At 44.9% G+C, this 71,856-nt stretch overlaps 4 protein-coding genes across 4 annotated transcripts in view; all 4 read right to left on the bottom strand.

Annotated features, from left to right (window-relative positions):
• Positions 1-1,531: 1,531 nt before the first annotated feature.
• smarca4b (SWI/SNF related BAF chromatin remodeling complex subunit ATPase 4b) lies at positions 1,532-21,528 on the bottom strand (the record flags this gene model as incomplete). The annotated part of the gene is made up of 33 exons (XM_083635903.1): positions 1,532-1,609; positions 2,105-2,244; positions 2,843-2,975; positions 3,590-3,691; positions 3,934-4,042; positions 5,228-5,493; positions 6,008-6,226; positions 6,440-6,517; positions 6,692-6,919; positions 7,541-7,704; positions 8,307-8,473; positions 8,665-8,711; positions 9,131-9,217; positions 9,826-9,933; positions 10,142-10,255; positions 10,833-11,075; positions 11,399-11,509; positions 12,201-12,267; positions 12,638-12,801; positions 12,943-13,090; positions 14,105-14,208; positions 14,315-14,372; positions 14,512-14,642; positions 15,096-15,143; positions 15,580-15,759; positions 16,015-16,188; positions 16,278-16,451; positions 16,982-17,108; positions 17,440-17,698; positions 18,210-18,308; positions 18,802-19,422; positions 20,082-20,214; positions 21,310-21,528. The coding sequence occupies 33 exons, from the start codon at positions 21,526-21,528 to the stop codon at positions 1,574-1,576; spliced, it is 5,058 nt and encodes a 1,685-aa protein (XP_083492029.1). The 3' UTR covers positions 1,532-1,573.
• Positions 21,529-23,108: 1,580 nt separating this feature from the next.
• On the bottom strand, positions 23,109-40,302 carry atg4da (autophagy related 4D, cysteine peptidase a). The gene is made up of 11 exons (XM_083635244.1): positions 40,015-40,302; positions 38,607-38,874; positions 38,322-38,405; positions 36,925-37,098; positions 35,303-35,654; positions 35,080-35,144; positions 34,682-34,833; positions 33,801-33,879; positions 25,930-26,006; positions 25,620-25,739; positions 23,109-24,451 (listed from the first exon to the last, which is right to left on the bottom strand). The coding sequence occupies exons 2-11, from the start codon at positions 38,821-38,823 to the stop codon at positions 24,272-24,274; spliced, it is 1,500 nt and encodes a 499-aa protein (XP_083491370.1). The 5' UTR covers positions 38,824-38,874; positions 40,015-40,302; the 3' UTR covers positions 23,109-24,271.
• A 12,137-nt stretch (positions 40,303-52,439) lies between these two features.
• LOC310775178 (microtubule-associated serine/threonine-protein kinase 1-like) overlaps positions 52,440-71,856 on the bottom strand; it is a gene marked incomplete at its 5' end in the record, with an annotated part of 118,477 nt that continues 99,060 nt past the window's right edge. Inside the window, 7 exons of the mRNA XM_083635275.1 lie at positions 52,440-54,498; positions 55,036-55,223; positions 55,364-55,500; positions 55,822-55,944; positions 57,080-57,312; positions 57,417-57,722; positions 57,840-58,084. Coding sequence (XP_083491401.1) covers positions 52,748-54,498; positions 55,036-55,223; positions 55,364-55,500; positions 55,822-55,944; positions 57,080-57,312; positions 57,417-57,722; positions 57,840-58,084 — 2,983 coding nt within the window. The 3' untranslated portion in view covers positions 52,440-52,747. The remainder of the gene's footprint in view (positions 54,499-55,035; positions 55,224-55,363; positions 55,501-55,821; positions 55,945-57,079; positions 57,313-57,416; positions 57,723-57,839; positions 58,085-71,856) is intronic.
• On the bottom strand, positions 61,738-63,355 carry LOC310775203 (CD209 antigen-like protein C). Its single transcript, XM_083635306.1, has 6 exons — positions 63,253-63,355; positions 62,987-63,091; positions 62,721-62,882; positions 62,349-62,491; positions 62,075-62,178; positions 61,738-61,961 (listed from the first exon to the last, which is right to left on the bottom strand). Exons 1-6 carry the CDS (start codon positions 63,278-63,280, stop codon positions 61,820-61,822), a joined length of 684 nt encoding a protein of 227 aa, XP_083491432.1. The 5' UTR covers positions 63,281-63,355; the 3' UTR covers positions 61,738-61,819.

Below are 71,856 nucleotides of genomic sequence, written 5' to 3' on the forward strand. Positions count from 1 at the left end.
TCACAAGCAGAGGAGAGTAACTGTCCCTCTGGTCCTTTGTCTTGAAAAAAAACAACAACAAAAAAACATAAAAAGTGCCAAACTAACATCAAACAGTCAGCTGTATCGAAAGTCTAAAATCACCACACAACACTCAAGTAGAAGCGATTAAAGTTACAGTACCGTACTCATTGATGAATTACAACCTCGGAATTGTTTTTTGTGTGTGTCTACAATCAACAATTATAAGTGCTTATATTGGAAGAGTAACAGGTAAGCAGCATTAGTGCGGAATAAGTTGTTTTGTACAGTATATATATGTGAGAGGTCAACTCCATTTAGACTCAGTCAAATCAGTGTGGCGCGTTGTTAAAGAGGTTCTGAGAAGTTTGGAAACTACTCCTCCGGCCACAGCGGGCGGCGTTTCCAACTCAAACAGTGAGCCCGGCTCCTAAATACAGTCTGTGATGTACACACACACACCCCAGTAAGCACTCTGGCTCCGTAGCGGCGGCGCGCTACAGCCTGCCGTTGCAACACATGGCCCCCGTGAAGCAGAGGTGCAACAGCAGGTTTGTTTACGTCCAGAGGTAAGGTGAGGTGAAGCCATCGCTTTACGCTGGGCAGTAAGGAAGCTTCTTCTCAAACAGACCTCACTTGTTTCCATTAGGTCTAACTTTCCAGGTCAGCACAGGTCTCGTATCAAATTCCAATGAATGTAGGGAAATGCACGTCAATCTAAATCTGGGTAAATAGGCCAAAGGTAAATGGTAAATGGACTGCATTTATATAGCGCTTTTTATCCAAAGCGCTATACAATATGCCTACATTCACCCATCCACGCACACATTCACACAGCGATAGCGGTAAGCTACCACGCAGGGTGCTGGCGCAACCATCGGGAGCAATTTGGGGTTCATCTGCCCAAGGACACTTCGACATGAGGACTGGACTTGTCAACATGTTACAACACGTTATAACATTCAATTAATATGTTTTTTTATTGTCAATTGAATTATTCTTAGTATTTTTTCCAGCAGTGAACGCATTGTTTCCAATGTGTTTGTTCTAGACACACTTATACGGAGGTGAGTAAACGATCTGAGGTGAGGAGTTTACACTCATTGATTGATACAGTTGATCTGAAAATAGCTGAGTAAACTCTGATTGCAACGCAGAATCAAGACAGCAAGATATAAAAGCTTGACTGTATTGGAATTAAGACTAGGGTTTTTTAACCTGGGCTACAACAGATGAACAGAACAGGCCAACATCGCATAATGTGCATAGAACATAATCGAATTCACCTGTGTACGTTATGATATTGTTGTCTTGTGTTATTGTATACATAGTTTGTTTTATTTTCCCTCTTTTTATTTGAATGTCCATATGACCAAAATAAATGTCCCCTCTGGGGACAATAAAGTTTGCCTGTACTTTGTACTGAGGCATGCAAATGCCCACCTGTTTGAACGCCTGTGGCATTTGACTGAGGGTGGATGGAGTTGACACAGACATGGTTTATCACCTGTAGGTTGTGACGCTTGAGTTGGTGGAATATCCCCAATAAGTCCCTTTACTCTCCTGTTACAGCTTAGGACTCCTCGTCGCTGGCACTGGGGGAGCGCTCCTGGAACAGAGAGGACAGTGGCGAAGAAAGTGGCGAAAGAGATGATTATTTGTTAATTCATTCGACATGAGGAACGTGAGACTCGTGAGCTATACAGATTCACTAACCTACACCTAATCCTAATTCTAACTCTTAGAACAATAACTAAATTCATAAAGATAACTGTAACTATTCAAAATAATTCTCTGAGATGGAACCACAAATACGGCTATAGTTATCGTTGTGGATGAAGACGGGTTTCTGGGCCATAAAGGTATAAAACTCAAACTGGTTCTCACAAGGGCCGAGGTACACACGATACAAGTACAACACAATAACACACACTCTCAACACGCACACGCACGTACGCGCACGCACGCACGCACGCACACACACACACACACACACACACACACACACACACACACACACACACACACACACACACACACACACACACACACACACACACACACACACACACACACACACACACACACACACACAGTGGCTGACCTCTTCCTGTTCCTCGTCGGAGTCGTCGTCGCTGACCACAGGCTTGGCTCGGTTGCGGCCCGTCCGTCTGCTGCGGCCCTTCCCCCGCTCCCCCCCCTTCTCCCTCCGGCCCAGACGGATCTTTACCTTCACAGAGCGGGCTGGAGAGGACACACACACACACACACACACACACACACACACACACACACACACACACACACACACACACACACACACACACACACATACACACAGACACACACAAACACAAGGTATCAATATCAGTATCAGCTATTGATACTGTATAATATGCACTATAGTTATTCAAAGAATATTTTCTGCCAGTATAGACATAAAACAGGTCTTCTCAATACATTCCAGAAAGACCCAAACATTGAAAAAGTAAAATGTGAACTAAATATAAGCTCAACTGAAAAACAGGACAATAAAACTCACAAACACCATCTGAAAACAAACTGAGACTACTGGAATGGAAATGAAAATACAAATGAAAGTAAATAAAACTATAATAGCCCTGGTGGTTGTATGATGTGTGATCACAGAGTGATCCAGGTGAACCACAAGCATCCTCATCCTATCTTTTCTTGGATTCTCAGTTGCCTCCTCTCCTGTTCTGCACACACACACACACACACACACACGCACACACACACGCGCGCGCGCACACGCACGCACGCACGCACGCACGCACGCGCACACACACACACACACACACACACACACACACACGCTTACATTCGGACTCTGAGCCTTCGTCCTGCTCCTCCTCCTCTTCCTCACTCTCCTCTCCTTCACTCTCCTCCTCCTTCTCGATCTTCTGCCTCAGACTGGTGAACACTGACTGGAGCACGATGGAGTCCTCATAGATCTGCTCGCAGAAAGACAACATGGTGGAAAAGAAGTGCTTGTATATCATGTATGTATAGGTTACATTGACAGCACGTGAACATATTCCACATCTCGACATCATGTACTATTAGCATTATGCCCTGTCAAAGGGGTATTTTTTATTTTAATCAAGTTTCCCCCCCTCCCCCTTCGGATTTCTCCCCAATTGTACTTGGCCAATTCCCTGCTGTCCCGATCGTTGCTCCACCCCCTCTGACGATCAGGGGAGAGTTCTAGACTAGCACATGCTTCCAGCGATACATGCACTCGCTAGCCGCTTCTTTTCACCTGACAGCGAGGAGTTGCACCTGCAGGACGTAGCATGTGGGAGGATCACGCTATTCCCCCCAGTTCCCCTACCCCTGCAGTGACCAGGACACATACCCTTAATCGCGCTACCCACCTGCAGACACGGGCCCGGCCAATTGTGCCTGTATAAACGCCCGACCAAGCCGGAAGGTAACATGGGGGCTCGAACCTGCGACCCTACCCAGACGCCCATGAACATTGAACAGACACTGGTGTATACACTGCTTAGCTGTGAGTGATCTAGACTGAGAGCAGCTATTGGTCTGTGTTTGAGTCTTGTCTCACCAGCGACCCCTCCAGGTTGAAGGTCTGAGCGTTCTGGAATAGCAGCATGACGTCTCTCTCCAGGTCGCCCAGGCTGCGGTACCGATGACCCCGAATCCTCTCCTACAGCACCGATAGAAAACAGTTTTGCATGTAGTTGCATATGTGATTGATAATGTGTATATGACTTTGTCTACAAGAGAGAAATGTGTGCATACAATACATGCTTTTGTGCTGGACTGTACATTTGTAGATCTATAAACATCTTTGAACCTATAAATCTCTTAAAAATAAAGATTTTAATTTTTCTGTCCTATGTTTTGCTATTGCAATGACTACATCTCCCCAGCGGGATCATCTTCTACCTTGATCTTCCTGAAGTCGACAGGCTTGCGGATCAGTTCGTAATACTCTGGCAGCTCTTTGCGAGACGGCAGCTGGATGAACACCTCGCTCAGCTGACGCCCGCTGGCGCTGCGGGTAGTGACATCATCAAGGTGAGTCAAACACACAGATTATTCTGTATTTCTTAGTATCTCTTTCTGGGAAACCCAACAAGATGTTACAGTAAACAGAAAATGTCAAGAAACTCATTTCTGCAGCTATCTTCTCAGCCATGTTAAATGTTAGGTAGGATTTTTGGAATGCATTTTTACGCAAGTAGGTATGAAAAATACAAGTGCAAACTCCTATCATACACATGTTATTGTTTCCCAAAGAATTATATCCATATGGTCACATAATGTCATATATGAGATGCACAGAGAGAGAGAGACAGAGAGAGAGAGAGAGATGGGTACCTCAATGCAAGCAACATTTTATTTTGAGCCTTAAACTGCCTCCACATGATAAGCGATGTTCTCTTCTCTCACCGCGAGGTAGAGCAGAGAAATGTCAGCGGCGGTAAATAGGTCAAAGTTTAAACTTAAACCATTTGAACTTTGAGCGCAGCGCAAAGGGGCAAATTCGAGCGGTGTGCGACGCCAAGTGTAGCGCTGTAGCGCACCACACAGTAGTAGCCTATTCGCTTTCAACAGAGTTACATTTATAGCATTTATAGATGTGTGCATTAACAAGCATGATGTTTATTCTAGTGGAGTAATTCAGTTTCCATATGGTCACCACATCATAGAGTAACGTGGGAATAAGAATGATGCACAGCCGATCATAAATTAGTCAAACCGGTGTGATAAATCAGGCCATTATGGCTCACAATATACAGCGATGCTGGTGGGTAAAGATACAGCTGCGTGTTGTACACGTCTGGCCCAGGTGATGGCGATGCTGAAGAAAGGACGAAAGGTTTCCCACATACCGTTCTTTTCCTTCTCTTTTTACACTTTTTCCTGTAGACGGATCATAGGCAGCTCTGCAGATGTATGAGCTGGAAAGAACGTAACTTCTATAATCCGTTTGCGTTTGCAGATTGGTGTGGTTTGGTGGTAAATGTGTGTATTAACTGACAGAATGAAAGTGTGGGGGAAAGTGTGTTCCCACCTGCGATTCAATTTCATGATCAGAGGGAGGGAAATCCACCCCAACCCCCACGCCAACCCCCACCCCATCCCCCCCTGCAAAACACCCCCTGGTCAGAACACATCTCACAACACCTCAGCGTGTGCCAGGTACCAGGCGTTACTGACAGCTCGCTTCCGCTACCTGTCCTTGTACTTGATGACGGCGTCCACGATCTTCTTCATCTTCTTGGTGAGGGTGGGGGGGTTGGGGGAGAGCTTCTCGGCGGGCGGCCGCCCCCGTTTCCTCTGCCTCTTCCCGTCCTCGTCTTTGTCCCCCCGGGCGCGGCCCCCCGACGACGAGGAGGAGGGACCGGGCAGGTCCGGGTCGCGGTCCCGCTTCCTCTTGCGGGGCGTCTTCTTGGTGCGCACCTCCTCCTCGATTTCCTCCAGTGTGCCCTCCTCGATCGCCTGCGCAGGGTGAAGAGACGACCAAATGAACGATACGGAACACTTCCACAAAACAAAAAGCAGGGTTCCCACACCTTCTTAAACATCTCACTCAAGGACTTTCGAGACCAAATTCCATCAAATTAAACGACCCAACACGGCATAGTTTGAGACACGGATCAAGGTTCATTACTGTTACGCACTGAGAATGTTTATAAGAACTAGCAGGCTTTACAGAAGCTCACAGACAATGATTAAAAAGAGAGAGAGGCTTGAATGTGTGAACACTTCTCAACTGTGCTGTGTTACATGGTAAGTACAAAAATAAATCAAAAGAACTTCAATTTCTATTCTTGCGCAAAATAAAGAACTTTCAATGACCCGTGTCTATTTATGTCTATTCTTTCAACTTTCAAGGACCCATGGGAACCCTGAAACCCTGTTTAGACATTTGCTACCCATCCCCCGCCGGCCGATAAACCACTATGCTGTCCTCTCACATGCTCCTCGTCCTCTGTCCCGTGCGGCCGCTCACCTTGAGCCACTGCTTCTCGGTCAGCGAGTCGCTGTAGTCCACCTCCTTGCGCTGGCGAGAGCCTCGGCCGAACATCTTCTCCTCCTCCTCCTCGCAGGTGAGCCGCTCCACCTCGGCGTCGTCCTTCATGATCCACGTGGGCAGCTCGTCTTCCTCCATCAGACGGGGCTTCCGCCGCGGGTTGCGGGCGTCCTCGCGCCGCCGGTCCAGGTCCATGCGCTGGGAGACGGAGAGGGAGACAAGGAGGTAAAGCGACAGAAGGTAAAGCGACAGAAGCTAAAGGCTACGGAAAGGAGTGCGGTCGAGCTGGAGCTCACCTGAGCGTGGACTGTGTGTACAGTATATGGGATGTACTGTAGATGTGTTTGCATGGACTATAGGTATTACTTTACCATCAGACACACACACACGCACACGCATACACACACTGACCATGAAGTGTTCGAACTCTTCCTCACTCCTGGCGATCATCTGGTTGACCGTCTCGTCATCGGGAACCTCGTCCTCCTCCTGAAGCCGGCACGCAAACATCGGCACCATCGGAAAATAAAAAAATACAGATGAAAAGTTAATTTTGCTCCCGGGCGGTTGTGGAGAAAGTGTGCTGCCGGTGTGAGGGATAGTAAGTAAGTTGTATACACACACACACACCTGAATGCGTGTACACACTCCTGGACTCCAGCCCTCTTCTTGCTCCTCGTGCTCCAGGATAGCCTGCAGGAAGGCCCTGCGCTCGTGGCTGGAGGATTTCTGGTCGAACATGCCAGCCTGGATGACCTTTTGGTCCACGTTTAGTTTGTACTTGGCTGCTGCCAGGATTTTCTCCTCTACACTGTTGACGGTGCAAAGACGCAGGACACGAACCTCGTTGGTCTGGCCGATGCGGTGAGCTCGGTCCTGGGCCTGCAGGTCCTGCAGAGCGGAGTGGGAAGTGGGAACAGAGTTGGGGTGAGAGTGACACCCGCCATGCCAAATATCATATAATAAGGTCTCAGAGGTATGAGTCTATAGTGAAGGGTCAAATGAGGAATACAAACAAGAATGGTACTTGTAAGAACTGTATTTCAATAGTTGACACAAATTCTAACATGAATTTTCTTTGAGTTTTCTTTGTTGAGCTCAAACAACGACTGGTAATTATCTTATACATTTCCCCCAAAATTCTGAAATGGGACTTTGTGAAGATCTCCCAGCCTCTGGTAATACCGTATTTCCTGTAATATTGGTCCGGTCCTTTATTTACCTCAACTGCAGAGGGTCTTTATTGGAAGCAGGCTTATATTAGAAACATGCCTTATTTCTAATTCCTTCTGTTTGATAAGTATATTTGTTCATATTTTAGTCCGAAGCCTCCGTATTTTCTGATCTGCTTCTGTTGGGGTTTGTTAGGTAGCCGTTTTTCTTGTTACTACAATCCATTACCGATAATTATGGTAATTGACAATGGCATGCTCAATTACTTTTAGAGGAAATACGGTAATTAAGGGTGTGTGTGTGTGTGTGTGTGTGTATTTGAGTAAATGTGCTTCCTACCTGGTGTGGGTTCCAGTCGGAGTCAAATATGACCACAGTGTCTGCAGACTGCAGGTTCAGGCCCAGGCCTCCAGCTCTGGTGCTCAGGAGGAAGATGAAGTACGTTGACTCTGGGTCATTGAATGTCTTCAGTAACATTCCTCTGTCCTCAGCCTTGGTCGTGCCTGAGAAGAAAGGGGAGCGGGCGGAGGGGAAACAAGGTCAGGTGGTATGAAAGTGATGGAATCGGGTTAGCAGAGAGCAGGAGAAGGGATGAGAAAAGGACAAACAACTTAACACACAGATATAGAGAGTCAAAGTCAAACGTCACTTCCTGCTTTCTCCCTGTACCAGCGCTGCGGAAAATATGAATGGCGGTGGACGGAGAATAAGGTTACTTTTTTGATCCCGTTTGAATTGTGCCACGGGGTGCCAACGCCAATTTTGTCAATTTAAAACATAACTTTGCATGTCAAGAAAGTCGCAGTTTGTCGCCAAACTGTTGCACTAGAAGTTATAAATCAGAAAGTTTTATAACTTACGCCTAAGTTTGACGACAAACTGTGACTTTCTTGACATGCAAAGTTATGTTTTAAATTGACAAAACGGGATCAAAAATGTAACCTTATTCTCCGTCCACCGCTATTCATATTTTTTCGCAGCGCTGGTACAGGGAGAAAGCAGGAGGTGACGTTTGACTTTGGCTCTCTATACCACACAGACAACGTTTACGGCAACGCAATACACACTTAGACAAATACACACACAAACAGGCCCTCGCTCTCACCATCAAGACGCAGGTACTTGAAGCTGCGGTAGGCAAAGTAATCCTCCATGATGGTCATGAGCGTAGTCATCTGACAGAAGAGCAGCACTTTGTGGTTGGTGACTCTCAGTTTGGGCAGGATACGATCCAACACCTCAAACTTCCCTGATGCCCGATACAGGTCAGCACTGACACAAGGGGAAGGGATATAGGGTTACACGGTGAGTTAGTGTGTGTGTGTATGTGTGTGTGTGTGTGTGTGTGTGTGTGTGTGTATGTGTGTGTGTATGTGTGTGTGTGTGCGTGCGTGTGTGCGCGCGTCCGCCGTGCACTGTGAGTGTGTGTCCTAATGTAGAATACAAATAAATAGAACACTTACCCTTGGACTATCCCGCCAGAATGCCCCAAATGCTCAGAAAAAGATTCCTGCAAAAATCACAAACTGAATCCATATTATAACATATACAGTACACAGTCAAACTGAATCCATATTATAACATATACAGTACACAGTCAAACTGAATCCATATGATCACATATACAGTACACACAGTCATTTCAGTGACCGTGGGTTTGATTTCACAAGTGTCCTACAGAAACCTTATATCTCCCAAAAGTCAGCATTGCGACAATGGAGAAAGAAAACTGAATGACTTTCCATTTTGATGTCTATGGTTTTGGGGGGGGGATTTTACAGAGCATTTTCATGGGTTTAGTTGGTCCCAAGATCATGACGCATCTTCTACATATGAGAGACAACCAGAGACAATACCATCCGTCAATTACAGTGAAACAAATGAATAATTTGAGACAAAAGGCCTGTCTGACATCCATAGCAGTGGTACCTCTATTTGTTGGAACATGTACGGGTGGTTACAGATCTTCCTCAGCTGCATGATGGTGTTCATCAGAGTCTTTGTGCCGCCTTTACCCTGGAGCACACAATGACACAACATTGATGGCACATCATATGATCTGGCAAGAATAGAGAGCCAAAGTGAAACGTCACTTCCTGCTTTCTCCCTGTACCAGCGCTGAAAAAAATATGAATGGCGGTGAACGGAGAATAACGTTACTTTTTTGATCCCGTTTGAATTGTGCCACGGCGTGCCAACGTTAATTGGGTCAATTTAAAACATAACTTTGCATGTAAAGAAAGTCGCAGTTTGTCGTCAAACTGAAACGTAGGCTAGGGGTTAGTTTCGTATAAAAACTACATAGCTCGTGGAAGCTCGTGGCATGTCGCCGGTCTTCAGCTTTGCCGGTAGAGAAAGTGACGTCATACTTAGTCTTTCTGATTTATAACTTATAGTGCAACAGTTTGGCGACAAACTGCGACTTTCTTGACGTGCAAAGTTACGTTTGAAAATTGACAAAATGAACGTTGACACCCCGTGGCACAATTCAAACGGGATCAAAAAAGTAGTAACGTTATTCTCCGTCCACCGCCATTTATATTTTTTTCAGCGCTGGCACAGGGAGAAAAGCAGGAAGCGATGTTCACTTTGCCTCTCTATTGAGGCATGGATGACGCCCTCACCTTCTTGTCTTTCTCTGACCCGTCCGTCAGCAGGACCCCCTTGGCCTGCATGTGTCTGTACAGCACCCTCTGAAGAGACGACATGTCACACTTGATCACATACTCCACCTGAGGGGGAGAGAGGACAGGCTGACTGACCCACAGACATGGAGAGAGCCAGAGTCAAGTCCTAGTCATGGACCAGAGACACTGAAAAGAGACACGGAACTCTCCACTCCGCTCTCAGTCATAGATACATTCACGTATTGTTTGTCTCTCATCCATTAGGAGATCATCAGGAGGACTAGTCTCTGTGTGCTGAGACAGGGAACCGTGCCTTCTCTGGAAGCTGTGCCTCCACTTCCTTCTTCAGCCTGCGCAACAGGAAGGGGCGGAGCACTTTGTGGAGGCGACGGATAATCAGGATGGTCTCCTCTTCGTTCAGGTCCACCTGGGCAGGGAGAGAGAGAGAGAGAGAGAGAGAGAGAGAGAGAGAGAGAGAGAGAGAGAGAGAGAGAGAGAGAGAGAGAGAGAGACATAAATTGGTAGTAAAACTGAGGATTTCTACCTACAGGATTTCTAGCTGCGACCAACAGCTCTTTAAGTCACTCTGTTTGTCAGTCGGTCGGTCAGTTGGTTGGTCGATTGGTTGGTCCACAAAAAGTTCACCACCAATAGCAGCCACAGTTTTCGCGCTAGGAGGCTGAAATTGCATGGCATGGTGTGTGTATAAAGGTGTGTGTTTGTGTTCATGCCTATTGGCTAAAATGGGGGCGGTGGGAAATGTAGAAATACAGGATGGCATGAGCAGAGGGCTGACATTTGGCATAGAGGTCAAGTGTGTGAAGCTGTTTGTTGTGTTCATGTCAATTGGCTAAAAGGGGGCATGTGTGGTCACTCACAGCTATAGCGGATTTGCGCTTGTTTTTAAATCAGGACCTAAATACAGTATCTTTCTAATATCAGTTCAAAACCGTTTCCAAAGCTCTTGATGTTGATCTGATTCATGTCATGCAAGAGTGACACACCTTCTCTCCGGTCATGGCGAAGGGGGCGTTGAACCACTGCTCGAAGGTGTTGCAGCTCTTGAAGATGGTGGGCAGGAGGAAGTTGAGCAGCGCCCAGAGCTCAGGTAGCTTGTTCTGCAGCGGCGTGCCCGTCAGCAGCACCCGCCGCGGGGCCAGGTAGTGCGTGTTCAGGACCTGGGTCAGCTTACAGTGGTGGTTCTTCATGCGGTGGCCCTCGTCCACGATCATGTACTTCCAACGGATCTGATGGGAGGGGAGGGGAGGAAAGAGGAGAGGAGAGGAGAGGAGAGGAGAGGAGAGGAGAGGAGAGGAGAGGAGAGGAGAGGAGAGGAGAGGAGAGGAGAGGAGAGGAGAGATCACAACTCGAAAATGAAATGATTAGCAAATTAAAAAATCTTAAGCAACAAAATCTGGATGCAGCCATGTGTTCACGTATAGAGACAGAGAAAAAAGTGTGTACAGTGTGTGTGTGTGTGTGTGTGTGTGTGTGTGTGTGTGTGTGTGTGTGTGCGCACACACGTCCGCGCGCGCGTCCGCCTGCCTGCCTGTGTTTGTGTGTCTCTCACCTTGGCCAGGACTTGTTTGTCCTTGATGATGTACTCGTAGGTGGTGAGCAGGACGTTGAACTTGCCGCTGCGCAGCTGGGGTATGAAGGCTCGCCTGGCAGCAGGAGAGCCCTGAGGACACACACCACACAGCTCTAACACCCTGAGGACACACACCACACAGCTCTAACACCCTGAGGACACACACTACACAGCTCTAACACCCTGAGGACACACACCACACAGCTCTAACACCCTGAGGACACACACTGCACAGCTCTAACACCCTGAGGACACACACCACACAGCTCTAACACCCTGAGGACACACACCACACAGCTCTAACACCCTGAGGACACACACTGCACAGCTCTAACACCCTGAGGACACACACCACACAGCTCTAACACCCTGAGGACACACACCACACAGCTCTAACACCCTGAGGACACACACCACACAGCTCTAAGACCCAAACAATAACATCAAGTTCACAATGTTGTTTGGACACCAGGAAAGGCCACAGCATTGGCCATTTGTAGAAACACGCACATTGTCACATTTTGCTTTTATACACAGGAAGGCTGCTGAGGATACATCTTTTGGCTTGTTGCAATGCAGAGAGTGGTAGGTACTAGTATATATCCCTGATGACAGCCTATGACCAATGTTGTTTTGTACATGTAACTGTCACTATATAACTACAAAAAGAAACTACAAAAACATCCATGTGTGGGATAGTTTAGTAGCCTACTACTGAATATGAATATAGAGGAAGTAAACTAAACAAAACAAAAGTCGTGTGTGGCTGCTCACAACTCACCTTGTAAGACACTTTCACAACCGTCGGTGCCCACTTGTCAAACTCATACACCCAGTTAGAAAGAGTTCTGTCGGCGAGAGAAAAACGCAAGTCACAAATTCTACTGAATTAAAAGCAATTTTGAAGAGTGGTTTTATTTGCAGTGGTTGTGGAGATAATAGGCTACATGCACAACTTTTTTACTTCCTGAAATTAGTACTGCTTCTTTATTTCCTGTCCTACACTATTGGATGAACTGATTAATCAGGTGTGCCTGATCATTGTTGTGACTACAGCACACCTGACATTAATCAGTTCATCCAATAGTGATGACAGGAAATAAAGAAGCTGTACTAATTTCAGGAAGTAGTGGAGTTGTGCATGTAGCCCATTGGCGAGGTGAAGAAAAGTGCAACATACAGAAAAAAGAATACGGCAAATAATGAGGCTCAGCTCACGAGAGAGGTACAATGATGAGGTAGGCCCCGTTGAGGCGTTTGTACTCCATGAGGTACGTGATGAGGGCGATGGTCTGGATGGTCTTCCCCAGACCCATCTCGTCGGCCAAGATGCCGTTCAGGTTGTTGTTGTAGAGCGACACCAACCACTCCAGGCCTTTAACCTGACAGACAGGGGAGGTTAGATACGAGAGTGAAGGAGGTGCCGAAACACAGGGAAGAGCCAGAGAGAGAGAGGAAAGGCGGGGAGGACGAGACAAGAGGAGGAGATCTCTTGATCACGTCTTTGCCCCTGCTGGTGGTACCTGGTACTGCTTCAGCTCTCCGTTGATCAACAGCGTGGACTGTTTGTCCACCCTCTCTGTGATGGCGTGAGCCACAGAGTAGTAAGACTGGAGTCCCCGGGCGAACGCCGCACTGCCATACTCATCATCCACGTCCTGCTTAGCGTGCCTGTGGAGGGGCAACACATGATGACTTCCTGTATCTTCACGTATTATATATCATAAACCATTTGGTGGAGACTTTTATTCAAACCACCTTTTGTTTATTGTTTATTTATTGTTTATTTAGCACATATTCAAACATACAAAAAAAAATACTGATAGTTATCAACACGACAATAAATGTGCAAAGTGGAGGCAGGAGACCCGCAAGGGCCTATACGAGGCCTCTACTTGTATAACATAAGTAGAAATAAAATCAGTAAGTATGAAATAAAATTAAAATTTAACGAACAAGAAGAAAGAAAAGAAAGTAAAGAAGAAGAGATAAAAACATGTATGCAGATAAGAGATGTTATTGATTTAACAGGGTTTTTTTCATTCTAGATTTAAGAATAGGCAATGATTGACAGGTTCTGATTGAAGGAGGGGGGTGGAATTCCATAAGGATGGACCTCTATATCTAATGTTAAATTGACCTAAATTTGTGCGGGAAAATGGAAGGTGAATGTTATGTGATTGTCTGGTTGGATATGAGTGGACATTAGAGTTCAGTACAAAGAAATTATAAAAAACAGTAGGTAAAAAGAATTCTTGGTGCATACATTTGTACATAAAAACAGTAGTCTGATATACGTTTATATCGAAGATTGATAATATGTTTAGTTGCCTGAACAGATGGCTCAAAACGATTTGATGACGTAGCCAGTCTAAGAAATTTCTTTTGAATTAACAGGATTTTCTGAAGAGAATAAGGATATGTACTGGCCCAAACAATATTACAATATGATAAATAAGGATATATCAGACTATAATATAGTGACAGAAGACAGGAGCGATTTACCAGTGATGAAATCCTTCTGATAATGCCATAAGACTTCATAATTTTGTTACACACATAATCAATATGGTTTTTCCATGATACATTTTCATCAACCTTACGCTCCCATGAGTGGATATTCTTTTTTTAAGCATGCGTGGCCCCCAGTGGGAATGACAGTAACGAAGGTACGCCATGACTCACTCGATGATGTGGCGGACATCCACCTCCGACACGTCCTCGCTGTCCGGGTCTGGAATCTTCTTCTTCTCCTCCACCACCACCACCACCGAAGTGGCCGACGGCAGCTGCGGGATCAACAGCTTTGTCAGTCAAAAAGGCACCTCTTCTCCTGTCGGAGCAGTGTGTGACTGGAGGGAAGGGGCTTCAAAGATGCTTTAGAAAACCACCCACCTCTTCCTCTTCCTCTTCCTCGCTGTCTTCGCTGTCCGAGCGGGGGGCCACCTCGTAACTGCGTGGACATACATGCAGACAGGCGTGCTCAAAAGCATTAATAACACGGGTAGAACCTTGACCCATATATATTCCAAAAGTAATAAATCATCCTCATGTGGATCAAGTCCATCCAAACCAACCCTCCTCTCCCTCACCCTGGGTTCATCTCCAGCCAGGTCTCCAGCTGTCCCGCCTTGGGTGCGTCCACCTCTTCCAGAATGTTACCACTGTCCACATGGATGAGCTTGACTGGCAGGTCACTCATCTGGCTCGTCTCATCCAGAGGCTGCAGGGGGGAGACAGCCATTCTGCCAGACTGTGACAAATATCTTTTGGGCAAATAAATATTTATGCCAAGTAAACAGATTTTTCCAGTGCCTAAGATCCTTCAGTTCCGCCCTCGGCTGTTGAGATTACGTTTTACTGGTGGTTTTAATGCTACTGTTGGTTAGCCTAGTTGGATTAACTACGCAGTGACACTTTAATATAGTGTATATTAATACAAACTTTTAGATAGATCACCCAATAATATTTTAATATGGTGTGTTAAGCTATTCGAATATAAGGCTCAGTCATAGCTTGACCATGGTGGAAAGATACAATGCAGTGACATAGTGATTTTGGACACCAACAATAAAAACGCAACTAGCCAATAAAGCTTTGTGTCAAATTTGATCCATGGTTGAAGGTTGAATTGACAAAGTTAGCAATTGTAACCGCTACCACTGCATCCGCTCACCTCTCCATCAGGCCCCAGTGCTGGAGTCTGGCCCTCTGCATTCTCCAGCTGCAACACAGGAGTCAGTCAACAACATCATGTCATTTGGTTATTTAATCAAGTAGACAATTGTTAGTTTTGAGTTGTTACAGTTAACCAGTATACCAGTAGGCTATACCATAATTTGTGAGAGTAGCAGATTATAAAGTAGTTGTAAGTATTACTGGAGTTTGGGCATGGCTATTGAATTAGCTAGTTAGTCTTATGTGTTGAGTGATAGGTTTGAATGATTATTAGGGACTCTGGGAACTCTTTTTACAACAGTGTTTGTCACACAGTTAAGAGTGATCTCACATGCAGGCCATCAACTGGCTTCGATTACTAAGACAGGTGCACAGTTCAACAAGGACCCAATAAACATCCTACAGTCAATCAGCAGCTTCAGCAGATCTAAGGATCTCAATTGAAACAAAGTATCACCTCCGCCTCTTTCTTTTCACCATACCTTCTTCTTTTTCTTCTTCTTCTTCTTCTTCTTCTTCTCCTTGAGGGCCTGCACGGCCTTGTGGGCTCTGACCAGGTCGGTGAGGTTGGCCACATATTCGTCCGTCTGCTGCAGCAGGTAGGCTAGACGCTTGTCCTTCTTCTGGTCAATCAGCTTCCGGTAGCCCTCCTCATCCTCAGCCTGGAGAGACAAGCAGATACATGGTGTGTGTTGTGTGTGTGTGTGTGTGTGTGTGTGTGTGTGTGTGTGTGTGTGTGTGTGTGTGTGTGTGTGTGTGTGTGTGTGTGTGTGTGTGTGTGTGTGTGTATGCGTATGTATGTGTGTGTATGTATGTGTGTGTGTGTGTGTGTGTGTGTGTGTGTGTGTGTGTGTGTGTATACCAAAACCTAAGCACGGTATGTGCAAGCTTGTGTGCCGCTTAGAATAAACCCTTACCATGAGCCTCCTCATCCTCTCTTTCTCAATGCGCTCATTCTCCTTCTTCTGCTCCCGTTCGGTGTTGGCGTGGTAGGTGCCCACAGCCTTGGTCAGTTTCTGAATCTTGCCCGTGATGGAGCGGTGGTACTCCTTGAAGTCTTTGGCATGCTGCAGGATGCTGTTGAGGTACTCCTACAATTAGAGTGAACACAGTCCGTGAACGGTCACGCGAAAAGTACCACTCCACACAACATCCTCCCCAGCAGTGTGTTCTCCTCTACCTGGTGTTTCTGCCTGCGTTTGCGCTCCTGCTCGATCTTCTGCTGCTTCTCCAGTTTCTCCGTGATGCGGGCCTCTCGCAGGGACTGACGCTTGCTGCGCTTGTAGGCCTTGGCGTCGAGGGCGGTCTCGAGAGCGGTGTCCCGACGCATACACACCACCACCTCTTGGCGCAGCTGTGGAGAGGCGCGCACACACACACGTACACGTACACACACACACGTACACACACACACGTACACAAACACACGTACACAAACACAAACACACGTACACAAACACACGTACACACACACACACGTACACAAACACACGTACACAAACACAAACACGCGTACACAAACACACGTACACGTACACACACACACACACACGTACACAAACACACATACACAAACACACGTACACAAACACACGTACACAAACACACGTACACAAACACACGTACACAAACACACGTACACAAACACACGTACACAAACACACGTACACAAACACACGTACACAAACACACGTACACAAACACACGTACACAAACACACGTACACAAACACACGTACACAAACACAAACACACGTACACAAACACACGTACACAAACACACGTACACAAACACACGTACACAAACACACGTAGAGACCATCAATTCCAACCACCGAGACACAGTGGTGAACCTCCTCCTTCACAGCGGTGGTGGAGCGCTCACCTGTCTCTGGAAGTTGAGCAGGCGCAGGGCTTTGAGCTCGATGGTAGCTTTGGTACGCAGATCGCCGGCCAGAGAGCCGGGCAGGTTCTCCAGCTCCGCAATACGATGGCTGATACGGGCCTGCAGCCTGAGGGAGCGAAGTTAGTTACAATTGCTGTTATTCACGTTGCATGTTTTCGCCTTTTACAGGTTTAGCTTTGAAATACATACAATAAACAGCATGCATCCACAACAGAGCTTGCTCCAAGTGTGGTAGTGTTTTTTGAAGGCGTTAATCAGAAATGAACGGAAATCAAGTGATACATTGCTTGTGATCTGTTAAAAAAGTTGATTGTAATGTACAGTATAACGTTTCAACAGATTCAATTTGTCCAAGATTTATTTAGTCGTATTATTCTCCTCAAGCAAGATAATTCAAGTGTGAAGGAGGAGGTGTTTTCCGGAAACGGTCGGCCCACCTGTACTCCCGCTCCTGCAGTATCTCCACTGGGTCCACGCCGCAGGGTTTCTGGATGGGGGTGATGCGATTCTGCTTGGCGTGGTGAGGCATCATGGGCGTGGGCTGCACCGGCTGGCCGGGCGACTGGATCTGGGGGGGCATCACCGGGGAGGCAGCAGGGGGAACCGAAGGGGGAGCAGGAGAGGGGCGTCCCGTAGGCTGTGGGGGGATCAGCTTCTGGGGTGCGTTGGAGGGCGCTGCTGCATTCACCATGGGCCCTGGAGGGAAGAAGAAAAAGTCATTACCATGCTGTGGTTAAATAATGCTCAGGTCTATGCGATGGCTTTGCATTAGAGGTCTAATATGATGGACCCAGACCCTAATGGACCGAGACCCAGCCGGGTCTGGGTCGGGTCCTTGGGTATTCAGGGGTTCAGGAATACCCAACACCCAAATTTACAAATATAGTTTGACTGATGTGGGATTTTGAAGGCCAATAACAATACAGATGTTGTTGTTCTTGTTTTTTAAAGGTATTCTGTGTTTCTCCAGAACATTATTCTTCTGAGGGTAGAAAACACCTCTAACAGCATTTAGACCGTAATGGGACACAAACTCTCCTCTATTCACAACCTGTTCTTGGGGTAATATAAGTGCAAGCACTGTATTTCAATTTGTGCTGACAAAAATAAAATGTGTACCCTTTTGATTACTCCCGTAACACTCCGACTAGTTTGATAGTGAAAGGGACAGTCAGCCTAAAACAGACCTTATAAAAGCACCACATACCTTCAGGCCAGGACTTTGGAGGTCCGTTAGGGTTTTGTCCCTGCATCCCAGTTGGGAGCCCTGACGGGCCTGGAGGAGGCATGTTGGGGCCCATCATACCTACAGAAAAGACACAAGTACAGAGTCTGTACAGTCCCACGACACATTCATGGCACACTTCTTTCTGAATATGAGAGTAGGATTGGGAAAATTGTGTGAAAATACTGTATGCAGCTACGGTGTGACGATTCATTAGTTGAAGATAAACACTTCAACTTCACTTCAGCTTTTACTTACTTTTATCATGTAGCTACTGCTCAATAAAGAACAGATGTGATTTGTGGAAAATGGTTTTCTCAAATCACCACGATGACATTTAATAACCCCTAACTGACTGACCTGATTTTGCCTTTTGATGACTACAGCACCAAGGCAACAGCATCATGATAAAAAACAGAACATGGTCAATGGAATGTGATCTCATTGAAGGACAGGCGAATACATCGTCTATCAAGAAAACAAATCCCTTTCAACAAACTAAAAAAAACTGTAGACTCTATAGATTTGTATTGAACGGTGCTGGTGCACCCAACCATCCCTGTACCGTCCTCACCGTGAGCTCTGCTGTACCCTGAGCCCATGGGTCCTGGTCCGGGGCCTGGTCCCCCTCCCGGACCACCTCCAGCTCCAGGAGCTAGGGAGGGCATGGGCTGCTGCTGCATCCCGGGCATGGGCCTCTTCCCCTGGACCGCCATCTGCAGGTGGTCCGTCTTCCCCTGGACCGCCATCTGCAGGTGATCCGTCTTCCCCTGGACGGCCATCTGCAGGTGGTCCGGCAGCGGCTGTCCCCGGGCCAGCATCTTGTAGGCCATGATCTGGGCTCGGAGCTGGTGCAGCTGGTTCTGGTTGAAGGGAGTGGGGCTGCCGGGACCCCCGGGGCCGGCAGGGCCAGCGGAGCTGAGGCCAGCTCCAAGGCTAGGAACGCTGGCTCCGAGGCTGGGGCCAGGGCTCGGGCCCGGGCCCGGGCCCGGGCCGGAACTACCTGGGGGGCCGGGCCGGGTGTTAGGTCCCAGCGTCTGCTGGTCTCCACTGGAGCCGTCTAAGGGTGCAGAGGCAGAGCCGGGCCCACCGGAGGAGGAGGAGGAAGAAGAGGATGGCATGAGGGGACCCGAGGGGGGACCGTTGGATGGGACGGGGCTAGAGTGGTCCGACCCACCTAATGGAGAGTGGTAGCCTAGAGGAGGGAGGCAGACAGAGCGACAGACAGACAGACAGACAGACAGACAGAGAGACAGACAGACAGACAGACAGAGAGACAGAGAGACAGAGAGACAGACAGACAGAGCATGTAGACACAGTGGTGAATCACTCATCTGGGGCTTTACACACAAGCCTGCAGTATAGCCCGGCATGTCTGAGCTATTCCCACACACTATTAAACTGCCTGCCAACCTGTTCTAAGTCTTTCTTAGGTTTACCAGCTCTGTTTGCCAAAGCTGTGTACTAAGCCTGTCTGACTGCTTGTCTTACAAGAGGTTGATTTATTTAATTCCCGGCATCCCTTCCTCGTAGTAGGAGGGGTGTAGGGGCCAAAGCACACATGTATGAAGAAGCTTGCCACCTGACTGTTATCTCTGCTGTGGCTTTGCCTTGCTGGAGTGAAATGTGACATAGTGGGGTTAACAATTTGTTGACATTTAAAGAGAGAATGTGAAAGATTTGAACTGTTTGTGGTTTATTTCATAGCTTGCGACAGCGGGGACACTCCCCGTGAGCCAGCCAGGCCGCATTGTGACTAAACCAGCAGACAAGACGTCAGACTTACAGTACATACACTACAAACAGCTGAGTTACACAACGCTGGGAAGCATGATGTTGCTTCACTCTGCCCACCTTGTGAGTGCTGGTCCAGAGGGCTGGGTGGAGGACCCATGCCACTGTGGCCGCCCTGCCTCATAGACAGGCCCTTCATCTGGCTGAAGCGGCCCTCCTCACTCATGCTCTTGTCATGCATGCCCTCCATAGGCTGTGGGGAAAGTTACAGTGTCAATGTAAGATAACATGAGACTTTATCAATATGTGGGGAAATGAGGTGATTGAGCATCAAAAGCAATAAGATTCATTACTAATGTGAGTCCTCGTGAGTCCCGAGTGGTAGCGAGCTGTCTTGTGGTTGCGGTTAGCGTGTGCGCTTTGTAAGCGGGAGATCGGTGAATCGAATCCCGCCTCCACCCCTGGGCAAGCCTTTAACATGGGTTGCTGCCAGGACTGTCAACACAACGCAGGCTACTGTACACTACCATGTATTAAGTTACAGTTGTTATTGCAGTTACGACTCATTTTAGTTGATTAGTTAAATTTACAAAAATGTATTCAATTAATTACTACATTAAAGCATAGAATATAAGTATGTATTTACATTACATAATAAAATAAATAAAAATATCAATATGTATAATAGTGGAACCATTATGAAAATATAATAAATAAATGTGGAATTTAAAAATAAGAGAAATGTAAGAACTGAAAAAGCAATACGAGGGATCAGTGTTGGTAAACAAAGGGCAGCGTATAATGGGACCCTATGGAGCCAGCCTTGAGTGTCGCATGCTAGCAGGCTGTGCTTTTGACAAAACTTCATTTTAAAAACTGCAACAGTTCACACAACTTAAACACAACATATTATACATCAGACCCTTGAGCTACTTCTGCTCTCACTCAGAATGTCAAAATATAAGCGATGTGATGTATAATTTTTGAGATATTAACGTTTGTTTGGCACAACTTATACTAGTTAACGGCTGCGTTTCCAGGTGGCTTATCCCGGGTGTTGTGAATGATGTCACGCTGATTTGTCATTGTATTCACTTGAACAAGTCTACAGATGGACATATATATATACATGTAGAGAAAGTGTTGAGCCGTGGTGTTACCATCCTATACAGTTGCCATGGTGAACTCTAATAATGAAGATAGTGGCTGCTGGTCTGCCTCAGTTTCCTATACTGGAGGTAGATAGAATTAGCAGCATCACAATGAGACATTAGGAATGAGGTGCCAGGTGAAGTGTGCCAGCGCTGCTAACCAAGCTTTTCAGCGGGAGAATTCAGGGTGTCCTTACTTTGTGCAGAGGGTGCATGTTGTCCTGGCTGTACCCAGAGGGCCCGGCCTGGGAGTGACCCCCGGAGGAGGGGGGGCCAGGGCTGGGGCCCATCATGCTGTGAGAGGAGCCAGGGGAGGGACCAGGGCTGGGGCCCAGCATAGCCCCAGGAGAGGGGCCCGGCCCGGGGGAGGGACCCGGGCGAGGGGTACCTCCCATGGGGGGGTCCGGAGTCGACATGACCCCCTGGATCTCCTGCTCCTGGGTGAGCAGCAGGGACCTGAGAGGGAGAGAGAGGGGTGGGGGGCAGAGAGAGAGAGAGAGAGAGAGAGAGGTGGATGAAAGGTGGGAGTGGCAGAGAAAGGGAAAGTGAGTAGAAAGATAATCTCTACAACATGCAGACGAGCCACCTGAATGAGCATTCAGTGCCTTCATAAGAGGATACTCTTCTGATCATCTTCATACTGGCAATCTATCTTCACCTATATTTTCCTGATGAATGAAGTGGGTGCACAGTATTGATATGGGTTAGTTTTTGCCCAACGCCTAATAGGCTCTTCTCTTCATTCCTCTGCTGCGCTGCACCAAAGCATCCATTGCGCGCAAAGGCAGTTCCAGATGCAACAGCAGCGCAGGCCAGGGTCCGACCACGGCTGAACTTGAACTTGAGACAGGGAAATAAATTATGTAGGTGCGCCTATGCTAGGCAGAAATCCTTCCACAGACCGTGAAAGGGTGTCTCTCGTTAAATATAAAAAAGGGGGGAATGGCGGATTGTGCTTGTGCGACTGACCTACCCGCATCAATAAAGACCAGGCAGTCCTTCGTAAATGTCTGCGCTCCTGAGCTGGCATTTAGGCTAGATGATAAAGACGCAGCGGCCGTCGCAATTAAGGATACTCACCCGCTTTGTAATCTGCCTCGAAGCGTTGATTTGTTTCACCGACGTGGTTCGAGCGCCCCCCTCCACCGCTATGACCGAATGTCTAGTCACGGCCGCTAATGCGCATGCGTGCGCATGGATAGCAAGGCTCTGTGTGTAGGGGAGGCTATTACACACCTAGACCATCCTACACTGTACGGTAGGCATACAGGCTTTTTAAATACAGATCATCATTTCCAGCTATACAGTGATACTCAAGTCGTATTTGATATTATCCACTTACAGGGTGTCTTTTAAGACATTTTGAAACTGGAATAAATGTGATAGACATGATCCTACATAAAGCAAAGAGATCCAATATGCAAAAACAGCCACAAGCTTGGAATATTCATATAGGCCAATTAGTAGATCTACTAGTTGACCTATTGTACATAATATGTTCTATTTCCTAATGATATTTCAGAGGAGAGAAAAACATGCTACATAATAGATAAGTATCCTGATGCAGGCACCTGCAAAATATGGGTCAGAAGTTTAGCAGGGCACATATCAAAGCAACATAGCCTATTACTCTGTAATCAACTGCATTACACTATGGCAGCATTGTGTATAATAGGCTCTCTCATCCTGTAACATTAGTGCATTATTTATATATCCAATACAATTAGAAACAAAGCTTCTGTTGAGAATCATTCAATTAATTTTGAGAAGGGTTTTGATGACAGCACATTGGGATTTAAGGGGACTTCCAATACCTGTGGAGAACTTGATGATCACCGACGAGTAAGTTCACAGTGAAGTGGAGAAGGAGTCCCTGAAGTATGACAGATACATAGTAGATACAAATGGGAAATGTGATTCCAGTGTTTGAAGTTTAATCAGGACAACAAACCAAGTAGCATCAACAGGAGTAGTGCAACTTCTAATGGTAGCCTTAATGTAAAAAATAAAAAATAAAAACAACTAAAAAAAAAGGGGGGGGGCAAATGAAACATGACATTACGACAGAAGCTTGAAGAGAACAAATCCTGGTCAAAAGTCCATTCAACAGGTCAGCAGGCAGAGAGATACACACACATTACCACCACGTCTTCAGCTAAAGGGGTCATGTCTCTTCAGCCCTGGCCTGTTAGCTGGTGTAACTCATTGGACGGAAAGTGGGAACATTGTAACAGCAGATTTCTGGTAGTGTTGCGACATCTTGAGGGTGAATAAGCCGTAGCAAAAGCTGGATAGTATGGCAGGCAAAACCCTAACAAATCATGATCAAGTGGGCAGAGTCAAAAGACTGTGTGCTTATGGAGCGGACTCCAACGCTACAATTGATTGACAGCCATACATTTTAAGACGCTTTTGGAAGAATTTGAAACCTCTACAGAAGGAAGCATGATCGACTCTTAAAGATTACACCACACCTATTCATGACTGAACAAATAAATCACACTCACAGACCCATAAAACTGATAAATTAATTCAGAACAGAAAAATAAAACACATGTACAGCAGATGCTATAATACAAGTCCTTCTCATCAAGAACATCTGGGACTTGAGTAGGCTTCCAAAAGGTCTCCCATTACCCCCCTAGTCATTAAATACGTCATGTGTACCACACATCAGCTTCAACGCCTCCAGTTCAGACCAGGGCAAAAACAGTAGTCGAGTATATTCAGAGAACTTGGAAAATAAGTCATTGATTTACCTAATCTCACAGGTGAAATTCCCAACTTTGAGGCTTTTAAAAGTCCCACCTGTAAATCAAGCACCTCTCTCATACTTCCAACATTTGAAACAATGATATTCCCATTTTTGGAGTTTTTGCTCAGTTGTAAGGTAATGCTCCAGCAGTACCCAGTAATGCCTGTTAGCTTATAATACCCATGTTGGTCCACACGGAGGTGATGATGCACAGTGGACGTGACAAAAGCCACACACACTTTTTATTGCCATGGACCAGTGAGGGTGATAAAGCACGAAAGCATCAGTCTGACATCTGCACCCACACGAGAATAGACTCCTTCCCTTTGAAAAGGAAGAAAGGCAGACTCTTCTGCCCCCTGTGGGTCAGAGTGTGGAGTGCGTCCTCCTCAGTGCGGAGTCTCCTACAGGAAGACAAACTCGTCAGTGCTGCCTATATTGTTACTCCGGCTCAGGTTACCCAGGGGCAGGATGTGGGGTGCAGGCCCGGTGGGGCTGCTGCTCTGGCCCTCTAGTCCATAGTCTTGACCCTGGCCCTCCACAAAGGTAAAGATGGGGTACTTCTCCTTGGATGACGACAGGGCCTGGAAGGGAAAACAAAATTGTGTCACAACACTCAGAACGCTATAGGCTAGGTCACAGACATACCACACTTTTTTTTTTACCCAGGTGGGATCTCTATTTATCAAAAATAGAGTTTAAGCCATGTCTATGAAATTGGCCATATATTTCACACACAGATGCAGGGTTAAACAGAGAAATGCGCGTGATACACATTCACCCATCAAATCCATGTATTTTTAGATTGCCGTGTGACCCAAGACTAAACATCTGTTTTATTCGCCTGTTCTAATGTACACTATGTTGCCTCTAATGTATCTGGCGATCTCTGCACACATCTTCCATTATTTTCTCTCCTTTAATGTTATCAGCTATAGAGTGAAACCTTTTTTGCAACAAGAAACAATGAAAAGATTGTTGATGACATTGAGAAAGATTAAATTTGATATGCAAATAGAACATGCATTTAAGTCTGACAAGTGAATAACAGATATATTATAGATCAGCGGTTCCCAACCTTTTCCAACTCATGGCCCACTTGAAAATCTCAAAAATGTTCACGGCCCACATCCGAACGTAAACAGTACGGAGGCCAAATAATGTGTTCTCAGAGCCCTTTTTATTTTAACGATAAAAGGAGCTGTGCATCAGCACCACACAGAAACCAGAAACTAAAAGTGAGGGGCTGTCTGCAATAGACTAATGAATAATTGATTACAAATTAAACAACTATCATTCAAGAATGGAGAAACACATTCTCATACATAATAATATATCTAGATATTTTTTTCCCACGAAGATCGTAATGTTTTGCAAATGATTTGGCAGCCTGCTTGCAATACTTTTGTGGCCCACAGGTTGGGAATGGCTGTTATAGATCTAGTAGTCTCACGTGGTCAGAACCAACGTCTTACGATGGAGCGTCTGAATCACAAGTCAAGTTTCCTGGTTTCCTGCATTTCCGTCAGGTGAAATCCCTGGCAAAATCTGATTGGCTGGGCTGTAACGGAAGTTACATCCTACAAGGTCCGTGGTTGGTCAATTCATATGTCTGTAACACCTTTTTTTTTTGGTCTTAGGGGGCGGTCCTTACCCACTTTTCAAGGGTTATGCACCAGCCGTAGATCTATCTACTGCGAGACTATAGATATGGTGTCTATCAGACAGTGGGAGGAGGGTACAGAAACTCACCACACTGACAGCAGAACACAGAGACTCAAAGTCCTTCTTGTTCTTGGCGTAAAAGCCAATAGTACAGCTGGGATCCATGCGGCTGAAGGGCATCTTTCTGGGAGAGCTACAGTGATATGACTGGACAGCAGTGGAGGGAGAGAGAGATATCATACAAGAAAAGGTCAAAAGGATCAAAGTGGACATGTTGTCTTTAATGGTCTCTACAGTCAAAACATTGTCTGAGCCTCAAAGTCATGTGTCCAAGTCCTATATGATCTGAGAGAGAGAGAGAGAGAGATACAGACAGAGAGGCAAACAGAGTACCAACCTCCAGTGAGAAGTTCACTTGTGTGGCGTCCACCACAGGTTGACAGTAGTGAGGGTCCAGATACAGCAGCTGCTCATCTGATGGACAGGAGGGGGAAGAAGTCAGGTATTATAATTAGAATCCACAACCAAAACACCTGCTAAGGCTAAGCGGCAACATTTTTCTTGGGCAGATAAATCAGTAAAGACTACAGTAAGTTATAAAACATTCTCAAACTTGAGCTCCCTGATGGCTCCCTCCTGGCTGCCCGTTACACTGCTACACATGGAGCTATAGCGAAAGTTCAGAAAGGAAGACTTATCTTATCACGCCCACTCTTTCATTCACTCCCCTCAATCATTCATTCACCCACTGTTTCCCACTTCCACCTGGTGTCAGCTGCTCAAGGGCGGTAACGTGTTTGCGTAAACCAATCAGAATAAGACACACCTTCCTATTCAGCCTATCATCACCTAGCTGTCAAAGTTAAAAGCTGCTCTCCTATCTTGTGCTGTCTGCTGCTGTCTTTCAGTGTGTTCTCTGCGACCCTCCTCCACCTCCAGTCCTCTCTGAGGTCTTCAGAAGCCTTCTCCATCAAGACCAAGACCTCACATCCACCACCACCAGGTCTAGACTCCACAGGGGGCTATTCAATCCTACTCCTGGCTGCACAATCCCTACTAATCATGACATCATTATCATGCTGATATCATGATGGAGTCTAATCGCCAAAGATATTCTTAATGTTGCCTAAAGGCTCATGTAACTAAACTTAATCATTGTTAATAAATCAATGTTAGAGAGAGAGTTTGGCTATACGCACATCGTCGACGGGTGCTGGATTAAAAGTAGAGCATTTAAAGGAAGTAGGTCCGCACACCAGAACTCCGTTCTTTTGACTTTATTTGATAAAAAGGAACAACGTTTCAATCAGCTAGTGATTTTCATCAGGTTCATACAATGTGTTCAAATGGACTCCTTTTTAAAGGAGCTGGTTCTCAGTCTCCACCAGGTGCAACCAGTTGGTTTGATTGAGTTGCCTGGATTGGATGATGAGTTAATGAGTTAGTCCAGAGGAACAATACATCATATTTACAATCAGAGCATATGAAATACCAGGATAAATCTTACACATCCTGTACACGACATACAACAGCAAATAAACAAATAAACAAGTGAAAAAATGAATAATTACACAAACAGTCGGATCTTCATATCGCTCAGTACTGGAATAATGGCAACCTGGTTTGCCTGTTCAATCTAGATCATGTAATGCATTCAGAACTGAAGTTTGTTTTTGATACCTAAGTCCACAAAACAACTAGACGCTAGATTCAGGCAAAAGGGATACCCACAAGAGTGGATTACAGCCGCCAGTGACAAGTATAGGGACCGCACACAAGATGAATGTCTCACATCCAACCAACAGAAAGCATCAATGGACACCAATACGTGTTGCTTCCTTCAGTATTCACCTCTAGGAAAGGAGTTTGAGAACATCCTAAAACAACACTGGCATGTAGTAAGCACAGATCCACACCTATCTAAGATATTTAACACTCCACCGAAAGTAGTCTACAAACGCCCCCCTAACATCAGGCAGATGTTGGTCAAATCTGACCTACCACCGATAAGAAAAGGGACGTTTCTAGACAAACTACCAGAGGGAAATTTTAAATGTGGTTCATGTATGCAGTGCAACTACACCACAAAATGTAACACATACTGTTGTAGAAAATTGAAGTTCCATTGGCATTTCCTAATCAATAAGCTATAAGCTATAATTGCATACACATAATTAATGCTATGAGTTATTAGTAATAAGACATCTCACAAATGCATATTTGCATATGCAGAGACACATAACTAGTTTATCAAGGAGGATATTTCTCCCCTTTGCTCTAGCCTTCAGAAACTCAGCATGACAATGACCATGAGACGGGGACGCTTGCTGATAACAGTCTCCCAGTTGGACTGAGCTGACGCACACTCCAAACTATTCACACATTCCTCTCCCCTCCTCTCTCTCTGTTTCTCTCTGCCTTCCTTGCGTATAAAGCGTGTGTCAAACTGTGACATCGCTACTGAATATTGAGACTCTGTACATTGATCAGATGGTACATTGAGATTCAGTCTCTCCTATAATGCAGTTTATAGGAGAATGTTATGGCTTTAAATATACTCTTATAAGACAACTTTCTGGCTCCTGGCTTCATTCATTTGGTTTATATTAAGCTGTTATATATATTATATTGCGGATGAGGAATGGTGAAATTCTATTCTCTATCAGTTGGCGTCACTTTGCAGGATATCTACGAGAGCGGGTAAGTCTGAATTAATTTCATAATTCATTACTGAGCTGTCGTCTGATATTTAAAAGAATCTGAAATATTTGCATGTTGTGGGTTTATCAAAAGGCTTTTGTGATATGGATCTATAAATACTGTAGGTCCAGCAACGGTCCAAGGAAGCACGACCAAGTTGATGCTTTTGAACAAATTGGTCTTTTCCAGCAACAGGTCCAATGAAGCAGGACTTATGCCTACCCCACACTACAGGATTTTCAAATCCTTGAAGATTATAAAAATCTTGAGAGCCCACACACTACAGGACAGAGAGAGCCGATTTTTTAACATTTCAATCTTGGGACACACACACAATCGCGTCTGTTCAAACGCAACCCCACACACTAGAAGATTATGCCGAAGATTCACCTTGGAAGCAGGGCTCGACGTTAACTTTTAAAATGAATCTTGACGAGGAAACGTGTGGAGCTTTAATACACTGTGTGGTTTTCTGCTCGCGGAAGTCTTGAAAACTCCACTTTGTCCGCCCACTTTGTCCGGCCACTGTGCACGGCCAGGCGAAAACCATCTGCACAGGTGCCTTGTGGAGGGGCGTGTCTGCTGATTTGACTCACTTTTCCGTGCAGACACTCGCCGATCTAAGCGCTTGTTGTAGGCTACATGCTTTGCAGTATAGCATTAGTTTTCCGTCCCGTTCAAAGACGCACGGGTATTTCACCTCGATGACAATTTCCTTGTTCTTTGTTTCTGTGCGGGGCTGCGGGCGGACGCGGACCAGATTATTTTGCGAAAAACTGTATGGAAACGCAGCTACTACTGGCTCTCTGCTCAAGATGCAATCGCCTGTCGGGTTGTAAATATCTAACATGTTAGATATGCCCGATTCACAATCGGGAAGAGGCAGTCTTCCCGATTGTGAATCTTTGAACCCCACACACTACAGGATAATTTGGGAAGATTATCTGCCCGACGCGCATCAAATCGGGAGCACCCCCGAGAAAATCGGGAGGGGGGAATCTTGGCCATAATCTTGCAAATTATCCTGTAGTGTGGGGTAGGCATTAGTTGAGGCTATTAAGAGGACATAACAAGTCCAGCAACAGGTCCAAACGCAGGACCAAGTTGATGCTTTTGTAAGACAAGCAATATGGTTGATATGTTTTTTGAGATTCCCACAATGTGTAACAAACAAAATGTAACAAGCAACCAAAAAGAAGCAGCTATTTCATTGTAAAACAAAACAATTTCTTAAGAAGCCTATTTTAAAGGAGCAAAATTGAATAGGAAGTTTGCAATTAGTGTATTTTAGCCGTATACCCAAAATACAGAATCAATATGTCCCTTGAACAAATTGATCTGTCACCAAGTTTGTAAATTCCAGGAATACCCCAAACACGGACGGAACTGGTCAGCAGGAGAACAACCTTCCTCTGTCACCAAGATACCCCACATCGAAAAAAAGGTAAGGTGTTGAAAATTACTTTACACACACACAGACAACGGATCAAAAAGCAAGCCGGATCACAAGTAAGATAAAGAAAACAGTAGCTCTCTCTCTCTCTTAATACAGGATTTTAACACCCTTAGTGCATAGATAATGCAAGACTGAAATATAAAGTGTTTTGAATGTGAATCAATGAGACATTAATATGAATGGGACATTCACAGTAAATAGAGGAATCAGTGCTTTGCCTTTTGCCAAAGGGAGTGATTACGAGAGAGAGAGACACGCAACAGAAGTGATCAAAACAACGGCTCTGCACCGAGTCGTGTGTAACTAAAACAAATAGATAAGACACTGTCTGCTCTCTGAGAATGGACACTGAAAAAGGGCCTTGTAGAAGGCCGGAGTGTGAAGGAGCCAGAGAGACAATTAGACAGCTTGGGATTGTTATCAAACAATATGAGAGAGCTGAGCAGATGCTTGGGCCCCCACAATTAGCCACAGCGCCAAACCCAATAAGTATTGCTGTGATTTTCCCCAATGTAAACACCGCAGAAAAAGCACCTCAAAAGCGCTCACCTAGCACAGACAAATGTCATATTTGTGGTAAGCTCGGACACTGGGCCAATAGATGTCGGAATAAGAAAAAACGGGAGCAGCCAGTGGACAAACAGCCATCTTGTTGATTCAATTGGCTCAAGTAGAAACACGATGGTCATTCTTCCCTATACTATAGCTGGCCCAATGTGTTGGAACATAGCAGGCTGAAATAATTTGTTTATGTTTCCTTGGAACAGTCAGTCTTCCAACAAGGTTAAGCATGGACAAAACATTAGCCAAAACGAAAACAATTTGGAATGCGATGCCAACCTAGTCTATGGCAACACCTACAGGCATTATTGTGTCAACACACCCTGAAAAAGATTGTGTGTGATGAAGGGTGAATATTCCTGTATGACGTGATCTGAACAGTGTTTCCCCCAAACAGAAAAATACACATATAATTGCACCATTGGGTGGAAGAAATATTATAATTACCGTAAGTGTGCATACCAACATTTTTCCTTTTTGGTATGATCTACACATAGCAAAATTTACACTTAGCTACGGTGAGATGTTTCAAAAGTTTATCTACTGTAGATAAGACAATAGCCTCTGAGGACGAGACTACACTGGAGTTTGCGTTTGGAGTATTGTTATTTTGCCTGTCTGGGGACTGACCCACCCCAAAGCTAGCTCTTAAAGCATTTTTTTGGGAACTCATCCAACCCACTCTCAAGCCAAGTCCACGAATATCTGTAAACTTGGAAGGCAGCCTCCAGGAGCCATCTTGTTTATGAGGTTATTGCAAACAATTATAAAGTAAACAATTGGCTATTTACTCACAGAGTATCCCAAACATTATCTGCCGTACTTATTGAACTAATAACTGGTAATGAAATTATTTTGTCTAAAATACAGACACACAGAGTCAAATAATATTTATAGTTACAGGTTGAATCCTTCACAGAGGAACCTTCACATGAGCACAAGTTAATGTTTATAAATTTGGATCTAAGACAGGCCAAACAGCCAGTGTGCCTTAAGTTCAAGAGAAGGTCTACTTGACCTAATTTAGTAAACTAGTAGAAATAGTAAGCTTAATCATACTTACTAGTAGTTTTATAGAGGTAAAGAAAATTCTTTCTATTTTAAATTTTAAATTAAATTAAGTGTTTTAGAGAGAAACCACTGCGATGGAGTTGGGCTGTTAAATAGTTTTAAACAACAACAATTACAACAACAACACCAGGAACAAGTAAATAAATAAGGCTATAATATTGTTCCTGTTGTGAATACTTCGAAAATATTTTACTTAAAATGAATCCTTTTACAGGAAGGGTTTGAATAAGGTGAAACTGGAAAATTATGTATACATACATAAAAAAAAAAAATTAAGTTTTTTTACAAAGGTGAAAAGATTTAAGTGTGACTTGGAAACAAGCCAAGTACAGTACAGTGTTCAATGCATCATATATATAATGACATTAATTAGACTGTTTGCATTGAACCATATAGAGTTAACATTAGCTGGCCCGCTCCTATTATAGCCGCAGTGGTGACGTAATATTTGTTATAGTATCACTAAGATTTTTTTCTCTTCCAACAGGCATGGAGATGCTGCAAAATGCTGGAAATGCTGTGATACACTACGATCGAGCTGATATTCTGCGCTGCAATGCACTGCATAATGATCAAAACATTCTGTGTTTTTTAAAATGTTTTCTATGTTTCAAACCCCCCCAGCCCCGGCCCACATTAAGTACAGATACAACTTAGCATTTGAATAGTGAACTTAAATTTTGTTATTATTTTGTTATAGTTGATAAACATAACAATTGGGTGGATTGTTGTAGAAAATTGAAGTTCCATTGGCATTTCCTAATCAATAAGCTATAAGCTATAATTGCATACACATAATTAATGCTATGAGTTATTAGTAATAAGACATCTCACAAATGCATATTTGCATATGCAGAGACACATAACTAGTTTATCAAGGAGGATATTTCTCCCCTTTGCTCTAGCCTTCAGAAACTCAGCATGACAATGACCATGAGACGGGGACGCTTGCTGATAACAGTCTCCCAGTTGGACTGAGCTGACGCACACTCCAAACTATTCACACATTCCTCTCCCCTCCTCTCTCTCTGTTTCTCTCTGCCTTCCTTGCGTATAAAGCGTGTGTCAAACTGTGACATCGCTACTGAATATTGAGACTCTGTACATTGATCAGATGGTACATTGAGATTCAGTCTCTCCTATAATGCAGTTTATAGGAGAATGTTATGGCTTTAAATATACTCTTATAAGACAACTTTCTGGCTCCTGGCTTCATTCATTTGGTTTATATTAAGCTGTTATATATATTATATTGCGGATGAGGAATGGTGAAATTCTATTCTCTATCACATACAAACACCCGCATTCAGGAAATATGTTGAAAGTTAAAGGAATGATAACATGTAACCAAACAAATGTTATCTACCTAATCACATGCCCTTGTCCCAATGTGGCCTATGTAGGTAAAACGACAAGAGCCCTGAAAACAAGGATAGCGGAACATCGGAGCAAAATCAGGACCCAAGACAAGAACAGCCCTGTAGCGGTACATTTTGCAGAAGCACAACACAGTGTTGCAGCGTTGAGGTATACAGGTATAGAACACGTAAAGTCCCCTAGGAGAGGAGGCAGCATTGATAACTTATTACTCAGAAGAGAAAGTTATTACCGTATATACACACACTCCAAACATTGTTTCCAGCAGGCCTTAATCAAGAAAATGAGATCAGACATTTTCTCTAATTAACAGATCCCATTGTTTTGTGGACTTAGGTATCAAAAACAAACTTCAGTTCTGAATGCATTACATGATCTAGATTGAACAGGCAAACCAGGTTGCCATTATTCCAGTACTGAGCGATATGAAGATCCGACTGTTTGTGTAATTATTCATTTTTTCACTTGTTTATTTGTTTATTTGCTGTTGTATGTCGTATACAGGATGTGTAAGATGTATCCTGGTATTTCATATGCTCTGATTGTAAATATGATGTATTGTTCCTCTGGACTAACTCATTAACTCATCATCCAATCCAGGCAACTCAATCAAACCAACTGGTTGCACCTGGTGGAGACTGAGAACCAGCTCCTTTAAAAAGGAGTCCATTTGAACACATTGTATGAACCTGATGAAAATCACTAGCTGATTGAAACGTTGTTCCTTTTTATCAAATAAAGTCAAAAGAACGGAGTTCTGGTGTGCGGACCTACTTCCTTTAAATAAATCAATGTTAAACAAGAAATGTGTATCTCCTGATTGAAATAGTAGTAGTGCCTAAACCTCTGCTTCTCCACTGTCTGGATGGTTAACTAGCCTAATGTTAGTTGAAACTTAACATTGTTCCCAGATGGCAACACACAGCAGTTGTGAGGCCACTCCAAAGTCAAAATGAAGAAGATGAGACAAAAAAACGACAACATCTGAGTGAGCAACACTTCTCCATAACATATTGTAAAACTTGTTCAAAACGTTGGCCTTACACAGCAGATTAGCGTGTCTGCTCTCAGGCGACACACAGCGAGTAGAGGCTGGTTCTCACCTTGGAAGCCAACAAAGTAGAGCGAATGCTTGGGTTTGCCTCCAATGATTCCAATACAACATTCCAGCTTCAATATGTTCTGGAAATGAACACACAGATTCACATTTAGAGGTGGAACTAGGGACACTAGAGAGAACTTGACATAGGCTCCCATGTCATGAAAGAACATAAATTCGCAAAAACATGTTAAAGGTACCTTTGTAAGTGTATGACAAAATGTGTTAATTTCCAACATTTTAGTTACTCATTCTGGGACTAGCTGATGAAAACACTCCTAGCCTTATTCACCTCATGTAGAAGAGACAGTCTGGCTTGAGAGACTAACACGAAGTGTAAATACAATCGGAAGTTCTGATTGTGTTTACACACACTAGTTTGACTCATATGTGAGTCAAACTAGGTTTGACCAGGTGAGTCAGACTAGTTTGAGCAGGTAAAACAGCCGGCGTTTTGAACAGGAAGTCGTGACACAATGGGTCAAGTGGGCGGGGCTACATAAGGTGAATAGTGTGGATCTGTAACAGAAAGTGCCCATTTTGGGATCAAACCTATTCTTTGGGAAACAAATGCACCAGAGACCACAGCGCATAACTAAATGGACTGCATTTATATAGCGCTTTTATCCAAAGCGCTTTACAATGTGCCTACATTCACCCATTCACACACCGAGGGCGGCCAGGTGCCACGCAGGGTGCTGGCACAGCCATCGGGAGCAATTTGGGGTTCAGTGTCTTGCCCGAGGACACTTGCCGACATGCCGGGGATCGAACCACCAACCTTCCGATTGGTGGACGACCTGCTCTACCTCCTGAGCCACAGCCGCCCATCACATACTAGGAGGCAGTGTATGAATGATGGGTGATGTGAGACAAATCACAGACCTTGACACATTCGATGTAGGAGGGGTTGAGGGCCTCCCCTCCCAGCCGGACAGGCACCAGAATGATGACCGACTTCCAGGCTTGGCTGGACGGATCAGGGGGACTCTGGCTTAGTGACAGATCACACAGATGCACCACATCCTCTTTGTACACTGGAGCACAGACAATCACACACACACACACACACACACACACACACACACACACACACACACACACACACACACACACACACACACACACACACACACACACACACACACACACACACACACACACAGAGTATATATTAACAAGACTTGCTTCAGGCGATACCGTTCAGAAAGGAAAACTCCCAGCGATACTGGTCAAACAAAAGACAATGCTACAGTAACACAAAGCTAGCCTGGTTAACTCACCGGTACAATCCTGAGCCACATACACGGCAAGATTGTGGACCTCGGAGGTTTTGGCCACTGCTTTCCTAAAAACAAAACAAAACAAAAAGTGAGTGTGGTCGGACTGCCAAAATGCTGCAACATGTTTTCATAAATCCCATCAATGCTTAACCATGTCCAACAACTACGTAAATCATTTCAAAAACCAGCAAACTGCATCACTCTTCAGACACGGAGCCCTTACCGCAGTATGTGTGCCACGACAGAGGGACCGTACCAGTCCCCAGCCTTCTTCCCTGAACTCTTGCCAAGCTCCACCAGCTGGTGAACCCCGAAAGGTGCCGGAGGCTGGTCCCCGAACCAGATGACCAGCTGGCGGTGGACGGGCTCCGCCTGCCTGTCCCTCGCAGACTCGGGTCTCTTCTTCTGGGTACATTTGGGCGCCTGTCCGCCTGTCTGGGACTTCTGAGGAGTGCTGGGTCCCCGTGGAGAGCCGAAGGACGGGATGGGGACTCCTACCGCGCGGGCTGGGGAGCGCGGTCTGAACACCTCTAAGTCCACGTCGGATAACTGCTGGGCATCTGGCCAGGCCCAGTCTGCAGAACACACACACAAAAAAAAGCTTTGCTGTCAGCCATCGAGTACAGCCAAACATAACTCCAGAAGAAATATACAAACATTTGGGACAAAAATTCTTGTAATCCATTTTGAGCTTTAACAGACAAGTTGGAAGTCTTTTGAATTCCCTACGAAACAAGAGCATCAGAACAGAAAACACGATCAACAGAAGGAGTGAGACAGATGGAGGAGAGGAGGGAAGCAACACACAACGGCTCACAAGACAGACAGAATCACACAGCAGAAAGCAAAAAGACTGCGTTTCCGATCGGCTAGTAGTTCCCTGTGAAGTGGACTGCACAGGGTATTCAGCCATATTACTTAACATGGCATGGAGTCAGATGTGGAAAACCACCAGTGAATAAGAGAACAGAAAAATAATGAAAAGAGAAGTGGCAGAATCAACTAATGACAGAAACAATGGGTTACACACACACACACACACACACACACACACACACACACACACACACACACACACACAAGGGAGAGATGGAGAGAAACATGCTACGTCGTCAGCCTTGAGAGAGGGGCCTAGAGGGGGCCGCAGGGGAGTCCCCAGCAAAACGAGTGAATTGTGTGATTTCACTAGGATTTCAATGACTAGAAGTTAGCCCAGTGAGAGAATGTAGTGTAGTGAATATACTTGGTAAGAGCTTCCACTGTCTTGTCAAATATTCACTTAAATCCTTTCAATTCAATGTGTTTTAAATAAGCGTTTGCTTTGGGTAGTTAAGAGTGCAAGATGGGTGAGGCTCACACTATTGGGGGGGGGGGGGGGGGGGGGGGGGGGTGGACAATCGTATTTGTCTCCTTGTCTGAACTCTGGACAAAGCAAGTTCAACCAGTCCTGATCAAAGTAAGTGAATGCCTTTCACACAGCAGCACTCTATCAAATGAGTGTGTTTAAATGCACACAATAAACAGAGAACAGAATAATCAGGTAACTGTCAATAATCTGATTTCCACGTTGACATGCACTTAGTAAATAGCAGGAACTCACCTCAAAGTCTGTGAGTGGACATAGACTGCAATGAATAAACGTGATGATTGAGCAGAAACCTAGGTGTGTTTATTGGTTTTCTCATAAACAACCTTTATCCGGTAAAGGATGCGGTTTACATGACCACTTGATAATCAGGTAACTCTAGAAATCTGGTAATAAACGGTTCATCAGTGTGCATCGATTGAGCCACATTGGCTGTGAGAGAGGGGGTGAGAACGTGTGTGCTTAGATAAGAGACAAACCTCGGGGCATCAAATGGACCAGGAGCCCCTGAGCCAGCAGCATCTGCCCGCTGCGCAGCATGCAGCCCCAGCCGCAGTCTGTGGTCCAGCTGGAGCCCTCCAGCTGGGGGAACTCCCTCCTGTAGGTCAGCCACAGGCGCGACACAAAGGCCAGGCGGAAACGCTCTACCTCGTCTGGGGGGGAGGGGGGGTTAGAGGAAGAGAGAGAGGAAGAGTGTGAAAGAGAGGAAGAGAGACGTATTCAGATTGTATCTGGATGAGATTTATCCACATTACATTTTTCTTCGGCACCCGGGGAGAATGATCGGCCAACCCCTATGCCAGTGATACTCAACTTGCGGCCCGGGGGCCAGATGCGGCCCGTGATAGGGTGCAGAGTGGCCCCCCGACCATTTTCTAATTCACAATGAAAACCAACGTGAAATAAAGTTTTACTGAGCTCCAGCTAAATTGTCAAATACCGCCGTCTGCTCGCCACCCAGACACTTATACTGTATGTATTTAACTAACTTAACCTAACTACAGTAACGTAACTTAACTATCCTGTTTGCACAAAATTGTCATACTAAACTCCAGCTGACACCACAAAAACCTACAATCCTGCTCTGCTACAGAAAAAAGAATATTGTTTGTTTATTAACTGGCCCCTGGCCTCCTATCATTTTACAAAAGTGGCAAAGCAAGTTGAGTATCCCTGCCCTATGCCCTTTGCCTCGCAATGTGCAAATTCCTCTTCCTGAAAGTAGACCTAGTTTTTAACCATGTAATGTTTTAGAAGTATAGAGATGATGTTTGTGGCGTGGGGAAACATTTCCATTTACTCTCTTAGCCAACTTGCAGCCAAAATGTGTCTCAAACCACCTCCGGATGACGTTTACACAATCATGGTCCCTTACGGATAGATAAATATATAGGACCAAGAGGTCTAGACGAGTTGACACATGTACATGAACCTGAGTCATAAAAAAAATGATCAGGACTTATTTTACTTTTCTTTTACCCTTCCTCAATTCACAAATGTTCAGGGATTTTCGAAGTCTGTGGGAACCCTACATTATGGAAGCTCAATCAAGCAATCAAGGATTGGATTATTCCTCTTATCTGTGGTGTGGATTTGGCATGATGAAGACCAGCTCACAGGACTATTTTGTGAGATAGAAGCGAGGGGGGAAAGCCTTCATCTGATCTTTTTGTATAGTGCTCTGTGTTTTCTTAATCCCGTTCTTAGCAATAGTGTATGTCAATAATGTTTGTATTTTTAGCTGAAAAGAGAAATGCTTGGTTGTAGGTTTACAGAGGAGTAAACCCAAGGTGGCATAAATGCTTTTCCTTTGACAGGTTTGCTGGGTTGACTTAACCTCAACATTTTTGCATGTTTGTGTGTGTTCAGTGCTTACCTTCGCTGTTGAGCAAATGAGAGTGCCCCAGGACATTGACTGGTGAGGTCTTGTTGAAGGAGGTTTTAGATTTGACAGACCAGCCTGAAGGAGAGAGAGAGGAGCAGGGAAAAGGGAAGTTGGCGAGGAAATTCCCAAAGTAGTCAAGAGGGGAACTTGACTTGGACATCAGATCCAAGAGTTGTCACGCAAAACATATACACATGTAATGTAGCCCTACACCTGCATGCCATTTATGCATGCATGATATGCACAGATAACATACTCATATTCATACATACGAACCATATTTGACATTGTTCCACGCCGACATGAGTTTGGCCTTGAGTTTGTCTACTTCGTCCGGCTCCCCAGCTGCCTCTCTGCTGGTATCGGGGCTCTGGTTCTGCCTGTGGCCAAAACTGCCCTGCCGCTCCAGAGGTTGCTGCCTCTGGGTCTCCAGCAGCTCATCCTGCATCACTCCCCCCACATACTGCACGGCGCTGGGGGAAACCGAGTTCATGGCTCAGCGCTCTTAGAGCTGGGCTCTGCTTCTCCTCATTGCAATATAGAACTGAAGAGGAGAGGAGGGAGGAGAGAGGGAGAGGAGAGTTAAGGTTAGCTACAAATGGTTGACAGGCTGGTTGAGGGCTCAGTGTTATTGGAGGATCTTTGTAAAGGACATAATATGCTTTCCAAAAGGGTTAAAGTTCAAGAAGTTTGAACGGTATGATGTAATGTTGATTCAATTACACTTAACAACTCTATTCTATTCATGTTTGCACTTTTATATTCAGTGTTTACTGAGACAGTATGCTCTTGATTGACTACAGTAAGTTAGATGCTGATGTTACAGATTAACTAGCAAAAATGCAGGTTTCTTGGCTGCCTGCAAGGGCACTTCAGAAGGGGGCGGGGATATGGAAACACTGAAGTCTTGATGTGTATGCTACACAAAATAATCACATGCTTTTCATTATATGCATGAGGGAAACAGCAAATTCAGCAATAGGGATCGTTTGTAAGCAAAAAGCAATTCCTAACTTCCTGAAAAAGTAGAAAAACATTTTCATTTTAAGGTTAAAGCGAAGTCCTCATTTTGTACTGAAGTCATCATTTTGTAAACTACAGAGGCTGAATTGCACAATGCATGAAACAAGATAACCACTAAGGCAAGTAGGGGTGACTTTTCAACCTTGCCCTGAAACTGATGAGTAGCTGTTTCAACAAGCAACAGCATTGTCTCTATTGATGGGGAAATTAATGTCATCATGTGACAACAATGTGACAACCAGACTTTTTGAGGTCACTGAAAGGAACTGATACAGGCAAATGAGTACATTTCTCATGTGGGTCACAAACCTTTGGAACTTTTGAAGACTGGCTCATGTAAAGATAAACGTGTGCTCTCAACGTCAAAACTATAATAAACAACATTGAGAGACTCCATAACGTTACCCCCTAAACGTTACACCGAGGGCCGATCGGTGCCCAGGTCCGTTTCGCCTTGAAAATGTCCAATACATGACTTAACCACCCTACTACGGTTCTGCCGTGGCTTGTCACCCTTGTCTGTCTCCTAGCTAAAAAGAAGCTACAACGCCAGCCGATCTTCACAGAGAGCACACCACTTCACAACACTCAAACCTCCATTTGCTTTAGCTACTGAATATAAAAGGTTCGCTAGCTTGTGTGGCTGCCACCGCCGTGTTACCTGGTGATGGTTTCAGTCATTTTTGCGGTTTCTTCTCTCTTCACCGACGAACACAATCTTCGCAGCCGAAAGCTAGCTTGCTACCGTTAGCATTTAAATAAGCGCTAGCGGCAGTGTACTGTAGCTAGCTAGTTCAAGCCTTAGTTACTGGCCAAATATCTTAATGCCTTTTCAAACCAAACACAGCCGATATCAATAGAATGAGCCTCTCTTCCTACAGCAGATAAGCTAACGCTAATTTGTATAAATTCACATTCCAAAGGGTCTGGAAAACCAGACTGTAGTGGAAAACCAAATACGCTTCACGATCACCATTTGACAGCAGAGGACATTTACTTCCTGTTGTCCTCCCCTGACATAATGCGATTGGATGAAGTAATGACTCCAAGCAAACTGATTGGCTAAGATTTAACCGATGGATCTTACTAGTTTGTCATTGGCTAATCATATTTACACTGACAGATACCGTTATGCAATCTCTGACGTAAACGTTATGTGGACTATATAGCGTTATATAGCGTGTGTGTGTGTGTGTGTATGTGTGTGTGTGTGTGTGTCTGTGTGTGTGTGTGTGTCTGTGTGTGTCTTCAAATCTTCTATACTGGCAGTGCTATGCTCTAGTCCAGTGATTCCCAACCTGTGGGCCGCGGCCCCCTGGTGGGCCGCGAAGGTATTGCAAGTGGGCCGCCAAATCATTTCCAAAAAAGTATGATTTTTGAAAAAAAAAAAATCAAAAACATTTTTTTTTTCAATTTTTTTTTTTAAAGATTTTGAAAAATCATACTTGAAAAAGTATGATTTTTGTTTCTTTGATGTTATTGCTTTTGCTTGAATTGAAGTTTCATCTTTACATCATCTTTATATTGGGTTTGTGTTTATTTGTAACCCTATCGATTTAATGGGCTTTCTTCTGATATTTGGATTTTGTTTGGATCTGATATTGGATGTCAAATTGTTATGAGAATGCATTTTTCCATTGTTGAAGGATACCGTTATTTATTAATCATTTGTTAATTAGCCTGTTACAGACAGCCCCTTGCTTGTCATTTCTGACATCTGTGTGGTGCTGATGGACAGCTCCTTGAATGATTGGTGTGTGTGTGTGTGTGTGTGTGTGTGTGTGTGTGTGTGTGTGTCTGTGTCTGTGTGTGTGTGTGTGTGTGTGTGTGTGTGTGTGTGTGTGCGTGTGTGTGTGTATGTGTGTGTGTGTGTGGACAGCTCCTTGAAAACTGTAATACTGAAGGTGTTGCAACATGTTACAGGTGCTGTGTTAGTGATTGTGGAGCTTCCAACATGTTTCTCCTGTATTCAGTTCAGTCCTTTATGTTCAATTTTCAATAAAAAAAGTGCTCTGAGAACGCATTATATGGCCTTTGTATTTATGGGGTCGGAGGTGGGCCGCGAACATTTTTGAGACATAAAAGTGGGCCCTGAGTTGGAAAAGGTTGGGAACCACTGCTCTAGTCAAACTGAGTGAGAACTGATAGCGCTCAAACGGTGAATTTTTTAAAGTCAAAGCTCAGTCAAGCTCATTATGCGTGTGTGTGTGTGTGTGTGTGTGGGGGGGGGGGGGGGGGGATGTGTGTGTGTGTGGGTGTGTGTGTGTGTGTGTGTGGGTATGGGTATGTGTGTGTCCCATGTTTCTGTGTGTGTGTGTGTGTGTGTGTGTGTGTGTCTTCAAAACTTCTATATATCCTCCCTTTATATATAATATATATACTATTTGTCTAATAAGGAAGATACACACAAACACATTCCATACAACACCACACCACATCCCATTTTCCCTGGGTGGGAGTTAAAGTCTTTCTGATTCTGATTCTGATTCTATGTAACACAGCACAATCAGTACATCCTGTTTTTGCTAATCAAACAATCCAGAACATTTTTGGGGGGGTCGCTGGATGTTCTCATCAGATAAACACCCCTTAATAGTCATTCCGCACGCCTTGGCACTTTCAAGTCAAACACTACTACAACAGGCTTATAAAAACATAAAAATAACGTATTAGTTTATACAAAAATACAACAAAATATAATTTTTTTCTGACGATACGCATATCTTGACATTTCGATATCGCGATATATCGTGCGACGAAATATCGTGACACCCCTACTGGATGGTGTGCGGGAATTCTTTATCTTCTACCAAGTTTTTAAATAGAATTTTGCTATTTTGTTGTGTAATCTGTCTAGGGAGTGGATTCCATTCTTGCATTCCTCTCTAAATAACAGTTCGCTTAATTGCATTTGACCTTGCTTTAGGAAATGTAAAACTTTGGTAACGCTTTAGAATACAGCCCGCAAATAAGCATGTAGTCATAGTATAACAACGGGGTTTAAGGAGTGTAGTTATAGTATAACTACGGGGTATAAGGAGTGAATTAATACTTTAACTAGAGGGTAACAAGATCTGTACTTATAGTATAACTACGGGTACCAGGAGTGTAGTTATAGTATAACTACAGGGTATAAGGAGTGAATTAATACTTTAACTAGAGGGTAACAAGATCTGTACTTATGGTATAACTACGGGGTCGCGGGCTGTATTCTGAAGCAGGGGACCAATTTTGTACTTATAGGCTAATTACGGGGTACCCCACTGTAATTACAGGGTAACTACGGGGTTTAAGGAGTGTAGTTATAGTATAACTATGGGGTTTAAGGAGTGTAGTTATAGTATAACTACGGGGATTAAGGAGTGTAGTTATAGTATAACTACGGAGTTTAAGGAGTGTAGTTATAGTATAACTACGGGGTTTAAGGAGTGTAGTTATAGTATAACTACACTCAGTGTAGTTATAGTATTTAGTATTTGGACAAAGCTTAATTGTTCCACTGTAACATAGGCTACTTGACTTTTAAATTGATAGGTTTGTTAGATTAGAATGTAATCCATGAACTATTTTAGATTTAAAGCATAAAATATTTTCATTGAACTATGAAGCTTTTGCAACAAAAAAAGTTTTTATTTTTATTTTCCTGAAAACTTTTCGCGGGCCCCCTTGTAAAGTGCCACGGACCCCTGGGGGTCCCCGGACCCCATTTGAGAACCACTGCTCTAAGGAATCTGCTGCCCTTGGTAACATGAGTGACAGCTACTTGCAACTGAGTAGTTTGTGTGCAGGAATGCAGTTGGAAATTTTACCGTTGTGTAGTGTAGTGTTGTGTACTGTACTGTTGTGTAGTGTAGTGTCGTGTAGTGCAAATTTGCCCTCATGAGACAACAATTAAGACAACAACAAAATCCTAGTCACTAATGTAAGTTCCATCACTGCTTGTGTCCTGTTTCTCTCTGTCCCGTCTCTGTTTGCCTTTCGAGGAGGGGAGCAGGCTGGCAGAGGCGCCGGAGATCTCTCCACAGCTCGCCCGCTGGATCAGGCTCAGAGCTCAGGAGGTCAAGATCCCGCAGAAAGACCGGCAGGGGACCGCAGAGCAGGTCAACCATTTCCACGACAGCCTGCTGAAATTCCTGAAGAAGAACGATGACGACCAGCCATACTTCCAGACGGTTGAGGAACTCAACTCTGGCAGCTACTTTGAGATGCTTACGGTCAAGGTTGTGTGACCCCTAAAGGCAAAGTGACCCCTACCTGGGACACAGACTCAGGCTTATCCTCCATTTCAGAGGAGGCAGTACATGTCACCAGGTTTGAAAAGGGTGACATCACAGGGAAAAGAGACCAGCCAATAAGAGAAGGCCTGTTCAGTAATCAGTACCCTATAGGTGTCAGGCTTCACCAAACATTTGGGTTTAGGTGTAGTTACACACAGTGGTTTTCTTTTGGTGTTGTTCTGTTCTGCTATTTTACATTCAAATCTATGATGAGTGTCTTTTGCATTTCCCCAGAATGGACCACAGGGCCATTGTTTCCATTTTGACTAAAACATTTACCACAGAGAGCAATTTTTGTGATCAATTCTTATTGTGTTTTGTGTGATACATATAGCACAAAGCTCAAAGACAACCATTCCACATACACACATGACATAAACACTCAAATCCCCCCTCCACCACAGACAGCAATTAACAGAGCTCCCACACATTTTCATGGATACAATTTCAAAACATTTCAATGTTTTCAATGATCGATAATAGAATTTCCATGTAATGTGACTGAATCAAGACCAGAAATTATTACTATGGACAAAGAGGACACAGCTGCTCTTTATATCAGTTTTAGTGCTTTAGTCTCACTGCATCATGGAAGCTATTGAACTAAAATTGGGTTTTTACTTAATAAAATATTAATATAAAATACAAGAAGCACTAAAGTCGACACATATTAGACTAGAGCTACGTTACATCAACAGCTACAGAGAATACGTCTGCCGTTATGTTACATTAAATGGAAGGTGAACCACAGGAAGATTACTGTAACAACTTCATTACAGACAACATTTCATTACTTTTCCTAAACTTTCAAGGATTTTACTAATTCCATGACTTGACCAGGCCTGGAAAACAAGATATTGAAATCCCATGAATATTTCAGGTTTTCCATGGAACCCTGAATGAAATATTTACTCTCTTGTGTGGATTTTCATGTCTCTTCAAGTTTACTTTAAGACCAAAACCTTTACCACAGCCTGAGCAAATAAATTGTTTATCTCCTGTGTGGACTATCATGTGTCTTTTTAAGTGTCCTTTCTGACCAAAACCTTTACCACAGACTGATCAATTAAATTGTTTAACTTCTGTGTGGACTATCATGTGTGACTTCAAGCTGTCTTTATGAGCATAACCTTTACCACAGACTGAACAATTAAATTGTTTAACTTCTGTGTGGACTATCATGTGTCTGTCCAAGGATCCTTTATAACCAAAACCTTTTCCACAGACTGAGCAATTAAATTGTTTATCTCCTGTGTGGACTGTCATGTGTGTCTTCAAGGATCCTTTACGACCAAAACCTTTGCCACAGACTGAGCAAATAAATTGTGTATCTCCTGTGTGGATTACCATGTGTGTCTTCAAGCAGTCTTTACGAGTAAAACCTTTACCACAGAATGAGCAATTAAATTGTTTCTCACCTGTGTGGATCAACATGTGTGTCTTCAAGCTTGCTTTTTGACCAAAAGCTTTACCACAGACTGAGCAATTAAATTGTTTATCTCCTGTGTGGACTATCATGTGTGCCTTCAAGTTTCCTTTTTGATCAAAACCTTTACCACAGACTGAGCAATTAAATTGTTTATCTCCTGGGTGGATTATCATGTGTATCTTCAAGTGTGTTTCATAATCAAATCTTTTACCACAAACTGAGCAGCTGAAGTGTTTCTTCCCAAGAACTTCACTGTTTTTCTGTGAAAAATCTGACTGAGGTTCAGTAGTTTCCATCCATTTGTCATCATTGTCTTCAGTCTCAGAAGAGTCTGAAGTCTTGTCATCACTAGTTGGTTGAGAATTACTACCTGGATTTAAGTATATAAGATCTAAGTTCCTGGCTGCTTCTGATCCTCCACAGTCCTCTTCATCAGCTTCTGTTTTCATCTGTTCAGTTGAGCAGCTGGCTAGAGGCTCTGCCTCTCTGTTCTCCTCAGTTTGGCTTTGATGAAGTTGTGAGGGCTGAGGTTTCTCTTCCTCATACTCACTCTTCACAGGGACAGCAGTGAATGGGAAATTGGTGATATTGGCCTCCTCCAGCCCTTGAAGCTGCTCTGCCTCCTGACTGGTCCAGAGTTCCTCCTGTTCCCCTTTAATGTGTGGGAGCTCTGGGTCCTCCTGTTCCTCTTTAATGTGTGGGAGCTCTGGGTCCTCCTGTTCCTCTTTAATGTGAGGGAGCTCTGGGTCCTCCTGTTCCTCTTTAATGTATTCGGGCTCTGGGTCCTCTTGGTGCAGACTGGGGCTCGACTCATGCAGCTCAGCGGGAACATCTTCTTTAATGACCAACAGCTGCTGGAGGTCTGGAGGCAAGGCTTCTCTGTGTAACCGCACAGCGTCCAATTTATCTTCAACAGCAGCAGTTAGGCGCTGCTTCACCACAGCTCTCAGCTTCTGGACTTCAGACATTTTAATTTTCACACAGTGATAGGAACTTTTCCCTTCCGAACTACCGACAAACCAAAGCTCCAATAATTAGCTTCACAGCTAACGTTAGCTTCACAGCTAAACCGAATCATCTGAGTCCATTGAGTCTTCTTCCTCTAAGTTAACGGAGCTCCGGTTCCACTTTATCTAACGCTATTCGTGATAATACCATCCGCACATACGAGTCTTCCGTTTGTAAATTAAACTATTGAAAGTATAACCTGGAAATAATACGCTAGGGCCAGGCTACTGCTAACGTTAATCTCGTGAATGGTAGTCTGGGCACCTTCCACCCCGCTTTTTGTCATGGGGGCGTAAACCCCGGACCCAGAATTAACACCGGATGGCAATGCGCCTAACAACGTCTTTGTTGCCGTTAGCTTGACGCGGTGATGTTACCTAAACTAGAGTCTGATCCAGGGGCGGCTCCAGGATTTCAGTTTTGGGTGGGCTCAACAAATGTAGGCTGCCGCCAAGATGGGCGGCACCCGATTTGAGGTCTTTTTTTTTAACATTTTTAGCGATATTTAGAGGAATATCTCATTTAAATTAATGATTTGAGGGCTTTTTTTGACCTTTTTTAGCTACACTGTACATTACAACAACAACTGAAGCGCCAAATTTAACTCCCGTCAGTACTTGAAGTCTAATATAACAGTTTTATTTTTCTTTTATTGTTAGAAAGAGTCAGGAAACGTTTTTGTGTGTTTATTTTGTATTCAAATGTTCGTTTTAAAAATTAATTAATTAAAAAAACATATATATATATTAACACATTCACTGCCAACAACGTGTAAACACGTTTTCAGAATCCAGCTGTTGACTGCCAACAACGTGTAAACACGTTCTTGGCATCGATTTTTTTTTTTTGACGGTGGGTTGTGCATCTAACCCTTTTACATATCTTATATAAGTATTGGACGTGTACAACGTGTACAACCCATTCCACCGACCCACTAAGTGGCAACAGTGCTCTCCTGACTAGAGGAACGGTGCGAGGAAGGCAAGCATTTTTTTAACTTGTCACGCCATTCTCACCCCAGCCATTCTCATGAAAATGGATGGGGGAAAACGCTTTCATTTTCGCGCTGATTGCTGGCGATGCGGGATTGCAAATTTACATAATAGATTACAGATGTAACACACTTTGAAACACGCAGCATAAATATGACCAGAATCGCAAAAGCTTCTCTCAACCAAAACTCCAAGAAGCGAGCGAGTCCATGCCGACTTCCTCAAACAGCGGCCGTGCAGACAGGCACAGGACAGCAGCAAAGCACTGACTGGTGACAAGCTTGTCCGCCCACGGAGGGAGGAGTTGAAGCAACTCTCGCTCTCTCCCTCTCTCTCTCTCTCTCTCTCGCTCTCTCTCTCTCCCTCCCTCCCTCTCTCTCTCTCTCTCTCTCTCTCTCCCTCTCCCCCTCTCACTAGGATTAAACCTAGTGCGTCTCCCTCCCGAGAGGGAGGGAGAGAGAGAGAGAGGGAGGGAGAGCGAGAGGGAGGGAGAGAGAGAGAGAGAGAGAGAGAGAGAGAGGGAGGGAGAGCGAGAGGGAGGGAGAGAGAGAGCGAGAGGGGGAGGGAGAGAGAGAGAGAGAGAGCCAAAAATGAATGGTTAAAGTGACTGTTCTATCCAATTTCACAAAAAGCCGTTTATCTCTGAATATTTTTTCTGACGCTAAAACCATGCTGTATTCAACTGCTAATGCTTACATAACTACTAACTCTACAAACTAACTCTTTTAGACAGAGAAAGTACACATTCTATTAGTACTTTTGAGATATTGTATGTTCACAAAGTCCAAGCTGAAACGAATCCTCGGCTCTTGTAAAATGAGCCAGAATCCTCAAAAAACGGCTTGGCAGAAGCTACCTACAGCAAAAAAAAACGGCTGGCAGTCAATGTGTTAAAAAAAAAAAAAAAAAAAAAAATCTGATTGGGCCTGGGGAAAAAGTGGGTGGGCCTAGGCCCGCCAGGCCCAATACTGGAGCCGCGCCTGGTCTGATCAAAACAAAGCTAGCGTTACATAAAACAAAGCGTTTATGCAATATGGCATCTCCGCCACCACCGCCTGACACACCGGTCAAAACGGTAAAAGAGGATTCTGATACTTGGGTCAAATTGTCAAGTTAACGTGAAAGTTGACGAGCTAGAAACGCTGCCATCCGGTCTAGGGCGGGCTCTAGGCGGGAACCAGTAGGGTGACAAAATCAATTGTGGGCGGGAGCCAGGCTCTTTCTCGCCGAGAAGAGCCTGGTGACGCGAGGTTACGTGAATGGTGAGTTCATCCCATGCTCAACAATGGCCGCTTCAACACACGTGACCACCACAATAGACCAAATCACCGTGACGTCACCATGTAAACAAATTTACTTCCGGGTACCACTTGGGGAAGGCGGCAGGTTTAAATGTGCGTGTTGTCAAATAAATGCTGTCAAACCCTCTCGTTGTTTTCGGCCGACTACTTTCAATTTAAATGGTTAAACGGTTGGTAAACATGCTTGTCCGACGTATCTAGCCTTTCTTCTGTGTTTGTTTTATGTAGTGTTAGCTAGCTAATAACGTTTGTTTGACTGTCAAACTCGCTGTTTTTTTGCAGACTTGTTAACGTTACAGACAGAGCTACTAACCTCGCGTCACCAGGCTCTTCTCGGCGAGAAAGAGCTACTGACGCCACGTTAATTTAATTTAGCTTCAAGTCTACTCTGGTCTGGTCCAACAGGTAAATTAGCTAGTCTGGTCTCCACTAACGTTAGTGAAAGTGTTGTTATGAATGATATTAAACAACAACACAACACGGACAAACCATTTTTGTCTTCTTTGTCTGTTTTTGTCTTCAACACGTCAGTTTGTGCCGTCCACCGCCATTATAATGTGTGGACCTCAGGGGTACCCGGAAGTAAATGTAAACATCCCGCTGATTTGGTCTATAGGGTTTAGGGTTAGGGTTAGTAGAATGATACCAGCCAAGCAAGAATATTTCAAGTGTTTCAAGTGCTTTACTGAAATATTTGGACCATATAATGATAATACAATTATCTCAACCTTAAAAGGTTACATATAGGTGCCAAAAAGCCATAAATTCACATCAAAGAACAAAGAAAAATAACAATTATAATTCAAGTTTAAACAGTACCTAAGTGTGCAGCTGCAGCATTTATAAAAAATAAAAAAAATCCCGAACTGAGCATGCAGACAATTAAAATAAGGGTGCAATGCGTGCTTTTGCACCCCTGTAAAACCGGGCCTGCCCGGGGTGTCAGTGTATTTGCTCTTGGGAATGGATGTTGAGTACGGTAATCCTTGGCACAGACTACAATTATACCCATCTGTCTGTGTGTGAACTACAATACCCATCTGTCTGTATGTGAACTACAATACCCATTTGTCTGTGTGAAACCGGAGCAACGTTAATAACCGGCTGCATGCAGGCCGGGGGAAAACATGACTCATGATTAATACTGCTCTCTGGCAGAGGGAGAAACAAACGGGCGTTTCTACAGCTTCGCTTTCCATCTCACCAACATGACTTCCTGGATGTATAGGCCCGTGCTGTCAACTCTCTCCTGTGATTGGTGGACTGACAGGCAGCAGGATTAGTGAGCAGGATGGAACTTTGTTTAGCCAATGGGATGGAGGAGCGGGGCAGTGAAAGGAAGAGTGTTTCCCTAGTCTGGGCACCTTTCTGATTCTGAGGGCCTCAGCATTTAGCCTGGCAAACGAACGATCGTGATGTCCGTTTGCAAGATGTGCGTCTATATTTCTCATTCTCTCCCCACCTCCTCCCTCCCCCTGCTCCCCTCTCCCCCACACCCCTCCCCCTTCCCCTCTCCTGCTCTCTCCTCTTGCTCCTTCCCCACCCCCTATACCCTCCAACATCTCCCATTCCCTCCCCACTCTATCACTCTCTCACATTCCCCCTGCTCTTCCCCCATCCCCTGCTCTCTCCTCTGCTCTCTCTTCATTTCTATATTTTCTATATTATCAATTGTTCAAATGTTATCTTTATTCTGTATATTCTTGTTACTGTTGTGATAGCTAGAATCAGCTAGACATACTTTCTGTGAAGCCCTCTGAGACATGCTTGTGAATTAGGGCTATATAAATAAACTTGACTTGACTTGACTTGACGTGAGCTCCCATTGTCTTTCAACAAAACAAAATGTGATGGTTTTAACCAGGCTACTCAGCATTCTGCAGGTCACAACAGCCACAAGAAAAGGAGAGATGCAAAGTTGGGAACAAATCTCTGAATTTTATTACACTTACTGCACTTCAGGTGTCTGCATTTGAGTTACATCTATCACAAACAAAAATGCCCCATGATACAAATAAATACATTTTCAGTGACCAGAGAAATGTGGAATGTTATTATACTTGGACTTTTGTGTTAATTTGTAGAATCCACGTATTTATATTTGTATACAGTATATTTTCCTTTCCCAAAGTAACATCAGACAAAACAAATACCAGCAAATTAACTTTTTTTTTAATAAAGTGCATTTCATACTACTGTCAGAATTGACAAAAACTATCCTCAAACATATAACACTAGTATAGACACCATTGATTGGGAAAAGGCCTGAAAATGGGCACAATAGCATTATAAGATTACATGTATATGCATTACATGTTATTTTTCTCAACGGATCTGAGCCGACCTAACGATTCATTTTATTACACAAATATATAAAATAACTCATGACAAGGTGTTCTTATCACGTATCAATCTATTTTAAAGTGTTAATTCCTATTCCAGGACATTGAATTAACAGTCATGTGAAGAAGACAACAGAAAAGGAATGATTCATGTTTCAAGTGTTCATTTGATTAATCACTGCAAATATCTGGCCATAAAAACACAAATGCATAATAGTAACCCTATCACTAATAACTTCTGTTCTGCAATATATCAGTGATCTTAGCCTCCTATTAACTGTCTCTCTGACAGAGAGCATTACATGGAATCATGTTCAACAGTGGCCGTTTTAAACCACATGGGGGCAGTATAGTACCATACCGAATATAAAATCCCCCACTGGATGCTAAATGTTAATGTACCAGAGTTCATGAATGGACTAGTTCCAATATAGTGACAGCAGTCCTCACACACAGCTGTAAATGTTTTGCATAAGATTATGTATATAGGATAGTCACTGAGAATGAACTGAGAGGGGACGAATGAGAACGACCAGCGGCGGAGAGAAACTTCTTGTCCTGTAAGCGGTTCCCCCTTCTTCTCCTCAGCACTCTTAAGTATATTTCAATGCAGTCTTGAATCAATACCTTCATCTCACATAGTGTTCTATTGACCAATATCCACTACCTAACTTGACAAACAAAAGTTATTTTGATTACAGATAACATTGTCATCATGATAGGCTTATTGTGATATACCAGAATGCCCACATCCGAAAACCCAATATCTTATCTATTCAGCCCTTTTACAAACAAATGATGCTACATCCACGACTGCCTGCATTTCATTTTTTTGGGCTGATGAGTACATGAGTGTACTGTATATGTGCTTATAACATATTTTTCCCCCCGTCTTTACAGATATCTACAGTAGGAACCTTTACTGGGCCAGAGCGGCGTGACAGTCAAGCTGCAGCAGAGGATTTGTTAGTGAATGTTGTCCATTTCATTTCCAGTCTAGTTACTACCTTTGCTGCGTCAACTGAGTGCAAGTCCCTTGAAAACACACTACGCAGGCTCACATGCTCACCCACGTGGTCACTCGCCCATGTCCCAATTCACCAGACCACAGGGCAATGGATTTAAATGCATGGAAATCAGCTGCTGACGGTGCTCCCTCCTGTGGCAGTGTGTGTGGAGGCTACAGTCGGAGGCAGAGCAGGGGCTGTGGTGGCCCTCCTGTGAAGCAGAGATAAGGGCTGAGTCTGAGCTCTGTCAACCCCGCGTTCCCCTGCAGCGGGACACAGCCTTCAAGAAGCACCAGAAATAGACCCAAGGTGCCCCCGGCCCCCGCCCCCTGCCCCGGCCCCCTGCCCCCACAACTCACACACTCCCTCACGTCCCCCCCGTGACTGACAGAGTGAGCCAGGCAGTGCTTGACAGAATGCCAGGTCTGGCTTTGTCTGACTATGCAAATCATCTTGTGGAAAATAAACTGCTGGATGGAGAATAAATTAGCGTAATCATCTCGTTGTTTGCTTACCCGCTGTAGCCAAACGGCTGCTGCGCGCGTGTCATTGGTGTCGTTTTATGTGAATGTTGTGATTTGATTGTGCCTCAGTTTATCCTCCGTTTCATTGGCTTGTGTTTGACAAACAGGAAAATAAGAAAGGGCTGGTTGAGATACAAAATAGAGTGACTGGATTTGGTATTCACAGTATTCAGCATGTTTTGATCGGTAAAGCACTTTTTGACCATTTTGTACCTATTATACATGTACAGTACATACCATATGACATGCATTCACACAGATCCACACACATATACATCTGATTTAGAGTTCTACATTACATGAAGAGTCTTCTTATTAAATAGATACTTTATAATAGAAAATCAACAATAAATGCACCTTTTCAGTAGATCTTTTCCCACCCCTGAATTTAAATTACTCAGTCAGTCAATAATTGGAATCAATAAATACCATATTTGATATACTCTGAAATTGGAATGTACATTGTTTTTAAGTGCTTGACTTTTGTCGCATTGTTCTTTCCAAAAAAGGCATCTCATTTCCTAAAGTCCCCCTTTGCGGGGCCGCTACCTGTTGCAGCCTTCTCTAGCTGTGAGCTGGCAGGACTTTGGGTCACCACCACCGCCCCCGCAGCCGCTCGGCCCCCAGCGGAAGTCTCAAACCTTCCTCCCTGCTTGTCCTCTGCTGCCTTGGGCTGCTCTTTGTTCCTGGCCCCCTCCTGGGAGCCCAGCTTCATTGGCCCCAGGACATTTTTGGCCACGTTGGTCAGCTGGCTGACGAAGCTCGTTTTGTCGCCGGGGGAGACGGGGCGGGACTTACAGAGGGAGGGTCCGCAAAGGGAGGGGGCGACAGCGGTAGGGGAGGGAGAGGGGGAGGGCGAGTGCTCCTCCACCACCTCCAGCCGACACTTGTCCTCCCAGTCCAGGGTGCCTCGGTAGCAGTTGACAGGCCCGAGTCCCTGCCTCACCTTGCCCAGAGAGAGGGGCTGGCCGTGGGGGGGGACGATGGGTGGCAGAACCCTGGCTGGAAGTTTGGGGCTTTTGGAGCCCAGGTCTGAAGTCCTAAAGTCGCTGCTCTCGGCCCCGCTCTTTCTCAGGCTGTCCCCCATACCCGATGCTTTAAAGGGTTTGCACATGCTCAGAAGCCCTCCTGCTCCTGTCACTGTGCCCACGCCAACACATTTATCTGGAGCCGGAGCAGCGCCCTTGCCTAAGGTGGGTAAGCTAGGCCTACCGGGACTCCTGCTGTCTCCTTCCTGCTTTGGTTCACTTCTGCCCCCTAGCTGCTCCTGGAGATCTTTCATATTAGAAAACACACTCCTGCCTGCCCTGTGGTCTTGTTGTTTAGGAGGGAAGTCTGCCTGTCCCTGGGGACTCTTCTCAGGCCCCCTCAGACCACCAATACTTCCTGTTGTTCTGGTAGGGGTGCTAGGAGTTGTCATTTTAGTGGCTTCTGTACTTGGAGACTGCGGTCTGGAGCTCTGGCCAGACTGGGAGCTCAAGGACAAATCACTTGTTAGAGGTTTTCTAGTTAAGGATGATGGGATCTCTATGGCACCAATTCGACTTGGAGATCTCTCAGGGATTGTAGGTGTCCTGCTCTCCCTCTCCCATTCCCTCTCCCTCTCCTTCCCCCTCTCTCTCCCGGCCAGCAGCGCTTCCCTGCTAAGCGGCGACTCCTGTCTCCCTAGTCTCCTCACAGGCTTCAGCATGCCAGTCTCCGGGGCGGTGGAGGCGGACGGCGAGGCCGGGGAGGAAGGCAGGGGCGGGGGGTTCGGAGGCAAATTCTCCCCGTCGGTCTCCAGCAGGCTCTGGAGCCCCACCTCGCAGAGGAAGGCGTCTTTGCGGTAGTCGGAGTGCTGCGCCTCCAGGCTGTGCTTCCTCAGCGGACCCCCGAGTCCTCCCGTAGAGCTGGACTGGGTCAGAGGCGAGCCCAGCTTCTCCGCCGACTGCACCCGCTTGAGCAGGGGCGAGCGGGGCGGCTCGGCGCTCTTGGGCCTGGGACGGACCACCGGCGGCGAGGAGTGCAGCTTGGCGGGGAAGGTCTGCGTGGTGTTGGAGCTCCCCACGGTGTGGCCCGGCAGGGGCGGTGGGGAGGACTGAGTCGGGGAGGGGGTGTGTGCCAGCGGGGACAGGGGGATGTTCCCGGCAGACTTGCAGCGGGCGGAGCGGTACTGCCGGTGGAGCTTGGGGGACAGGCCGTGCAGGGAGCTGGGCCGCATGTGCTGGGAGGCGGCGGGCGAGTTAGGAGTGCTGGACGCCGGGGAGCTGCTCTGCGAGGAAGCGCCTGGAAGAACACAGAGAGGAGGAGGAAGACCAGATCAGCCCAGATATAGACTCCCTCAGTCAAATGCACATTCTGATTTGACCTTAATGTGATAGCTTTAGAAGCTGTGGTTTGGCAGTATTGATTTGCATCATTCATATTTAAAGAGGCAGTAAGTAGGATTTTTACAGCCCCATAGCACACGTCCATAATATATCTGTGGGAGATGATAGGGTTGTTGATCAATACCAATGACTCAACGAGTTTTCGGCAAAATCTTCTGCATTTTCTTTTGTGCAAAATTCACTTTCCAGCCCATGTTCTGTTTTGGAACAAAGCCATTATTAATATTATAGTGTTATGCATCGTGATATATTACCTCTTCACTAAGTGTTTCTGTTGCATCTCTGCTCTAATTGGCTCATTTAGACGGCTCTATTCTGAAAATGTGATTTTCTTTTTGTCTGTGTCAATTACAGGCCACCGTCACTCAAGAGGACAGGAGGGGAGAGAGGGGCGGGGCCGTGACGTATGTAGGGGTTCAGTTGCAGGACCTACCCAGGTATGAGGACTCGGGGGTGGAGCGGTAGCCCTGTGTGGGGGAGCGGGCGGACAGGCTGTGGGTGGGGGAGCCAGGCAGACTCTCGCTGGAGGACAGAGAGCGGTTCAGAGAGGACAGGCTGCGGCTGGTGTGGAGCAGGTTGGACTGCTTGGTGATCTTACGGAACAAGGAGCTCCGCTTCTTGCTGCAGGAAGGAGAGAGGATGAGAAAGAAAGTTTGAAATATTAGGGACATAATATAATAATTTGATTTGTCTCCAAGTGAAATGAGACCTGATAAAACATATTAATGTTATTAGCTCTGTGTGGTTGTGTGACCTCCCACCTGTCCTGGCTGTCCTTGCAAATGGTCCTCTTGTTGCGTCGAGCCATCTTGCACTTATAGCTGGCTTTGCGGGCAGGACCCACTTTGATGGAGGTGTTCTCGAAAGGCGTGGTGGTCACTGTCACCTTGTTCCCACTCTGCACGGACACATCAATCACAATCAATGAGAATAATGCTTTCTACACTTAGCTGTTATTTACCGACCATGAATTGACCAAGAATCATGTCACTTCTATTTGTGGAGATTAATTAAAGACGCACGCCGGTGTTTGCGGGATGATTTACAATAACAGCCGGGCGAGAGCAGCAGCACTTTGTTCAGGTGCCTGACTGCTCTTCCCTGGAGACAGACAGCTATGAATACACGCCTGAGTGGCCCCTCTTTGACAGAAATAGGCAAATTACAGAGAGATACTGACCTAGTCTGAAGACAAGCCTGAAGACAGCCTTATTCCTACCTTAAGGATGAGCTCGACCACTTCAGTGTGAACCAGACCATGGACAGACTCCCCGTTGACATGGGTGATGAGGTCACCACCACATAGGCCAGCTTCCTGGGCGGGGCCTCCATCCTCCACATGCTGCCATTGGAGAGGAGACACACACACACACACACACACACACACACACACACACACACACACACACACACACACACACACACACACACACACAATAGGACATTTGAGTGTTATTACATTATTACAGGGGAATACCAAGACTAACCTGTGATGAGCCTGAACTGTTCAACTCAGGAGGTGTTTGTATAATAAAGAGTAGAGGGAAGGACAAATACCTTTCTCTTTACTTTGGCTATTTGTGATACTATTGATTCATTGAATGTTCATTGTCAGCACTCAGCACCAGTGGCTCCTGCATTACATTACTGACTTTCCTGGGGAAGCTAAGGGTCTGACTGTGGATACTCCTTGGATGGAAGACTGGTGCTGGAAGTGGTGTGGGAGGTACCAGTAGGAGGCGCTCTTCCCTCTGGTCTCATGAATAATCTCTCCAATGCCCCAGGGCAGAGACAGGGACTCTGTCCTGTGACAGAGATGTTAAGCCGTGGTCCTGACTGTGTGGTCATTAAAGATCCCATTGATTGGCTTATTGCAAGAGTAGGGGTGTAGGGGTGTAGGGGTACCCTGGCTAAATTCCCACACATGCCTTCCTTCAATCATGGCCAACTAATCATCCCTTGTTACTTACTTTGCACATTCAGTCCTCAACTCTCCACCGTGATAGCTGATGTGTGGTGAGCGTTCTGGTGCAAACTGGCTGCCGTGCATCACCCAGGTGGGTGCTACACATCACCCAGGTGCAGTGCTACACATCACCCAGGTGGGTGCTACACATCACCCAGGTGGGTGCTACACATCACCCAGGTGGGTGCTGCACATCGGTGGTGGATGAGTTGAGTTCCCTTCCCACCCTCCCCTGATATGTGAAGCGCTTTGAGTATCTAGGAAAGCGCTATATAATTGCAATCAATTATTATTATTATTATCATTACATACAAACAAACAGCGCAGAGAAATATTTTTTCACAGTTGAAATTCACCAATGAGATCAGTTGTCCCGTCTTGAACATTCACTTCACTTTGATTGATGAAAGCTATTTTTTCACCGCACTATAAAACACTCACTCACAAACCCAAAACTACACATACTAGCAAACCCTCAACTATGCATATGACTCTTATAAGACATTCTCACCCAGACGATATGATGCACGCTGTAGACGTCGCTGTCTCCGATGTAGACCCTGATGGCCCTGAGGGTGAAGCCGTACTTCTTTCCGGAGCGATGGATGGTGATGGGGGAGCGCAGCACGCTGACCACCGGGCAGAAGTCTCTGCTGGGGGAGGAGTCACGGGACGAGGGGTTGGAGGAGAACGAGTGGGGGGACATGGGGCTGGCCAATGGGGAGAAGCCTCCATGCTGCTCCACTGTGTAGAGAGAGAGAGAGAGAGAGAGAGGAAATAATGTGCTTCAAATGAATATTTCTGAATGGAATCATGACAATCAGCTATTCTCTTCTGGTGCCTCTCACCTGCTGGTATGATAACAGAAAGCGCGGTGGTGGAGGCTGACTTGATAACCTTGTTACCAGGTCTGGAGTTGCGCTTCTCGCTGTCCCCAGACAGATGCTGGTGGCGCGCCCGGCGCAGGACCAGGTCGTTGGTGGCCCGCGCCCCCAGGGGGTCGTACAGAGGTGTCACTACGTCATGACCGGCCCGCGCCCCCAGGGGGTCGTACAGAGGCGTCACTACGTCATGACCGGTCGCCACGGGGATTGGCGACGATGTAGCGGTGGCCGCGGTGACTCCCGGCGCATCTCCTGGCCGAGGCAGCTTGTCTGTGGAGAAAGTGGACGTTGTAGATATTGAGTGGCATTCAGTATTGAAAATGGCAACGTTACTGCCCAGTGACTCCTCCCAGTCGAGTGAGGTATTATAGACTTCCTTCCCCCCACCTGCTCCGTTGGCCTCTTTCAGACCGGCCCTCTGCTCCAGCAGGCTGGGCGAGGGGACGTTGACCCCGTCCAGCGAGGTCCCGCGGGCCTTGACGGGAGTCTGGCGAGACAGGAGGTCCGGCTCGCCCTCTAGAGGTGAGGCGAAGCGATGCGTGTCCATCAGGGCCGAGAAGCGGCGGCGAGCCCCGAGCGGCGGGCTGGAGTCCCCTTCCATGTAGAGAGACTCTGAGCAAGACAGACGCTTCCTGCAAGAGAGGGGAACCGAAACAGTCATGGAAGGTAACAGAAACATATGTCTTTTCTATTCTTATTTCTTACACTCCTATGTGTGATAATCCCTGGTCCAAAAGAGACCAGGGATTATATGGTGATTATATGGTGATATTATATATATGAGATATTATATATATGAGATATTATATCTCATATATATATATATATATACATATATATTATATATATATATGTGTGTGTGTGTGTGTGTGTGTGTGTGTGTGTGTGTGTGTGTGTGTGTGTGTGTGTGTGTGTGTGTGTAAAATCTATTAAGCTCCTATCTGTTACCAGTGTTCAACAAAGCAATGATAGCAGACGGGAGATGAGATGATTCTGCTTTACATGAAAGCAGTGAAAATGCCGTATGTAAGATAATACATAAATTGGGAGTTGACTTCTTCCATTTTTGAATCAATTATTAATGCAGAGGCCTGATAGACGTTTTGTAAAGATGGAGGCAAAATGGAGTCATGAGGTAATGGTGATATGTTTTTGTTCTATGTTCCACCGGCACAAATTCATTGAGCGGGTAAAAGAGGGAGAAAAAGCACGAGTGTAATAGTATCTGGTCAGGACCCAGCAGACTGTTGGGCTGCAGCATAACAAGACTAGCAATGGAGTATGTTTTAGTGAAGCAGAATCTGCATGATCTGCATGGCGAGAGGACATGTTTCATTTGGGTGGGCTCAAAAGTGAAAAGCCTTGATGTAAGGCAATATGAAAGTCTCTTTTCTCTGTCTTTACTTTTCTTTTTTCTTTTAAAACCATTATGTATAAACCACAATGCATATACATAGAGCACACTGATAAAAGAATCAAACAGATGCTTCCTATAATAGAGGTAAAGTGTCAGCAACAACCTCACACATACATAACACGTACGGGGTACAAATAGTAATGTAACATCTCTATTCAATACTCCTACAATTGCCGGTAATAAGCCTTTTATGTAACTTAATGGGAAAACACTCTCCTTTGTTATATCATTCTAATCTGCATAATCCATCATCAATGAATAAAAGGGTGTGGATAAGCAGTCACTTTTGCCATCAGTAATGTGATATAGAAATTTGTTTTCTTTTGGGGATATGAGATGAAGAATACCTCTTCTCCTACTGCTAACCACAATACACCTTTATGCACCGGATTTGAGGTTGTAAAAATGTGACGACCCTCCCTTGTTTACAGGAGCCTGGCACCCGGGCTGGGTGTGCTCCCTAAGCTTAAAAGCCTATACACAATAGGCCCTTTTCACAGCAGCCATTTTGAGGGTCAGATTTTGGTGGTCAAAGGTCAAAGTTCAAGGTCACTGACCTCACAACCGCCCATTTCATGCTCGTTAACGCGATATCTCAGGAACGCCTTGATGGGATTTCTTCAAATTTAGCTGAAACATCAACTTGGACTCAAGGTTGAACTGATTAGATTTTGGTGGACAAAGGTCAAAGTTCAAGGTCACTGTGGCCGCATGTCCATCGGTTCCAGCACGGAAGGGGGCGGGGCTAGGTAAAAGGGGCCATAGCTAGGGATAGGAAGGTCATAGAGGGTCGGGGTTTGAGGGGTGGCTAGAGAGAGCGGCTAGGGGGATGTGGGTGGTGTGGGGGTCAAGGAAGGGGGCGGGGCTGGGGAAAAGGGACTGTAGCTAGGGTTATGAAGGTCGTAGAGAGTCAGGATTCGAGGGGTGGGTTGGGAGGATGTGGGTAGGTTTTGGGGTAGGACCATTTTCCATGTTGAACATGATTAGCCTGTCGTTGAGGTACTCTTCAACATTGCCTAAAGCAGAGGTTCTCAAATGTGTTTCAGCCAAGGACCCCTTACAAGATAGAAAATATACCGGGGACCCCCTCATTCTGATTTGTGATTTTGGGCTAAGCTTAATTGTTTCCATGGTAACGTGCTTGACTTTTAAATTGATAGGGTTGTTAGATTAGAATGTAATCCTTGAACCATTTTAGATTTAAAGCATAACATATTTTCATTGAACTATGAAGCTTTTGCAAAAAAAAAAAAAAAAAAAATATTTTCCTGAAAACTTTTCGCAGACCCCCTGGCAAAGTGCCACGGACCCCTGGGGGTCCCCGGACCCCCATTTGAGAACCACTGGCCTAAAGTGCCATAAGGGTGAATGACCACACCACTGTGCTGTAAGCTTGTATGAGTCTGGACAAACATGGATGTAGACTGCTGACTTGTTGGCAGAGGCATACAACTGAATGCGGAATTTCTACTCTTCATAATTTTTACCACGTGCTGCATCAAGAGAAGGCTATTTGTGGTGAGTCATGCATTCATTCAGTCAGTCAGGAACAGATAATGGATAGGATGTCATCAGTGATGATGAAGCAGGTCCTATGGCATGAGATGCAGGGGTACAGAGCTCCCCATGCAATGTTAGCCTTGAAGGCTGAGATGGTTTGAAACAGTGTAAGATATTTCTTTCTTATCTTGATTACTGTGACAGTTTGATAACGTGTCTTCTTTTTTCCTCATCTGTCATTGTGGTGTATTCTGTATACACGCACGTGGTCCTGGGCCGAATTTGCAATTGTTGTGATCCATGTATAAAAATAAACTTTATTTACAAATACACTTTATTTAATTAAGCCTTGCGGTTCCTTGCTCCATTCAGTAGCATGCGTCTGTGCAGATGCTATAACAGTTTCTCCTCACTCTAGATGTGAGACTTTCATATATCTTCTGTCTGGGTGTGGGTGATGTGGTGGACCCAAACACCCATCTCACAGGAAGCATTTTTAACAGGAACGACTCATTGTGGCAGTGGGGTAAAGTTAAGATCTTTTTTTAAGTTTCAAGTTCTAATTGATGTGAGATGCATAAACTAGCTGGCATTGAAAATCAGCAACATCTGCTCTTCATTTGAAACATATGCATGCATTCATATACAAATTAGAAATAATAAACTAATCAATCTATTTAGAGTTCCCATATCATTTGTACAAGCAAGTGAGATTTCTGCTGAATGTTGCCCATGCTCAGAATATTCAGTTTATGCATACTGTATTAAAACTGACTTTTAGTGAAAGAATTCCTATGCTTGATCACATGAAGACTAGTTGTTCTCATATAGATTCAGAACTGATTCACAGCCTCGTGTCAGCATGGTCATTTTGGCTAATTAGTTTTTGACTGTAAAAGACCAAGCTGTGAGCAAATTGAATCAACTGTTGACGAGCTATTCAGCATCCAATAATATATGGTGGTGCACAGGAATTTTAGGCAATCTAGCGTGTTTCTAAAAACATTTTATTTCTCAATCCATACAGAATAAGTTGGCAAAATACATTCTATTCATACAGCAGTTCTCCTCTTGTTGATAAAAACAATGTAGATTATCACAATGCAACAAATAAAGAATTGTAAAATATACAAATAAAAAAGGAAAAAAAATTAAAACATGCAGAACTTCAGTAGGTCAATGAAAGAGACATGATCACCTTAAGTCTTGAGTCGAGACTGCGGAAAAGGAGCTAAATCTACACTTCTACTGGATGCTTAACAAATACTGATCCTGGTCCCAACAGCCATTCTTGTTCTGAAGCTATGACAATACAATAGATTACAAAGTGCTTTACAAACAATACAACAGTATCCCTTAAAAGGAGCATTTCACATTCTGTGTGTGAATGACAATGACAATCTTGGTGTGGGTGTAAAGTCACAATGTTTTCATTTCCGATGACACAATGTTAGAAGTCTATCACTTTTTCACAGACCCAGTGTTGCTTTCCATCACAATTGTCATCATTCCAGCTCTTTAGTTCTGTAAACCAATATGTGTCAACACAATCCTGCTGTGTGCTTCCAGTGGGCTGACGTCTGTACCAGAACCTGATTAAAAGAAGAAAATAGTCAACTCTACTTGATGGAAAATAAGACACACAATGCATTATCAGGCCAACCTATTAAGACTGTTAAATAGGACTGAAGAATGGATGTCTTACTCTGTGGTGTTCAGAAGTGTACCATCCACCCATTTCCAGATTCCTTCCTCAGCGCTGTCACTCAAACCAATCCACATTATCTTGTGAAAGGAATTGATGAATTTCTGTTGAATTTTTGAAAAGACAAACTACATCAACAGACATTTGTGAACCACTCAAAGTGTGGAATGTGAGACAGTTTTAACTCAACTAAATGCACACTAAAGAGTTTTTGTGTGTGGTTACAATCAAACAGCAAATTGGGGGGGGGGCACTTTTGCACATTTCCCTTTACCTGTTCTTCTTCACTGTTTATGATGACCAGGTGTGCTCCTCTCTGTATACAGTCCTGCCTGCTGTCCTCCCAGCTCTTCTGATCAGTAGAAATGTAGTAAAAACTGGTGCTGAATGATCTACATCCATTTTTACAGAAACGGTCTGCAAGAGGAGAGGATCTTAAATGTGTGCAGCAAATAAGAGCATGAATGCATATGTACAGTACGGTACATGCATGCTCGTGAAAAAACTTCTATGTACATACACACACATACACACATGCACACACGCGCACGCGCACACGCACACACACACACCCCCACACACACACACACACACACACACACACACACACACACACACACAGGCAGAATAAGATAGACAGACTCACTGAGCTCAAACAAATTAATTCTGTTTTCAGCCCAGGTCTTGTTGAGGGTCTGCAGTTTGTTGAGCATGGTCTTGTTGAGGATCTGCAGTTTGTTGAGCATGGTCTTGTTGAGGGTCTGCAGTTTGTTGAGCGTTTCTTTGAATCTGCCATCAGCTTTTGTATCTGCACAGGAAGGAAACAACTGGTAGAACTTATAGAAACAAATATGTAAAATCAATGCTGAAGAGTGCAAATCTCTTGTGCAATAGATTAAGTGAATGGCTCACATTGGACCCCAAGGCCTATAAGACCAGCCAATAGGAGAAGAGACATCAGCAGCAGACACAATACAATCACCCTGCAAGGCTTCCACACTGGCTGGATACCATCACCTGTAAGAACAAGACAGGTCGGTCATGTTGTAACACAAGCACCAGAGCTACCGTTACACAGCTACTGAGTATTGCTCTTCATTGCACAACATGACTTGTGATTTTATGGTTTTGCTGTGTGTGTGCGTGTGTGTGTGTGTGTGTGTGTGTGTGTTACTCACCTAGCTGCTGATCTGGTGCGTTCTCCATATTTGATCTGGTGTTAGAACCCCTGTAGTTGTCTGCACTTTCATAGATGTCCACTATCCTCTCCTCCACCTCGTCGCTGCCTCCAGCTGTGATTAAGGTCGTCTCTTCCCTCTCTCGTAGACGCTCCTCCTTTTCCACAGGATCTTCATTATCGTAGATGTGAACGCACTCAGAAATCTCCATCTTCTGTCTCAATCATCAGATACTCGATATATCCAGACTTGTTTTCAGTTTGCCGCTCTTCTCTTCATATATCGATCTTCTTTTTGTGATCTACGTATGTGCAAGTAAAGCCTTGTGTCTCCTTGCTCCATTCAGCATCATGTGTGTCTGTGCAGATACTATATAACAGTTTCTTCTCACTTCTCTGTTAGACTTCTTCTTATTTATTTATTTTTCTTCGTTGCATGGGTGTGGCTGACAGTCACCCAGCACACAGGATGGTGTTTTAACAGGAAAGACTCAATGTGGTAATCGGGTAAAGTTAAGCACATTTTTTAACCAGCCCAGCATGTGGCTGGTTTTGTTTTCACCTTGTGAATCTGTGTGTGAGTCATCATGGCACAGTGATACTCAACCCGAGGCTCTAGAGCCACATGCGGCTCCATTATCGGTAAAATAAATAATTAAATACAAATCTAAAAAAATAAAGGGAGTAAAGGGACTTTTTTGGATTGTGGCTCTTTCAAAGAATTGTTTTGGTCAATGTGGCTCCTGAGTAGGGCAAGGTTGCGTACCATTATCCTAGAGACATTTGTAGCGGGAACTGTCACAGAAGCAGTTTTGAGTACTTTGCCAGGTGTTTATATATCTGTCTGTCTCTGTGGACAGATTTTGTGAATGCAACAGCTGTGCAAGATGCCATCATGAAACTTTTCTCATGTGTAGCTCAGATCACAATGAAGGCAGAGTTCGAAAATGGGTGTGGTCTGAGCAAGGGAGCCCAAAGTAGGAGGGTAGGAAGCAGGGAAGGGACCATTTGGTGGCGCCCCGATTTTACGCCCTTGGCCCACATTTGTTTGAAGCCACGGGTGTCACAGCTGGTGTGATCCCATCGCAAGATGGTCTCTAGTTATTAAGTTAAATATTGTTAAGAGTAACTAGCAGTAGCGCGCTTGATTTCTAGGGTGGAGGCTCTAATGGTTTTCCGGCAGACTGGGCCTTGCGGCACATTGCCTTGTGTACAAAATTCTACATAACACTGCTCCCCCTCCGCTCCGATCATTCATCACACAGAGGTCAGATACTAACCGGGCAACCAGAGGTGCAACTCGAGGCGACTGTGTTGTTCCGAGCAGAAAAAGTGCCTTCAGCCACTCTGTATTTTCAGTTAAGGCAACGCAGGAATGGAACAAAGTACCAGTGCATATAAGAGAGCTTGCTACTTACCGTTCCTTTACAGGACACCTGAAACTATGGCTCACAAATAACCAGTCATGTGCACATTAACAATAACTACTTCTCCCAGCATTCAGTCTCTAGTGTCTTATGTGTTTTTTATTGGTGTGTCTGTTTTAGATGTGTCCTGCTATGCTTATGTGTTTTTATTTTGTCTGCATGGCATTGTATTAATCAGCCCTTTATGTTTTTATTGTCTTCTTATTTTTGTAACACATGCATTTTAATTGATTTGAATTTTAGGCTGCCTTTTCAACATCTGGCCAGGGACAGCAGATGGAAACTAGCCGTCCAGGCTAACTCTGGCTCACTTACAGTCTCACTGTTGATTGGTGTGCATTGTCCCTGAGAAATAAACTAATAAAATAAAATAAAAAATAAAAAACATTGCTGCCTTTCACAGTTGGATGGTCTCACTCTAGACCTGGGTCTTCTTCTTCTTTCAAGTTTCCGGTGTTTCTCACACCTCCTCAACCTTGGCTGTTGCACCTCATCTCATGTTCCTCCACTCCTCATCCCTCATGAGCAACACGCCTTCACCTTCGTAAAAAGGTCCTCCGTTTATAGAGATTTCAGCCCAGGGGCGGAAGCCATCGTCTGGTTCGCTCTGCTTCCCCCTATCCTGTCCTACCAGTTCAGCCAGGAAGGATTTATTACATCATAATGACATCACAATTGCTGGAGTGACATCACTGATGACATCACAATTGCTCAAGTGATATCACTGATGACATCACAATTCAATGATTGATGATGACACCACCCGCAAAATCGTGACTAACACCCACTTATGGAATTTTAATGACTAGGGATCTCGCACGCTCGATTCCTAGAGCGGCCTCGCCCGTTCTGCAGCTCACCAAGCTGGCCCTGCAGCTGCAGAGCCGCTGCGCGGCCTTGCCCGCAACTCGGTTGCTGTGTGGGCAATGAGACCAGCATCACTGACGTCAGATTTATGAGATCACTGATGATGTCATCAGTGGGATTTATGACATCACTGATGATGTCACAGTGGGACAGAAACAGACAGAGCCCTAGCTCCCATTTATATACTGATGATGGTGATGATGTAGTTTGTGTTGTCAAGTTATTTTCCCTTAGTCTTAGTTAATAAATTATTGTTTTAATTCTTACGTTGGGAAGCCGGATTGGGGCTATGTGTCCTGGTTGCTGCACTAGCACCTCCTCTGTTCGGTCAGGGCACCTGGTTGGGTTGGAAGGGAACTGGTGGGAAGTGTGAGCCTCCCACGTGCTACGTCATGTCGGTGAAGCTCCCCATCAGGTGTAAAGAAGCGGCTGGCAACTGTGCATGTGTCGGAGGAAGCATGGTGCTAGTCTCGGCTCTCCCCAGATCAGCAGAGGGTGGAGCAGCGACCGGGGCAGCAGGGCGGAAAATTGGCCAAGTGCAATTCACCCTTCGCTAAGCCCTGCCCCCTTTGGTTACTGTTGCTATGAAAGGCAAGCCACACTAAAAAGGCAGTTCACAACGATATGAGTGAGAGACATTCCCAAGTAAATAACGGCCAATTTCTGGAGTAACAGCTCCAAAATATCAGACAGAAGTAGACAGAAAGGAGTACAATATGCTTGTGAGAGCTAGTACATTCACAATAGCATTTTGTTGGCTAGTACTGTGAATGAAGAGATCATTAAACTTGAAGGAAAAGCTCACCGGTCCCAATGCAACAAAATGTTTATTGTCACTCTCGATGTACAAGTAGGCTACACACGTGTGAAATTCTTGAGCTGTGTTGTGTTTTCCTTTACATATCGTCATCATCATCATCATCTGATTTATCCGTAGCCAGACATATTGTTGTGTGTCATACGGGGGAAATTATTTGATTAACTGATCTTTGCAGCTCTGTGTTGATTAGCTAATGTTTCTGTGGCATTTTGATTAACATTATGATTTAATTGCTTTTGGAACAAAATGCTGGTTTAACAGATGAAATCTAACTGAAGCATAGCATTTACTGCGCAGCCAGGCTATAACTAACGTTAGTCCAGCTGCCTGCTCTCTTTTTTATCCTTACAACATGCTTTACACCTAAATAAAACCTCCAGTGTCTGTTTGTGTGACTCTTGAGTAAACACATTTCCTGGCATAGCCTACACAGGCATTGGACAAGCTGGTTCTGAAAATATGTCTATTGCGTTATTCCAGCTAACGTTATCGTTATCGGTAAAGTTTATGCCGACTGTGAAAGACTAGCGCTTGCAAGCTAACAGACTGTTTTACTGCATTGGACATTGCTATGAACAGGCATTTAGCTTGCACCCGTTAAAACCGATTACATTAGCTGGAGTAATAAAACATATTTTCTGATCGTATTACCACTTCAGTCCTACAGAGTTGCAAGTCCCATATATCCACAACTCCAGCATTGTTCCCGTAGTTACAGACTAGTGCTTCTGTTCTGACTACTAGTAGCTTGTCCGAAACGCCCTGCCTAGCAACGGTTGCTAACGTAGGATTGGACAGTGGCCGTTCTAGAGTGGGACTTAGCGAAGGGTGAATTGGGGAGGAAAATGGGGGGGAAATCTGAAGAAAAAAAAAAGCCTTCAGACCATAGGCCCTTTTCACAGTAGCTATTTTGAGGGTCAGATTTTGGTCGTCAAAGTTCAAGGTCACTGACCATTTCATGCTCTTTAACGTGGTATCTCAGCAACGTCTTGATGGAATTTCTTCACATTTAGCTCAAACATCAACTTGGACGGAAGTATCATGCCACTGTCACTGTCTGTGGTGTGTCTTACTGCTTTATTGCTTGTTGCCTCTTGTTTTTATTTTTTGCACTATGTTGTAACGGAGCCTACAGCACATGAATTTCACATGTGATACTTGTACTACGGAGTGACAATAAAAATCTTGAATCTTGAATGAACTGATTAGATTTTGGTGGACAAAGGTCAAAGTTCAAGCTCACTGTGGCCACATGTCCGTCAGTTCCATCACGGAAGGGGGGGGGGGGGGGGGGGGGGCTAGGTAAAAGGGGCCATTTATCACAAGCTTCCTGTATCCTATGGTGTATTGTCCCATTAATCTTGCCGTAACTGAACGCAGTGTGTTCTGGGCTATGGTTCTGGTTGTGCTGTATGGTGCTGTCTGCTAAATAAATTGTCAACTCACGTTGCTTCAATTATCGTATAAAATACATACCTGTGTCTCATCATTGGTTGGAATCATCAAACTGAATTAGCGTTAATTGTGAGGCAGCCTTGCAATGCAAGTTCTAGTATGAACCTTCAATATTGAGGACAGTAGCCTATAAGCCGTACAGAGTAGACGCACGCACAGTCAACATAAATTCTTATATTATCGTACATGATCTAAAATAATACCTGTCTAATCGCTGGTTGGAATCATGAAACAAATTAGCGAGGTAGCCTCACAATGCAAGTTTAAGTAGGAACCTTCACATTGGCACATTGGCTGCCGCAGCCCCTGTCCTGTGGAACAGCATCCCCACCTCTATCAGGCTCGCCCCCTCGATAGAGGCCTTCAAATCAAACCTGAAAAACCCTTTTCTACCTGCTAGCATTTCCTGATTCTAGATGATTCATGCCTTGGTTTCCCTATGTTTTTTGTGTATCTCTACCCTATGTACAGCACTTTGGTTGACATGTGTCATGTTTAAATGTGCTCTATAAATAAATTTGATTGATTGATTGGCAGTATACAGTATATGACAAAATGCAGAGAGTAAATTCAACAAATCAATAGCCGAACAGTTAAGCGAGAGGACTCTGAAGCTAGCGACCTGGGATTGAAACTCGCGTGAGGATGATTTTTTTCTCTCTGAACATAGCGGTTGTGGGAGCGGCATATTTCTACGTTGTGTGGAAGGAGACGATCTACGTCCACCGGCCGTGCAGGAAACGTCATCAACGTCGCTACGATTTCTATTCCGGAGATATAATTAGACCCTGACTAAACGTAGTGGTTTGACGTGCAGAAGACGGTCGTTATACGTGAAAATGTTTGCAGGGTAGAAGGTTGTAATGTAGAGGGTCGGGGGTTCGAGGGGTGGCTAGGGGGATGTGGGTGGTGTGGGGGTCAAGGAAGGGGGCGGGGCTGGGTAAAAGGGACTGTAGCTAGGGACACGAAGGTCATAGAAATTCAGGATTTGAGGGGTGGGTTGGGGGGATGTGGGTGGTTTTGGGGTAGGGGTAGGACAATTTTCCATGTTGAAAACAATTAGTCTGGCCTAAAGTGCCATAAGGCTAAATGGCCACACCACTGCGCTGTGGGATTCAAGGTATTTGTGCTTGTATGAGTCTGGACAAACATGGATGTAGGCTACTGACTTGTGTGGAGGAGGCATACAACTGACGGATAATGGATAGGATGTCATCAGTGATGATGTCATCAATTGATTGAATGAAGATTATAGCCTTCCTCAGTTGTTGCTCTAAATCGGCCTTTGTTACGCCATTGCTGAAGCAGGTCGTATGGCATGAGATGCAGGGGTACAGAGCTCTAGCCTGGGTGAACCCAGCCTTCAACGTGACGTCACAGACTATGCCTCTAACGTAAGTTTCTTTGTGACTGATAGTAGATAGTGGAGATAGTGGATAGTGGAGATAGTGGAGGCTGGGTTTACCCAGGCTAACATAGCTCCCCATGCAATGTTAGCCTTGAAGGCTGAGATGGCTTGAAACAGTGTAAGATCTTTCTTTGCTTCACTTCTCTTGATTACTGTGACAGTTTGATAATGTGTCTTCTTCTTTTTTTGCTAATCTGTCATTGTGGTGTATTCTGTATATAAGCATGTGGTCCTGGGCCGAATTTGCCCTTGTTGTGATCCATGTCCAAATTAAGCTTTGCGGTTCCTTGCTCCATTCAGTATCATGCGTCTGTGCAGATACTATAACAGTTTCTCCTCACTTCTCTAGATGTGAAACTTTTATATATTTTCTGCCTGGGTGTGGGTGATGTGGTGGACCCAAACACCCATCTCACAGGAAGCTGTTTTAACGGGAACGATTCATTGTGGCAGTGGGGTAAAGTTAAGATATTTTTTAAAGCTTAAAGTTCTAATTGATGTGAGATGCATAAACTACCTGGCATTGTAAATCAGCAACATTTACATTATTACATTACATTACGTCATTTGGCAGACGCTTTTATCCAAAGCGACTTACAATATCACATTTTTGTCAGCAATAGAGCAATCAACTATGCAACACAGTCTATAACAACTACAACTTTTGAAGGAACAGTGGTACAAGTTTAGTTTAGGTTAGTAGTGGTGCAGCAGCCTCATCAGCCCCCCCACCTGCTGCCGCACCAGAAGATTTCAGCTAAAAACAGGGTGTAAATTACACATTTTCAAGGCAACTTGGCATCTTGGGGCTTGTGGAGACTTGGATTATGCCAGGTGAGCAGTATGGAAGCATTTTACGTATTTTTTCTGTTGTTTTGTACGTTTTCGCTCATGGCCTCCTTCACACTCAGCAGACAGCTCTACTTGCCTGACGCGCCGGCTGCATTCTCCTGCATGTAGTACACTGACTGTCAGCACGTAGCTCATAGGAGCCCACATCAAACAAACCAAACTATCTCTTTAAACGTTTTTAAATGGTTTCTGCAGGAGGAACCCCCTACCCCGACTTGCCCATGAACGAGCTCTTCTACAGTGCCTTGAAGAGAGGCTACCGCATGTCCAAACCTGCCCACGCCTCCGACGAAGTGTACGTTTTTTAATTCACGTGAAATGTTTCAGGCTAAAATACAAAAATAGCATTTAAACCAAGTAATTTTGTGTTGTGTATGTTGCAGTCATGACATCATGAGGAAGTGCTGGGACGAGAAGTTTGAGAAGAGACCGGAGTTCTCCTTTCTTGTCCACACTATGGGGAACATGCTGACAGACGGCTATAAAAAGGTACATTATTTATACACACGTCACACCACGACTGGCGGCCCGGCACTAGACGGGTCTATTGCTGAGCTCTAGAATGGTAATTTTCTTAATATAAATAAAATAAAATAAAAGCCAATGGGGTGCCCTAGAGCAGAGGTTCTCAAATGTTTTTCAGCCAAGGACAGACCTGTCTGTCGAAACGTCAGTTTGTCCTCAGCCCTTCTCTCGCTTCCGGTTTGAGAGGACGCTGGCGTTCATGTCGCCGCTTCTCTGCCGGTCAACTTTAGTTTAATTTCTATGTATGTTTGTTACTTGCAATCCTGCTACAACAACATGCAGATTGTGCACTTCTGTTTTTACATCGTGGTACTTACTCTCTCTGTCAACAATCAGCCATCAGGGACTAATGTTAGCTGCCTGTCAGCTGTTAGCATTCGCAGCCCAGCTGTCCTAGCTAGCAGGATTCCTCCATCTCCTGGGGCTTCAGATCGGATTCCCTCCTTCCCCGTCACTTGGATTATCCCCAACTGGATTGATTTCTCGCTCGCTACCTGGACTGTCCGTGTCTTCCCTCCTATCCCTGTCATCGCGCAGCAGGCTGGGCTGGGCTGGGCTCCCCGTTCCCGGCTCATAGCTTGCTGGCTATCTCCTGCTATCGATATGGTGCTCAAATACTCCCCTCTCGTTCTCCGGAGCCTTTCAGGTTCTGCTGCTCCTATCTGTCTGGATGTCATCAAATCACTTGGACTCCTACAACGCCCCCGCTATATACATAGAGCATCCCGACATAAATTTATTCCCGCTGATACCAACGTTATCCCTGTAATATCTTCCGCTGCGCACTTCCGTGTTGCTTGGCGACGTCATCACAACAAACCCCATGTGCGACTGCGCACTAGCTGTCTCAAGCCCCTGGTCTGTGTTGACAGTATCAGTCCTCCCATCCTGCCTGTCTCCTCTGCTGCTTCTTTCATGCTGCTCAACACTCGCTCTCTAAACAATAAAGCACTACTGATCCATGACATTATCACTGACAGTGAACTGGATTTTCTATGTTTAACTGAGACATGGCTAAATCAGCAGGACTTTTTAACACTCAATCAAGCTACCCCCCCTGAATATGTGTACCTCCAGAAACCCCGCTCCGTTGGCCGTGGCGGTGGGCTGGCTGTCATCCACTGTGCCAATATCCGGGTCAAGGAAACCCCCGCACCAAATAGCACGTTGTTTGAGTGTATCACATTCTCACTCTCTGGCTCTCCTCAACTGCAGTTTGTCCTCATTTACCGCCCCCCCAAAGCCTCCTCC

The sequence above is a fragment of the Poromitra crassiceps genome, assembly GCF_964638095.1.
Source record: "Poromitra crassiceps genome assembly, chromosome: 4".
Classification (NCBI taxonomy): domain Eukaryota; kingdom Metazoa; phylum Chordata; class Actinopteri; order Beryciformes; family Melamphaidae; genus Poromitra; species Poromitra crassiceps.

Coding starts and splice junctions, on each gene's coding strand:
- LOC310775203 (XM_083635306.1), bottom strand. CDS start 63,280: ATGGAGAACGCACCAGATCAGCAGCTAG. Junction 62,492..62,720: donor AATTAATTTGTTTGAGCTCA/GTGAGTCTGTCT, acceptor CTCCTCTTGCAG/ACCGTTTCTGTAAAAATGGA. Junction 62,179..62,348: donor TAAACAGTGAAGAAGAACAG/GTAAAGGGAAAT, acceptor AAAATTCAACAG/AAATTCATCAATTCCTTTCA.
- atg4da (XM_083635244.1), bottom strand. CDS start 38,823: ATGAACTCGGTTTCCCCCAGCGCCGTGCAGTATGTGGGGGGAGTGATG. Junction 35,145..35,302: donor GTCGTGGCACACATACTGCG/GTAAGGGCTCCG, acceptor TTTTGTTTTTAG/GAAAGCAGTGGCCAAAACCT. Junction 33,880..34,681: donor CCTACATCGAATGTGTCAAG/GTCTGTGATTTG, acceptor GTTCATTTCCAG/AACATATTGAAGCTGGAATG.